Genomic DNA, 72,089 nt, shown 5'->3' with positions numbered 1-72,089 from the left:
TATTGCAGTACAATTGCTTTACAATGGTGTGTTAGTTTCTGCTGTATAACAAAGTGAATCAGCTATACGTATACATATATCCCATATCTCCTCCCTCTTGCATTTCCCTCCCACCCTCCCTATCCCACCCCTCCAGGCGGTCACAAAGCCCCGAGCTGATCTCCCTGTGCTATGTGGCTGCTTCCCACTAGCTATCTACCTTACGTTTGGTAGTGTATATATGTCCATGCCACTCGCTCACTTCGTGCCAGCTTCCCCTTCCCCCTGCCCCCTCCCCGTGTCCTCAAGACCATTCTCTACGTCTGGCTCTTTATTCCTGTCCTGCCCCTACGTTCTTCAGAACCTTTTTTTTTTTTTAAGATTCCGTATATGTGTGCTAGCATACAGTATTTCTTTTTCTCTTTCTGACTTACTTCACTCTGTATGACAGACTCTAGGTCCATCAACCTCACTACAAATAACTCAATTTCATTTCTTTTTATGGCTGAGTAATATTCCATTCTATATGTGTGCCACATCTTCCTTATCCATTCATCTGTTGATGGACACTTAGGTTGCTTCCATGTCCTGCCTATTGTAAATAGGGCTGCAATGAACATTGTGGTACATGACTCTTTTTGAAGTATGGTTTTCTCAGGGTATATGCCCTGTAGTGGGATTGCTGGGTCGTATGGTAGTTCTATTTGTAGTTTTTTAAGGAACCTCCATACTGTTCTCCATAGTGGCTGTATCAATTTACATTCCCACCAACAGTGCAAGAGGGTTCCCTTTTCTCCACACCCTCTCCAGCATTTATTGTTTGTAGATTTTTTGAGGATGGCCATTCTGACTGGTATGAGGTGATACCTCATTGTAGTTTTGATTTGCATTTCTCTAATGATTAGTGATGTTGAGCATCCTTTCATGTGTTTGTTGGCAATCTGTCTATCTTCTTTCGAGAAATGTCTATTTAGGTCTTCTACCCATTGTTGGATTCGGTTCTTTGTTTTTTTGATATTGAGCTGCATGTGCTGCTTCTAAATTTTGGAGATTAATCCTTTGGCAGTTGCTTCATTTGCAAATATTTTCTCCCATTCTGAGGGTTGTCTTTTCATCTTGTTTATGGTTTCCTTTGCTGTGCAAAAGCTTTTAAGTTTCATTAGGTCCCAGTTGTTTATTTTTGTTTTTATTTCCATTTCTCTAGGAGGTGGGTCAAAAAGGATCTTGCTGTGATTTATGTCATAGAGTGTTCTTCCTATGTTTTCCTCTAAGAGTGTTGTAGTGTCCAGCCTTACATTTAGGTCTTTAATCCATTTTGAGTTTATTTTTGTATATGGTGTTAGGGAGTGTTCTAATTTCATTCTTTTACATGTAGCTGTCCAGTTTTCCCAGCACCACTTATTGAAGAGGCTGTCTTTTCTCCATTGTATATTCTTGCCTCCTTTATCAAAGATAAGGTGACCATATGTGCGTGGGCTTATCTCTGGGCTTTCTATCCTGTTCCATTGATCTATATTTCTGTTTTTGTGCCAGTACCATACTGTCTTGATTACTGTAGCTTTGTAGTATAGTCTGAAGTCAGGGAGCCTGATTCCTCCAGCTCCGTTTTTCTTTCTCAAGATTGCTTGGGCTATTTGGGGTCTTTTGTGTTTCCATACAAATTGTGAAATTTTTTGTTCTAGTTCTATGAAAAATGCCATTGGTAGTTTGATAGAGATTGCATTGAATCTGTAGATTGCTTTGGGTAGTATCGTCATTTTCACAATGTTGATTCTTCCAATCCAAGAACAAGGTATATCTCTCCATCTGTTTATATCATCTTTAATTTCTTTCATCAGTGTCTTATAGTTTCTGCACACAGGGCTTTTGTCTCCTTAGGTAGATTTGTTTCTAGGTATTTTATTCTTTTTGTTGCAATGGTAAATGGGAGGGTTTCCTTATTTTCTCTTTCAGATTTTTCACCATTAGTGTATAGGAATCCAACAGATTTCTCGGCATTAATTTTGTATCCTGCTACTTTACCAAATTCATTGATTAGCTCTAGTAGTTTTCTGGTAGCGGCTTTAGGATCTTCTATGAATAGTATCATGTCATCTGCAAACAATGACAGCTTTACTTCTTCTCTTCCAATTTGGATTCCTTTTATATCTTTTTCTTCTCTGATTGCTGTGGCTAAAACTTCCAGAACTATGTTGAGTAATAGTGGTGAGAGTGGAAAACCTTGTCTTGTTCCTGATCATAGAGGAAACGGTTTCAGTTTTTCACCATTGAGGACGATGCTAGCTGTGGGTTTGTCATATATGGCCTTTATTATGTTGAGGTAGGTTCCCTCTATGCCTACTTTCTGGAGGGTTTTTATCATAAATGGGTGTTGAATTTTGTCAAAAGCTTTTTCTGCATCTATTGAGATGATCATATGGTTTTTCTCCTTTGATTTGTTAATATGGTGTATCACATTATTTGATTTGAGTATATTGAAGAATCCTGGCATTCCTGAGATAAATCCCAGTTTATCATGGTGTATAATCCTTTTAATGTGCTGTTGGATTCTGTTTGCTGGTATTTTGTTGAGGATTTTTGCATCTATGTTCATCAGTGGTATTGGTCTGTAGTTTTCTTTCTTTGTGACATCTTTTTCTGGTTTTGGTATCAGGGTGATGGTGGCCTTGTAGAATGAGTTTGGAGTGTTCATCCCTCTGCTATATTTTGGAAGATTTTGAGAAGGATAGGTGTTAGCTCTTCTCTAAACGTTTGATAGAATTCGCCTGTGAAGCCATTTGGTCCTGGACTTTTGTTTGTTGGAAGATTTTTAATCACAGTCCTAATTTCAGTGCTTGTGATTGGTCTGTTTATATTTTCTATTTCTTCCTGGTTGAGTCTTGGAAGGTTGTGCTTCTCTAAGAATTTGTCCGTTTCTTCCAGGTTGTCCATTTTATTGGCATAGAGTTGCTTGTAGTAATCTCTCATGATCCTTTGTATTTCTGCAGTGTCAGTTGTTACTTCTCCTTTTTCATTTCTAATTCTATTGATTTGAGTCTTCTCCCTTTTTTCTTAATGAGTCTGGCTAATGGTTTATCAATTTTGTTTATCTTCTCAAAGAACCAGCTTTTAGTTTTATTGATCTTTGCTCTTGTTTCCTTCATTTCTTTTTCATTTATTTCTGATCTGATCTTATTGATTATTTCTTTCCTTCTGCTGACTTTGGGGTCTTTTTGTTCTTCTTTCTCTGACTGCTTTAGGTGTAAGGTTAGGTTGTTTATTTGAGATGTTTGTTGTTTCTTGAGGTAGGATTGTATTGCTATAAACTTCCCTCTTAGAACTGCTTTTGCTGCATCCCATAGGTTTTGGGATGTCGTGTTTTCATTGTTATTTGTTTCTAGGTATTTTTGGGTTTCCTCTTTGATTTCTTCAATGATCTCTTGGTTATTAAGTTGTGTATTGTTTAGCCTCCATGTGTTTGTATTTTTTACAGCTTTTTCCTGTAATTGATATCTAGTCTTATAGCTTTGTGGTTGGAAAAGATATTTGATATGATTTTAATTTTCTTAAATTTACTGTGGCTTGATTTGTAACCCAAGATATGATCTATCCTGGAGAGTTTTACATGAGCACTTGAGAAGAAAGTGTATTCTTTTGTTTTTGGATGGAATGTCCTATAAATATCAATGAAGTCCATCTTGTTAAATGTATCATTTAAAGCTTGTGTTTCCTTATTTATTTTCATTTTGGATGATCTGTCCACTGGTGAAAGTGGGATGTTAAAGTCCCCTACTATGATTGTGTTACTGTCGATTTCCCCTTTTATGGCTGTTAACATTTGTCTTATCTATTGAGGTGCCCCTATGTTGGGTGCATAAATATTTACAATTGTTATATCTTCTTCTTGGATTGATCCCTTGATCATTATGTAGTGTCCTTCTTTGTGTCTTGTAATAGTCTTTATTTTAAAGTCTATTTTGCCTGATATGAGAATTGCTACTCCAGCTTTTTTTGATTTCCATTTGCATGGAATATCTTTTTCCATCTCCTCACTTTCAGTCTGTATGTGTCCCTAGGTCTGAAGTGGGTCTCTTGTAGACAGCATATATATGGGTGCTGGTTTTGAATCCATTCATTCAGTCTGTGCCTTTTGGTTAGAGCATTTAATCCATTTACATTGAAGGTAATTATCGATATGTATGTTCCTATTACCATTTTCTTAATTGTTTTGCGTTTGTAATTGTAGGTCTTTTCCTTCTCTTGTGTTTCCTGCCTAGAGAAGTTCCTTTAGCATTTGTTGTAAAGCTGGTTTGGTGGTGCTGAATCCTCTTAGCTTTTGCTTGTCTGTAAAGGTTTTAATTTCTCTGTTGAATCTGAATGAGATTCTTGCTGGGTAGAGGAATCTTGGTTGTAGGTTTTTCCCTTTCATCACTTTAAATATGTCCTGCCACTCCCTTCTGGCTTGCAGAGTTTCTGCTGAAAGATCAGTTGTTAACCTTATGGGGATTCCCTTGTATGTTATTTGTTGTTTTTCCCTTGCTGCTTTTAAGACTTTTTCTTTGTATTTAATTTTTTATAGTTTGATTAATATGTGTCTTGGCATGCTTCTCCTTGGATTTATCCTGTATGGTACTCTCTGTGCTTCCTGGACTTGACTGACTATTTCCTTTCCTGTATTAAAGAAATTTTCAACTGTAATCTGTTCAAATATTTTCTCAGTCCCTTTCTTTTTCTCTCCTACTTCTGGGACCCCTATAATTCGAATGTTGGTGAGTTTCATGTTGTCCCAGAGGTCTCTGAGACTGTCCTCAATTCTTTTTGTTCTTTTTTTCTTTATTCTGCCCTGCAGTAGTTAATTCCACTATTTTATCTTCCAGGTCACTTATCCGTTCTTCTGCCTCAGTTATTCTGCTATTGATTCCTTCTAGAGAATTTTTAATTTCATTTATGGTGTTGTTCACCATGGCTTATTTGCTCTTTAATTCTTCTAGGTCCTTGTTAAATGTTTGTTTTCTCCATTCTATTTCCAAGATTTTGGATTAACTTTACTATCATTACTCTGAATTCTTTTTCAGGTAGACTGCCTATTTCCTCTTCATTTGTTTTGTCTGCTGGGTTTTTACCTTGCTCCTTCATCTGCTGTGTATTTTTCTGTCTTCTCATTTTGCTTAACTTACTGTGTTTGGGGGGTCTCCTTTTCACAGGCTACGGGTTCGTAGTTCCCATTGTTTTTGGTGTCTGCCCCCAGTGGCTAAGGTTGGTTCAGCAGGTTGTGTAGGCTTCCTGGTGGAGGGAACTGGTGCCCGTGTTCTGGTGGATGAGGCTGGATATTGTCTTTCTGATGGGCAGGACTGCATCCGGTGGCGTGTTTTGGGATGCCTGTGACCTTATTATGATTTTAGGCAGCCTCTCTGCTAATGGGTGAGGTTGTGTTCTTGTCTTGCTAGTTGATTGGCATAGGGTGTCCTGCATTGTAGCTTGCTGGTCGTTGAGTGCATGCTGGATCTTAGCGTTCAATGGAGATCTCCGGGAGAGCTTTCGCCATTTGATATTATGTGGAGCTGGGAGGTCTGTAGTGGACGAATCTCCTGAACTCGGCTCTCACACCTCAGAGGCACAGGGCTGACACGTGGCCAGAGCACCGAGACCCTCCTGTCGACATGGGAGACATCCAGGGAAATTGAGAAACTCCCTTGTTGTCACGTCTTGAGTGATAGTATTTGGTTGCTCATTGAATAACAAAAGAAGAACCAGTATAAACTGTAGAGAGATTATAAGAGCAAACACGTATTTAGTGCTTTCTCTGTGCCAGGCTCTGGGAGAAGCACTTTTCATATATTATTTAATTCTCCTAATAACCCTATGATGTAGTTACTATTTCCATCATTTCCATTTTACTGATAAAGAAACTAAGGCAGAGTCATCTATTCAACTAATATTTATTGAGTCTCTACTATGATCTGATACTGGCTTAAGAATTAGGAATACATCAAAGCATCCCTGACTTCATGGAATTTACCATCTAGTGGTAAGAGGAAAAAAAAAACTATAAATGTATAAATTATATAGTAAGTTAGAAAGTGGTAAGTGATACCCAAAAAAATAAAGCATTAAAGAAGGAAAGGATTCTGTGTATGTTTGTGTGCATGTGTGGATGTGCAGCTTAAAGTAAAGATGATGGACAGTGAAAGCCTCACTGAGAAGGTGACTTTTGAGCAAAAGATTGAGGGAGATAAAGAGAGACCCGGTAAACCCCTGGGAGAAGATCATGCCACAAAGAGTAAACTGCCAAGTGCAAAAGCCCCAAGGAGGTACCTGGAGTGTAGGAGACAAAGCACGGAGGCCCTCGTGGGTGGAGTGAAGCAAGTATTTTGGGGAGGAATAGAAGAGGTCATTAAAACAGCCAGATTCTGGGGGCTTTGCAGACATTAAATTTTATGGAGCTGAGAAGCCTTTGGAAGGTTTTGAGCAGAGAAATTATATGATTTGACTTGTGCTTTAAAAATATCATCTGGATGTTGTATTAAGAATAGACTGTATGTGGGCAGGCAGTAGATGGGGTGCTGGTAGGTTAGGGCAGGAACCAGAGAGATGAGATAGGAGACAATTATAATAAGCTGGGGGTTCTGGAGACTATTAGCAATAACACGGAGAGTAATGAGAGGGGGTTGAACCAGTGTACCTGCACTGGAGGTGGTGAGAATCATCAGATTCTGAGAATATTTTGAAGGTGGAATCCCTAGGATTTGCTAATAGATTGGATATGAGAGAAAGAAGAGTAAGAATGACTCCAAACTTTTCAGCCTGACTTACTGGAAGGGTGAGGTTGGCATTGACTGGCAGTGGGGGAGACTTAGAGAAGAGCAGGATTGCTACGATCAGGAGTTCAGTTTCTATATGTTAGGTTTGACATGATGACAAGACATCTGTGGCAGGCAGGACCATGGCTCCCCAAAAGAGGTCATCCAGATCCTAATTCCTGGAACCCGTGACTATGTTTGGTTACGTGGCAAAGAGGAGGTAAGGCAGCAGATGGAATTAAGGTTGCTAATTAGCTGACCTTAAGCTAGCATTATCCAGGTGGACTCAATGTAATCACAAGTCTTTTTTTTTTTTTTTTTTTTGCGGTACACAGGCCTCTCACTGTTGTGGCCTCTCCCGTTGCGGAGCACAGGCTCCGGACGCGCAGGCTCAGCGGCCATGGCTCACGGGCCCAGCCACTCCGCGGCATGTGGGATCTTCCCGGACCAGGGCACGAACCCGTGTCCCCTGCATCGGCAGGCGGACTCTCAACCACTGCGCCACCAGGGAAGCCCCACAAGTCTTTGAATGTGGAAGAGGGAGACAGAGGAGTCAGTGTCAGAGTGATGCAATGTGAGAAAGAGTTGACTGCCTGTTGTTGGCTTTGAAGACAGAAATGGCCGCGGGCAAAGGAATGCGAGCAGTCTCTAAAAGTTGGAAAAGGCAAGATAATGGATTCTCTCCTTAGAGCCTCTAGAAAGAAATGCCACCCTGCTGACACCTTGACTGTAGACCAGCGAGACCCATGTTGGACTTCTGACCTCCAGAAATGTAAGGTAATGAATTCGTGTTCTTTCAAGCCCCTGGGTTTGTGATAATTTGTTGCAACAACAAAAGGATTATATAACATCCAAGTGGAGATATCTGGTAGGCAGGTGGATATAAATGTCTGAATTTTGGGTAGAGGTCCAGGATGGGGATATAAATTTGGAGTTATTGATGATACTTAAAAGTAGGAGACCTGATGGGATCAAGGAAGTCAGTTCAGACAGAAGAGAAGAGGGGAGGGAAGATGAAGGGGAGGGGAAGAGGCAAGGACGGAGCTTGGAGGAGCTCTGCCGTTAAGAGATCAGGACGATGAGAAGGAGCCGGCAAGGGAGACCTGGAAGGAGAAGCTAGTGAGGTAGGAGGACAGCCAGGTGTGTGTGCTGCCTGGAAGCCAGAGAAAGGAAGTGTTGCAAGGAGAGGGGGGTGATGATCCATGTCAGATGCTGCTGATGGGTCAGGTAGGATGGGGATGGGGAATGAATGGATCGTTGGACTGAGCAATGTCAAGGTTATTGTGACCTTGACAAGAGCCGTTCGAGCAGAGTGGCATGGGCTAAAACCCTTTGGAGTAGATTTTAGCAAGAACAGGAAGATAGGAATTGAAGACAGTGAGTATAGACTCCTTTTTGAAAGAGTTTTGTTATAGAAGTGAGCTGAGAGTGGGATAGCTGGAAATGAAAGTGCAGTGTTTGGGAGTGAGAGAAGTAACATATTTGTGTTTTAGTGAGAATGATCCAGCAGAGAGGATCAGAGAGGTTAGGTCACTAGCTCAAGGTCACGTGACTGTGTAGAGCAGAGATGAATTGTCCCAGCTGAGGGACAAGCCCATCCCCAGAAGCAGAGCCACTTACCTAACCCAGCAGCTGACCACACACTCATGAGTGAGCCCAGCCAAGACCAGCTTAATAATGCTTGCAGTTTTAATCTACTAAGTTTATGGGTGGCTGTTAGGGTAAAAAAAAAAAAAAAAAAAAAAAAGATAACTGGTATTGGGTCAAATTAGTTACATGTGTTTGGGGTACATGTGACCACCTAAGTTCAAGATCATAGCTGACTAATATATGCCAGGGGCATTATTAGTTTCATTATAATGAGATTGTAAGAGATCTTTTGCTCTCAAAGGTCTGCCCAGGTACAATAATGTATATTTTATGCTAAATTTCTTTTTTTAATAATTTATTTAATTTATTTATTTATTTATGGCTGCATTCGGTCTTAGTTGCTGCACACAGGCTTTCTCTAGTTGTGGTGAGTGGGGGCTACTCTTCGTTGTGGTGCGCGGGCTTCTCATTGCGGTGGTTTCTCTTGTTGTGGAGCACAGGCTCTAGGTGCGTGGGCTTCAGTAGTTGTGGCTCGCGGGCTCTAGAGTGCAGGCTCAGTAGTTGTGGCGCACAGGCTTAGTTGCTCCACGGCATGTGGGATCTTCCCGGACCAGGGATCGAACCAGTGTCCCCTACATTAGCAGGTGGATTCTTAACCACTGTGCCACCAGGGGAGCCCTATGCTAAATTTCTAATTTCCTTTTTCACTTGAAAAAAAAATAGGAACGTAATCACCTTCAGCAACTTATTTACAATATGAAAATTGATATATCTTTTTCTCAATAGGTGGCAAAATAAGAATAAATAACACTATCACTATTCTCTGAATGCTTGTCTAGACAACACCAAGTAACTGCTGTTTCTTGTCCTAATATGCCATAATTTAAATTTTTACACTTTGCTTTCATTTCTTTTATAAAATCATGGGGGAATAGTTTGTAACTCAAATGTATTTTATTTGAAAAGATCATTTTCCTATGTTAGCTTGATTGTGATGATTATTTCACAATGTATACATATGTTGAAACATCAAGTTGTATGTCTTAAATATATACAATTTTTATTTGACAGTTATACCTCAATAAAGACAGGGGAAAAAAAGAAAATAAATTTTGGTTCTTCAAAATGAATTCACCAGAAAAAAAAAAAAAAAAAAGAAGGAAGAAAGAAAATGAAAGCATCATTTTCCAAAGCCTTAATTGGCCTTAGCACTGACCCACAAGTAATTGTCTGCACAATTACTTGTTAGGGTATTATGACTTTGGTGCAAGAAAAATTGCGATGGTTATAAACTCATCAGCTTTTAGCTTTAGCTGTTAAGATCTAGGAATAGAAGCTAGGAATAAATTTCTTCTTGATAAATCCATTCCTTTTCTCAAAAAGTCTAGATCGAGGAGACCAGAAGTATAAATGAGTTAGGAGCAAAACCTTTTGCAGCACTTAGGCCTTTTAGAGAGTCTCTAAGCACAGAACATCTTGCCTTGTGTTCATTCCTCTTTTCCCTCCTTCCTGTGGAGTAAGGACATTGTGGTTCTCCGTAGGGTCATGATCCCCGTGACCTCCCTTCTCTCTCCTCCGCCATTGCCCTCACAATCCCATATCAGAGAAATAGGAAGCACTATGCCTTTGCTGGTGCTTTCTTTGTGTAAGTCTAGTAATTCCTAGTTTTCCCAGAATTTATATCCTTCACCAGACTGCATCGCCCGTCTATGTGTACCTTTGATGTAAGATACTGTTTGAGGCCTATAACTTTGCAGATTAGGTAAGATGTATACCTGGTTTCCTACAGACATGGGACAGAAATTTGCAAGTTTAAAATCTAAGAAATGCGTTTGCCCAAAGGCATAGTGATGCGTTAATGACTGTTCCTGCCCACAGAGGTTTTTGAGTCACTTTGGCTCTATCATTATACAGTGACTTTTCTCTGGCATATCAGGAAGCATTTAAGAGAGAGCAACTTTGTTCATGACTGTGTATGGCAGATGATGGAGAAATCATTGCTGTGGAGGGGTCTTGATTAGAATTAAGGGAGCTATTCTGAACTTGACATCCACTGTAGAGCCTAACTGGATATCTCTTCCACATTTGGTCTCCAGGTATTAAGCACTTTCTTACATTAAGCATTTCCTTGTCTGTATCATAGGGTGTCAACCAGCACTTCTATATAAATAATAGTTGGATTGAACACATATGCCGGGAAATATTCAAAGACGTTTGTATACATTACCTCCTAAGATGGGAATCTGAATGCACAAAGCAGTTGAATTTCACACATATTAATTTTTTAAATTTCTTAGACATAAAAACAGTCTTCAAAGTTCTTAAAGATCATTTTGTCATAGAATAAAAAGTAACTGTATGACTTGGAGAAGTACTGAAAGAGAAACAAGCACTCTGAAATGTGTTTCTGTTAAAGCAATCAATTGGTTCATAGGAAGACCAAACAAGAAAGCATGACAGGGAGTAATGCAGCAATTGGACAGCCCTGAAAGAAGGGCACTTTGGGCAAAGGCAAGGTGTGATCTGGAAACAGAAGAGATGGAAATCATAATGAAACCACAGCTACATGCAATAATGTAGCTTTTTTTCTTTTTCTTTTTAAGTTGTGGCTTGAGTGTAGCTGAGTTTTAAAACCAGGTGGCTAAGAAAATGCTGGCGCTAACTTATATCTTTCTTATGAAGTGTATGACGCCCAACAAATTGCATAGTTTCCAGGAATGGTGGAATTAGCGTCGTCATGTGCCCCAGGACAGGGGGAGAAGTTTGGGATGAAAAAGTGTATTAAATATCTGTTGCTGGATAACAGATTACCCCAAAATGTAGCAACTTAAGACAACAGAAATATTTACATCATCTCATATAATTTCTAAGGGTTCAGAACCCAAGAACAGCTTAGCCAAATGGTTCTGGCTCTTGAAGTTGCAGTCAAGCTGCCATCTTCTGAAAGCTTGACTGAGGCTTTGAGGAGAATCCACTTCCAGATGCATTCACATTGCTGTTGGCCCAAGGCTTCAATTTCTTACCTTTTATTTTTATAACCTAATCTAGAAAATGACAGTTACTTCTGCTGTATGCTAATGATCAAACAGACCAACTGTAGTAAGATCTGACTGGTGACTACACAACATGTGAATATCAGGAGATGGACTGTGGGAGGCCATCTTGGAGCTGGCTTTGTTTATGGTTTATTTTCATAAAAAGTCATTTGGCCCTTCCAGTTAATAAGCCGGCATCTGCTTATACACCTACATCCTTTTGGGTTATACAAATCGTAATCACAGGAATTTGGAACTGGACAAGACTGTAGAGATGATCTTCTAACCCAATCTGTGTTTTCTTCTAAGATTCATCAGGATGGAGTAGGGAAAATTAAGCTCAGTGGACTTCTCTGGTGGCGCAGTGGTTAAGACTCCACACTCCCACTGCAGGGGGCCTGGGTTCAATCCCTGGTCAGGGAACTAGATCCCACATGCATGCCACAACTAAGAGTTCTCATGCCACAACTAAGGAGCCCACGTGCCGCAACTAAGGAGCCAGGAGAGCCACAACTAAGGAGCCCGTGAGCTACAACTAAGACCCAGCACAACCAAATAAATAAATATTTCAAAAAATAAATAAATAGGGCTTCCCTGGTGGTGCAGTGGTTGAGAGTCCGCCTGCCGGTGCAGGGGACGCGGGCTCGTGCCCCGGTCTGGGAGGATCCCGCATGCCGCGGAGCGGCTGGGCCCGTGAGCCGTGGCCGCTGAGCCTGTGCGTCCAGAGCCTGTGCTCCGCAGCGGGAGAGGCCACAACAGTAAGTGGCCCGCGTACCGCAAAAAAAATAAATGAATGAATGAATGAATGAAGCTGGGAATACATAAATGACTTGCCCCAAACCACCCTCCCCTCCAAGAGCTGATTCAAAATTTTATCTTTAGACCTGTCAGTGCCTTTTTATAAAGTATCTGAATCCACAATTTTTTGTTTATGATTTATTTTACTGATAAATCACAAGAACCCAAGTGCTTAATTTTTACGAGTCCAGATTCATTCAAGTCAATGCTCTTTCATTTTTTTCTTTTAATTTCTAAAAAAAATGTATTGAATGTTATTTTTTGCCCAATACATGTTAGAAACTGGGTACACTGTTTAAAATAAGAGGAAAAAAAAAATCCCTTTTCTTTTTTCTGCGGTACGCGGGCCTCTCACTGATGTAGTCTCTCCCGTTGCGGAGCACAGGCTCCGGACGCGCAGGCTCAGCGGCCATGGCTCACGGGCCCAGCCGCTCCGCGGCATGCGGGATCTTCCCGGACCGGGGCACGAACCCGTGTCCCCTGCATTGGCAGGCGGACTCTCAACCACTGCGCCACCAGGGAAGCCCCAAAATCCCTTTTCTAATGAAGCCTACAGTCTATTGGAGGGAGAAGATATATTTAACAAGTATTGAAATAGGTGCTATATAGGACACAAAAATGAGAAAAATATTATCCTTGTTCTAAGAGGCTTAAAATCTAGTACAATTAATATTAGAATTATGTATATAAGATGTTAATTGGCATAATTTAACTTTTCATATGACTGATCTCATGGCACTAGTGTTAAGCTAAAAGGCTTTGTGGCTCTGGTGGTGGTAGCTGGATTTGCTGGTAGTCAAGCTGGGTCTGTATTATTTTAATGTGTTTACATTTGTTCACTGAAGTACAATGGATTTACAAGATTATACTAGTTTTGTTACCGACCAGGGTTCTTGGCTTTCTTAATCAATAGAAGTTGATAAGAGGCCAGACAAATACAGGCAAGGCTTTATTGTGACTGGTGCTACAGCAGGAGGGAGTGAACACAAGTAACAGGTTCCCTTGTGCCTCTCCTGCTGAGGGGGCAGCGAGCTGGTTCCTTATGTGGGGTGAGGGTAGGGGCGGGTCCAGGGGTCCGGTTGGAAGGGTGACTTAAGTGGTCTGCCCACCCGCTTGGTGGTGCTGTGTGCAGGGTGCATGTGCAGCACCCTGCTTTTGCTCCCCATGCCCTGCTTTTGCTGGGTTTTTGGTCTTTTTGTATCTTGTTCGTAATTTGCCGCAACTGTGCATGCAGGCGGTTATTTTTAGTCCCTTATAGTGTCTCTGTATTTTGTTGCTGGAAGAGACGTTTGTCCAGGTGCAAGCACTGTAGCAAAGTGTCCCAAGTCCCAGCCTGTCTCAGTTTCAGGTGTATAGCATAGTGATTCAGTACTTTTACAGATTATACTTCGTTAAAAGTTATTACAAGATAATGGCTGTAATTCCCTGTGCTATACAATATATCCTTGTTGCTTATCCACTTCGTACATGATAATTTGTACCTCTTAATCCCATACCCCTAATTTGCCCTCCTCCCTTCTCTCTCCCCTTTGGTAACCACTAGTTTGTTTTCGATATCTGTGAATCTGTTCCTGTTTTGCATAAACACTCATTTGTAGCATTTTTAAGATTCCACATAGAAGTGATATTGTACAGTATTTATCTTTCTCTGTCTGACTTAGTTCACTAACCATAATATTCTGTAGGTCCATCTATGTTGCTGCAAGTGGCATAATTTCAGTATATCGCATCTTCTTTATCTTCTTTATCCATTTGTCTGTGATGGGCATTTAGGTTGCTTCCATATCTTAGCTATTGTAAATAGTGCTGCTATGATCATTGGAGTACATGTATCTTTTCAAATTAGTGTTTTCATTTTTTCCCCTGATATATACTTAGGAGTGGGATTGCAGGGTCATATGCTAGCTCTATTTTTAGCTTTTTAAGGAACCTCCACACTGTTTTCCATGGTGGCTGTACCAATTTACATTCCCACCAGCAGTGTAGGAGGATTCCTTTTTCTCCATATCCTCACCAACATTTGTTGTTTGCAAACTTTTTGATGATAACCATTCTGACAGGTGTGAGGTGATATTTCATTGTTGTTTTGATTTGCAATTCTCAAATAATTAGTGCTATGGAACATCTTTTCATGTGCCTGTTAGCCATCTGTATGTCTTCTTTGGAAAAATGTCTATCAGATCTTCTGCCCATTTTTTGACTGGGTTGTTTGTTTGTTTTTGTTTTTTTTTAATATTGAGTTGTATGAGATGTTTATATTTTTGAATATTAACCCCTTATCTGTCACATCATTTGCAAATATTTTCTCCCATTCTGTAGGTTGTCTTTTTGTTTTTGTTGATGGTTTCCTTTGCTATGCAAAGGTTTTAAGTTTAATTAGATCCCATTTGTTTATTTTAAAATTTTATTTCGGGACTTCCCTGGTGGCACAATGGTTAAGAATCCGCCTGCCAGTGCAGGACATAGGTTCGAGCTCTGGTCCGGGAAGATCCCACATGCCACAGAGCAACTAAGCCCACGTGCCACAACTACTGAAGCCCGCACGCCTAGAGCCCGTGCTCCGCAACAAGGGAAGCCACCGCAGTGAGAAGCCCGCGCACCGCAAGGAAGAGTAGCCCCCGCTCGCCACAACTAGAGAAAGCCCGTGTGCAGCAACAAAGACCTAACGCAGCCAAAAATAAATAAATAAATATATTAAATAAATAAATACGTAAAATAAAATTGTATTTCATTTGCCTTAGGAGACAGATCCAAAAAAATATTGCTCTGGATTATGTCAAAGAGTATTCTGCCTGTGTTCTTTTCTAGGAGTTTTATGGTTTCAGGTCTTACATTTAGGTCTTCAATCCATTTGAGTTTATTTTTGTATATGTGGTAATGTTCTAATTTCATTGTTTTACATGTAGCTGTCCAGTTTTCCCAGCACCGCTTGTTGAAGAGACTGTCTTTTCTCCACTGTATATTCTTGCCTCCGTTGTCATAGATTAATAGACCATAGGCACATGGATTTATTCCTGGGCTCTCTGTTCTGTTCCATTGATCTATGTGTCTGTTTTGTGCTAGTACCATACTGTTTTGATTACTGTTGTTTACATTTTTAATGTTTGTGTAACATAGTCTTGTTATATACAGACTTGAAGTATATGCATGGAAGAGAAAAGTAATAAACAGAGTAGATGCAGTTAAAAATCTGTAATTTCGGGGTTCCCTGGTGGCGCAGTGGTTGCGAGTCCGCCTGCCGATGCAGGGGACGCGGGTTCGTGCCCCGGTCTGGGAAGATCCCACATGCCGCGGAGCGGCTGGGCCCGTGAGCCATGGCCGCTGAGCCTGCGCGTCCGGAGCCTGTGCTCCGCAATGGGAGAGGCCACAGCAGTGAGAAGCCCGCGTACCGCAAAAAAAAAAAAAAAAAAAAAAAATCTGTAATTTCATGCTTCCTTGGGGTGCTTAAATAATGCTAGATGATGGCTATCTTCCCAATTACCAGCATCACATGTCATTAGGAAATGAGTTTTAAAATAGAGTTGGCATCAGGCTTGAGATCTGCATGGCATCATAAAAACTGGGTTCTTCTCAAAGACAGGGGATGACAAAAGTTCTTCTTCCAGCTTTATGGTCATTGTACTTCATCTGTCAATTGTTTGTGTCCAGGAACCAAATCATAAATTTTTAGAGGAAGCTGGGTATAAAATAAACAGTTTCTCGGTGATATCCCCTTGAGAAAGATTTTTGGATGGAAAAGTTCTCTTTGGATGATTTCTGCAAACCCCATTCTGTCTAGTGAAACTCCTGTGGCTTTTCTTCTGACTGTCCTGCAAATACTGGCTGCTAACTGCTTGTGATTCAGGTCTGTATTGTATGTGCAGCATGTCCTCCATTTGTTCCCCTGCACCAGGGCTGGCTCTCCCAGTAAGCAGCCAATTGAAAGGAGAGATGAAGCCAGATATAAATATTGAGGTTTAATTTTTTCTTCCTAGTACAGAGCAGAGTGTCAAACACAGGAAGATACATAATAAATGTTCTTGGATAAAGGCAAGGGCTGCTATTAGCACAGTTTCCTGGCTCAGTATAGAATGGGCTTGTTTTTGCTTTTCCTAGATGATACTGAATTTAGGCATTTCTTTTAAAAAATTCTTTAGCATTATAAAGTATCCCAGAGGCAAAAAGAAGCTATGATGGTTGCAAAGGATCTGAGTATGTTGGTGAAAGGGAATAAGATTTGGAATTAGACAGAGATTTATTCATCCATCCATTCACTCAACACATATTTATCTAGACAGTGCATGTACTAGTGAATAAAGCTGACAGTCCTGCCATCTTGGAACTTGCATTTTAGTAATGAAAATATGTGGTATGTTGCAAAGTGTAAGTGCTATGGAGAAAAAGAAAGTGAGGAAAGGGTGAGAGACAACAGTGAGTGGGGTGTACTTGTAATAGGAGGGTTAGACGGCCTCACTGAGAAAGTGACATTTCAACATGTGAAATACATGGAGGAGGTGAGGGTGCTACATGGGTAAGGAGGAAGAGTGTTCACACAGAGGGAAGAGCTCGGACAAAAGTCCCGAAGTGGGTGCAGCAAGCAGGCCAGCATCGCTCGAGAGGAAGCTTGGGTATAAATCTAGCCCTGCTTCGTAGGGTGCCTAACCCCCCTAAGCTTCAGGTTCCTCCTCTGAAAAACTAGAGATGAAAATGCTTAGATAACTTGCAGGACTGTAGTGGAGACCAAACGAAAGAGTAAAGGTAAAGAACCAGCGTGATGCCAGGTATCCAGATAAGAGTTTTAATTACAATATAAAGGATGTTTCATAACACTGATTACTGCTTCCGTTTCTCCTTCCTGGAAAACGAAGGAAATAAAAATACACTGTAGGTTTCTCATGAGAAGTAAAGGGTGGCAGAATATGCCACTCCAAAATATGCCTCTTTGGCATAAGGATTATCTTGAGAAACAGCAGACATAAGAGAAGCTCTGAAAGCACAGAAGTTACCCTTTTGTAAGGGAAATGTACGTCTATAAGGAAATCCCCATCTGTAAGGTTATCTCCTTCTCTGTACCAGAAGAGAAAGATGACTAAATCACAAAAAACTCATCAATGGAGAAGGCACCCATTTAAATCTGCATAGCAGACCTTACTTTTGTTTACTATACTTTTCCTGGTCACCTCCCTATAACTAGCCTCTCCCATACCCTTCTCTCATTTGTCTTTAGCTGAAGATGATATTTAAGCCTGAATTCTAAACCACCTCTGAGAGTTATTCATTTTTTTCTTGGGCATCTCCCATGTATACATGAAGTATACATGTTAATAAACTTCTGTTTGTTTTTCTTTTGTTAATCTGTCTCTTGTTACAGGGTTCCAAGGAGAGAACTTAGAAGAGTAGAGAGAAAATTATTTTTCCTCCCCTACAGGAGTAAATGCAATAATCCATGTAAAGTACTTAGCCCAGAGGCTGACACATAGTAGATACATAATTTATGGCAATTCTCATTATCAGATGTTTCAATAAAGCATTCATTAGTATAGACATAGATAAAATTGGGAGACCAACAGCAGGCCACCAACCAACAGGGCTGGGAGGAAAACAGGAACTAGGTCCAGGGCCCAAAGAACTAGGAAATAATAAGGGCAATGGATCTGGCAATCAGCACAGTGAGGATGAATTCCATCAAGGTTTTACTCAAAGCCATGGCAGACTTGGTGGGTAATCTGATTTATTTGAAGGGGCTGGAGTGGGAGAGACAGCAGAGCAGAGGCAAAAACTAGGTGAATCTGAGGCTTCAATGTAGGAAAGGAAATATACCCAACAGGTATCATAAAGTTGAGTAGAATCATCATAAGCAGACTTGGCCATAAATGGGCATAATTTGTCAAAGGAAACAGGCTAGGATGGAAGGGAGAGAGATTAATGCAGGATGTCAAGATGATATCCACATATGTGGAAGCCCGTAACTGTTAGGTGGGAGTACAGTGGAGAACATTTGGATAAGGATAAAAGTAGAGAGAAAGCAAAAATGATATAGTTGTGGGAGGATACTAAAGACAGTTCCATAAGGAGTAGGAAATAGAAGTTGTATTCTGGAATCAGACAGCAAATGCTGGCCAAGCTATCCAGAAGAATTGCTAGATCCCAGGTTCAATTAAGAACAATGCATCAAATCCTTGAAAGTCAGAGCATCATGGTAGTTAACTTAATGGACCATAAAGGTGAGCAGATTTAATTTCAGATGTATTGTGTGACATTTGATAAATTAACCTCTATTAACCTTGATTTTCTAGCAAGTAAAATAAAGATGATGAAATTCTTTTGAGGGTAATATATGAAAAGTCTTTTGAAAATGGTTAAACATTTTCCTAGAATTTCATCTCCCCATTAATGTAGAAATGACAAAGGGAGTTGCTATTTTGGATTTAATTTTGACCAACAGTGAAGAAGCCATGAGCTGAGTTAGGAACTTCAGAAGAAAGGGGAGAAAACACAAAGCAATTACCTCCATTAGAGCCCTGGATAAAGAGAGGGGCACTCAAGGCAGGAGCCTGAGATTGCATCATTTCTTTCTGTTTCTCCAAGAGCTTCCCAAAGCACAACTTGACAAGAACTTTGTTTTTCCTCTTTCAACTGGACCACCCAGATGGCCGCACATTTCCCACCTCTTTGAAATGTTCCCTTTCCCTTTGTCTTTCTGTGACATTTTTGTACAAACATTAATTATTTTTTTTGCCCCCTAAGTGGTTCTGAAAGTGCAGAAGTCAGAGTCAGGAGCACTCAAGCTCTCTTTTATTTCCTTTGTCCTGTCACTTCTCTACAAAATTTATTGTTCTTTACTAAGATACCACATAAGCCCAGGCTTTAACCATTCCTTTTGAGTTGCTCACCTCTGAGAGCTCTCATGTGTACGCATGATACACATGTTAATAAACTTCTGTTTGTTTTTCTCCTGTTAATCTGTCTTTTATCAGACAGGGTGCTTCCTGCTGAGGTAAAGAGAATGTAGGAGGGGAGAAGGAAAGAGATTTTTTCCCCTCTACAATAGGTATGTGATGACACAATGTCTAAAAATCATAAGCTGCCAGGCTTTTTAAGACTTAGGTCCGGATGGGCGCAGCATCACTACCACCACATTCTCTTCTTTAAAGCAGTCCCAGGGCCAGACCAAATTTGAGATTGTGGGAAATCAATGCCATTTCTCAATGTGGGGAGTGACAAAGAGTAGGTGGCCATTTTTAATCTACCACACTCATATTTAACCTAAAAAACTCAAGCCCTTCATAGAGACTTGGAAGTACCCAGATTGGGGTTGGAAGTAGGGAAGACATCTGTCCTAGTTGTAGTCTATCAGCTCTCACCCCAAACTCCCAGATCCCTCTCAATTGGTTCTGGTCACTTTATCACCAACGCTCCATTCCTTATGGGTCTACTTCTTCCCCAGACAGGCCCATAGCTGTACCTCCTCTAAGGTAACACTATCACAAGGGTGATACTGGAGAGCAACAGGATGGGGAGTCAGACATCAGACACCCCTACTCCTCCAGTCTTGAGCCTCCACTCCCACAGGGAGTGCCCAGCAGGCAGCCATCCCTCTCCCCCAGGCCCGTCCTCCTGCCAACTTATTGAGGATTGTCCTAACTCTCTAGTTTCCTTTCGTTTCCTCTCTTACACACGTTTTACTTTTTCCCTCTCTCCAGGTGAGTCCAGAAGTCATTTTCAATTAGAAAAACCTCCTTATCCCGGAGAGAAGCGTGTTGACTTTATGGTTCTGGACCTTATCTCATCCTCCCCACACCACAGTACTGACCCTGGACCTTGTCTTTCACACCTAAAGGCCCATTAATGTGTGACACGGAAATAAGAATCGATTTCATGCTTTTTCTTATCAATATGATAACTTCCACTTTTCTCTCTTACGATTTCTATACATGGCCTCGCCTCTGTCCTGCCAGAGCTGTCTCCTTGCCTTGGGGAGGATGAGGATTATAGCAGTAGGAAGGCAAAGAGGAAGGGGGAATCATATTCAGCTTTTGACTTCCAGAGCTGTCAGAAATGCAGTAATAGTCTTAAAAACCAGTCTTTGTCGAGAGAGGAAATGATTTCTAAATTCCATAAGCTATCATTAACATATCAAGAGCAGAATCCAGTGGGCTAAAATGAAAGTAGTATTCCAGGGAGAGAGAACTGAGGGTAAGCAAAGTACCTGCTACAAAAAGCGGTAGGAGGATTGGGAAGTAATGTTGTGGGAAGCCCGCCTCCTGACCCTTAAGGATTATGGGAAGAAGAAAGGAGATAAAGTTTGTGGGACAGGTGGTAAAAGGAAGTTGTGAGACACTTGTGTTCTTTGCAGGCTAAAGTCCTAGAGGAGGGAGGTCATCACATCAGTAGGAGAGAGCAGAGAGCAAAACGGGTTTTGTCCTTTTCTTAATTGGAACCCTTGAGGGAGACTGCCATGCAGGGCGGTATCCAGTTCCCTGGGGGTGGATGGAATGGGATGCACAGGTGTTTTGCAGAACAGGGAGATGTGCAGAGACAGCTGAGGTAGAGATCTTGACTCCTTGGGGTCTGTGTATGGCTTGTGAGGAATCCAGAGGTTCTCAAATGCCCTCAGGGAGCTGCTGAAAGTAGATGAGATTCAGGCTGGGGAACTTGCTACAAGATGTCACTGTGTGGAGTTGAGGCAAAGAAACCTGGAGGCTGGGAACTCAAGGTGGGATGGGGAACAACTGAGATTAGTGGCTAGACTTCCAGTGGCTCTGTAGCAACCAGCAAAGGTGTGAGGGAGGCCGAGTGCCAAGGGTGACCTTAACCAAGCTAAGAGAAAAGACAAAGATGAGTTTCTCAGTTGCAGATGTTAGCAGCCACCACCTGTAGGATGCTCAGAAGGACCCTGACACACACCCACCTTAGTGGGTACCAACCAGCACACACCCAAGGACAGCGCCGGGTGGCCTGCAATGGAGACAGCAGAAAGACAGACACCACTCCAGGCCCAGCCCCATCTCCCGAGTGCTGACAAGATGTGAGTCTTGTCTACGCCTTAGAGCCATAATGGGGAAAGGGAAAGGAACAATCCAGCTCTGATAGGGAGTTAAACTTTAATTGATAGAATGTTTAGTCCTCACAGAATATTTTCAGTCAAATGTACCATTAATTTAAAAAAAAGTACCATTAATTAGAAAAGTTGATGTGCTCACCACACCCCCAAATTGGCTGTTACCCAGCAGAATGGGAACTCATGAGGATTACGTCTATGACAGAAAATTTTAAAGTTACATGGTCTTTGTACATTTGAGTTTTAGTTTGTGTTCATTTTGCAACTTCATTCCTCATATATTTCTCAATAAATGACCAAGTTTCCTACAGAGATGAATTCTGCAGTTCCCCAGTTCCCCCAGGATGTAGAAGTAGCTGTAATTAAATTTTTTTGGGGGGGGGCGCTGTGTTGGGTCTTTGTTGCTGAGCACGGGCTTTTCTCTAGTTGCTGAGAGCGGGGGCTACTCTTCATTGTGGTGCACGGGCTTCTCATTGTGGTGGCTTCTCTTGTTGCAGATCACGGGCTCTAGGCACGCAGGCTTCAGTAGTTGTGGCACATGGGCTCAGTAGTTGTGGCTCGCGGGCTCTAGAGCACAGGCTCAGTAATTGTGGCGCATGGGCTTATTTGCTCCGCGGCATGTGGGATCTTGCTGGACCGGGGCACGAACCCGTGTCCCCTGTGTTGGCAAGCAGATTCTTAACCACTGCGCCACCAGGGAAGCCCCGTAATTAATTTTTAAAGCAAAAATATTTCTTCCCTTTTCATCAGAAACCATTATTCCTTCTAAACTCCCTATTTCTCATGTTTTATTTAGAAAGACCCAGAACTGGGAAAACACAAAACTCAGATCACGAAGCAATTTCTGGCACCTCCCCTCTGAAAAACTTGACCCTCAGTAGCTCCTGCCACCTTTCCATGTGCTTTGCTGTTTGTCTGGAGGGAGCTGTCAGAAGCTCTGTGTGTGGAGTGACCCAGGTGTATTGGGAGCCACATCCCAGCTGACCCAGTTCTGTGATCTTTTCTAGGTTCCCATCTGTCTCAGCCTCAGGTAACTGTCCAGCTGAATTACAAAAATAAAATAAAATAAAATTCCTCTTTTTCTTAGTTTGAGATAAAGTTGGAATTTTTCAAAAGGTATTTTCAGTAAGAAACTGAGAGGTAATAAAAGAGAAACACAGTAAAGTATAAAAACCAAGGGTTTTTTGGATTACAGATTTATTACAGTAAATGGAGGAGGGTGGGGGGAATGCCCAGGCCAATATCGTCTCAGATGCGCAGCTTTTAGGGCATTCAGCCATGGCCTCCTTTTCCTCCTCTTTATTCTGCCAGAGGACTCTTGTCCCGGATTCAGAACTATGGCTCGTGATTTTCTTCTTCCTTTAAGCAGTGGTTTTCACCTGGGGTGGGGCTGGGGGCGGTTTTAGCCCTAGGGGACATGTGGCAATGTCTGGAAACACTTTTGGTGCTCACAACTTAGGGAGGGCGGTGCTATTGGCATCCAGTAGGGAGAGGCCAGTGAGGCTGCCGGACATCCCACAAGGCACAGGACAGCCCTCACAGCAAAGAATGATCCTGCCCCAAACGTTGGTTTTGCTGAGGTTGAGAGAACCGATTTTGAGAGTCATATCCTATATGACAATTAACTGCTATGGTCAAAGGATGGTTCTCATTGGAAAAAAGACAAAACCACAATTCTATATTAATTAACTAACTAATTAATCAATCCATTCGTGTATCAAATATCTTTTTGGTATCGACTATGTGCGTGACCTTGCTAAGCAATGAACAAGACAGACAGCCTTTTCCCTTGCAGAGCTTATAGGCAAATGCAAAAGAGTCATTAAACATAAAAGTATACAAATGTTATATTTAATTGTAATTGTGATAATGCCACAAAAAATATGGGCAGATAGGAGTGTACATATGTGAAGGGAAAACTAGCTTTAAAAAAATCAATAGAATATTGTTATATTTTCTTTTTTAATATATTTTTTTATAAACATTTTATTTATTTTTGGCCGCGTTGGGCCTTTGTTGCTGTGCGCGGGCTTTCTCTAGTTGCGTCGAGCGTGGGCTACTCTTCGTTGTGATGCACAGGCTTCTCATTACGGAGGCTTCTCTTTTTTTCAGAGCACGGGCTCTAGGTGCACGGGCTTCAGTAGTTGTGGCACACGGGCTCAGTAGTTGTGGCGCACGGGCTTAGTTGCTCAGCGGCATGTGGGATCTTCCTGGACCAGGGCTTGAACCCACGTCCCCTGCACTTGCAGGTGGCTCCTTAACCACTGCGCCACCAGGGAAGCCCCTGTTATATTTTCTAAAAATTAAAAAATTCATTGAAAAAAATTTTAATGTTTTATTCCCTTGAACTTTCATCGTAACCGTTTTCATCATAGCCAAGGACATAGTCTCCTTTGTCATCCTTGGTTTTCCGAAGGAGAACTGTGACTCTCCTTGTTTTTAAAACGTTCATTTAAATCTCTTTTCCAAAATGTAATCACCTGTTGAAGGTTGTTTGCTGCTGAGCACAAGCCCTACCCTCCCTGTGGATACCAAAGCAATTCTGGGAAGGGCCGGGGTTGGAGGGCAACGTTGGGTTAATCCCAGAATTTAGACCGAAGTGACAGCGACCAGTTTCGAGCTGGTGGTCAGTTCCCTTTCCTGCATAAAGGTAGTCAAGTGAGCAACAAGATCCATATTTCACAATGTGAGCCTATGGTCTTTTCCCAGCGGTGTTAATCATGGAAGCCTTCTCTGGGGAAAGGAACAGTTAACTTGAGACCCGAAGGATGAAGTAGGCAAAGTTGGGAAAGATGAAGGCAAGCGTTCCAAGACTGTGAAGGTCTAGTAGGTGCAGGCTGGCATATCAAAACAGCCCTTAGACACAGAAAAAGTACTCACTATGGTCTCTTCCTTACTTGTCGTTCAAAGAGGTCAAAACTTTACTTTTACACTTGATCCTGAACGTGTAGCCCTATTTAGGGGGAAGCGAGTGGTGGCAGCATTTGTTTCACAGTGACTCACTGAACAATAAGCCCCAACCAGCTCTCCTGCAAATCTGGGACAACAAAATTATGACAGATGCGTACAAAAACCAAGCGGCGGGTATTCTCCACTGAGAATGTGTAAGGCTATGCAGCAAATGTTTATGTAGACCTGGCTGAGGGTCACGCCAGGGCAGACTTTCATTTCCCTTTTGAGATCAAATATTCCATGGAGAAGCTGATGAAGACTAGGGAATCCTCTCCCGCAAAAGGCACAGATGCATATATATCCAAACATTTGCATACAATTCATGGTGTTTCCAGTTCTGAAGCTCATCCGTCTCAGGTAAACACAGCTGCTCTCAAACTAGAACAATGGAACCAACACAAGATTGTAAGTCAACTATACTTCAATTAAAAAACAAAACAAAACTATGACGATGGTTAAGGAAGATCATGCTGGGGGTGGGAGGCATCGTGCCCTGTCTTGGACGTAATGAGTTTGAGGTGCATGTGACAGGATATTCAGGTGGAAATGTCCCAGGACTGGTTTTGTATGATTTTATAAGTGTGTTTAAATCGAGAGGAAGTGGGTGGGTATGTATCAGTACAATGGGCCCCATCCCAAGAGTCCAGATTCTCCTGTGTCCATATTTAGAAATATTTTTTTTCTTGGAAAAATATTCATTGTAGAAAAATTTCCTGGGTTTCTGTCTATTTAAAATATGACCCACCCTTTGCATTTTTAAGGTTCTTTTCATAATCACTGTCTCCTGCAGAGGCTGATTAAAGGAAAGGTCAGCCCTGTGGATGTCTGGGGAGGCAGTCTATGAGGAGAGGCTGAAATATTAAACGTGGTTGAAAGAAATACTGCATAGGTCTTCTGCTCTCCACCCCGCCACCCTGCTCAGGGAGCTGCCCAAACTGCCCTCTGAGGAAGCTGAGTCTATGAGCTGCACTGCTTTTCTTTGTTGTTGGGTATAAAGCTGGGGGCTGTAGAGTGCTGAAATGTGGCCCCCCAAAAGACATCCACATCCTAATCCCAGGAGCCTGTGAATGTTACCTTATATGGCCTTTGGCCTTGTAGGGCCAAAAAGTCTCTGCAAACGTGATTAAGGATTTTGAGATGGGGAGATTATCCTGGATTATTTGCATAGGTCCTTGTAAGATGGAGGCAGAGGGAGATTTGACACAGATAGAAGAGGGGAAGGCAGATGGAAGAGGAGGCAGTGTGACTGCAAAGGCAGAGGTTGCAGTGATGTGACCACAAGTCAAGGAACACCATTAGCCACCAGAACGGAAAGAGGCAAGGAACAGACTCTCCCCTAGAGCCTCTGAAGGGAGGACAGCCCTGCTGACACCTTGATTTCAGCCCAGTGGTATTCATTTCAGACTTCTGGCCTTCAGAAGTGGGAGAGAATAAATTCCTGTTGTCTTAAATCACCAAGTTTGTGGTAGTTTGTTACAGCAGCCATGGAAAACTAACTATGGACTAAACTAGTCAGTAGAAGAGCGGGCAAATGGTCCAGATCAGAGCCTATTTGTCTCAGGTTTTTCATGAAGTTTTCCGGTTTCCTTTCCATTTTCAACCCCAATATTTCTTTCTGAATCCAAGTAAATCTTCTCTCACCTTGGGCTTCCCTCCTGGAACAGTGGTTAAGAATCCGCCTGCCAATGCAGGGGACATGGGTTCGAACCCTGGTCCGGGAAGATCCCACATGCCGCGGAGCAACTAAGCCCGTGCGCCACAACTACTGAGCCTGTGCTCTAGAGCCCACGAGCCACAACTACTGAAGCCCGCATGCCACAACTACTGAAGGCTGCTCACCTAGAACCCGTGCTCTGCAACAAGAGAGGCTACCGCAATGAGGAGCCCGCGCACTGCAAGGAAGAGTAGCCCCTGCTCACTGCAACTAGAGAAAGCCCACGTACAGCAACAAAGACCCAACGCAGCCAAAAATAAATTAATTAATTAAATTAAAAAAAACAAATCTTTTCTCACCTTGACGCTTGTAGCGTAAAGCTCCACTGTCCTGTACGGACTAACTGATTTTGATTTACTAGTACAAAATTCTGTTCTGTTTGTTCTGCCTCCTTCCCCCTCAGCTTATGTTTCCTGCCTCCTGTAAATAATCACTTATTGTTTGGGAAGAATCAGTCTGTCTTTGTCTCTCTCCCCTTCCCTATCCCCTCCTATTGTGCTTGATCTTAAAATAAAAGTTACGTACAGTAAACAGCCTCTTCTTTCTTTTCCTGTGCTTTCCTTCATTCGTCGGCAGCGTAGAACTGTACGGCTGTGTGCCCCCCAGTGTGTGAAGCCACTCACAGACTTCGGAGCTCTCTCTAGCAGCTGACAACGCGCAGCACAATCGAAGGACAGTCACGCATGCCGCCGTCATTAGTTTCACGAATCCACTCTGAAAATGGGTCTGTAGGGAGTAAGAATAAAGGTAGAATGGCATTCCACGACTGGAATTTTGAAAACTGAGAAATGGGAAATCAATTGGGCCAGAGGATTGTTTTAAACTAACCAGTGGTGAGAGTGGGAACTCAAAGCAAATCTACATCAGAGAATTTGGGGAATCAAAACAATCCACGTGAAGTCTTTTTGCCTGAAGACCTCCTAGTGCTTCTGGGAGAAATGGCATAGAGGGGACTCTAGGAGGACGGCCAAGAGATGAGGCACCAGGATCTCAGGTGAGAACATCATATAACGCAGGAGTCAGCAAACGATGGGATGGACCAAATCTAGCCCACCATCTGCTTTTGTAAAAGTTTTATTGGAACACAGTCATGTCCATTCATTTACATATTGTCTATGGCTAGTATTGAACTGCAATGGCAGATCTGAGTAGCTGTGATAGAGACTGTCACATAAAGCCTAAAATATTTAGTGTTTTGCTCTTTACAGAAAAAGATGCCAACTCCTGTTATAATGAAATTGTAGCAGCAGTTCTGGGTGTAGAAAATAAGCTCAAACAATGAGAAATACCAGGAATTACCAAGTGTATTAGTTTTTTAGGGCTGCCATAACAAATTATTGCAAACTGGACAGCTTAAACAACAGAAATTTGTTCTCTCATAGTTTAGGAGGCCAGAAATCCAAAATCAGGGTGTGGGCAGGGCTGTTTCTCCTGGAGATTCTGAAGGAGACTGGATTCCATGTCTCTCTCTCTCTGGCAGCTTCTGGTGGCTGCCAGTGATGTTTGGCTTGTAGGCACATGATTTCAGTCTCTGCCTCTGTCTTCACATGGTCTTCTCCCCACGCCTCTCTGTGTCTTCCCCATTTCTGTCTCTTATAAGGACACGTCATTGAATTTAGGGCCCATCCTCAATCCAGGGTGATCTCATCTCGAGATCCATAACCTAATTAATTACATCTGCAAAGACCCTTTTTCCAAATAAAGTCATATTCACAGGTACCGTGGGTCAGGACTTGTTTGGAGGGGACACAATTCAATTCCCTGCACCACCAAGAATATGTTAGTCACACTGGGGATAAAGGAGGCAGCTTGAGGGCCTTGAAAATTGCCACACATATCATCCACCCACTCTTGAATGTAGCCTTAGGAGACAGTAATTACATAAATATTTTATCAATTTTGACAAAAAGTTAAAAGCTTTTACATTTTCAGGAATATATTGAATCCACAAACAACCCTGAACTTTCATCTCATAATCTGGTTTTTACTTTCTTTCCTTATTCAGTTTTGTGTCACTCAACTTTATGGTCTACATGTAGAAAATCTGGGGAATTTAAGCGATTGTGGCCCTAAAAACAGCAAAGTAAACAAAAGACAGACAGTAAGAAGAAGAGAAGAGGCTCAGGACCAGGAAAATTGGCTCCTGCAACCTCCGTTGTTGAGAAGCATCAGGTTGGGAAGCCCTTGGATAGCAGCAGGGAGGGAATCCAGTGAGTCCTTTTAAATCTGCAGGAATCTCTTTTGTCAGAGAGGTTTTTTTGTTTATATTTCTTTTAAATCTGTGACTTGAAAACAAAGAAGTGCAGCTGCTCTCTGCATGTCTCATCTTGTTCTTTGTTTTATTCTCTTTACCAGATTTCAGACTAATGTTTAGCAGACAAAATTTGGGGGGAGAAGGAATGCAGCCCATATTTCTGCTAGGATCCCTTCTTTTTACCCCCATCCAAATATGTACCATTCTGACCACAATTCACAAGCAGGGGTGGAAAGAGGGTGGGGAGAACCCGCAGTCACGTTGGCACTTTTTTGAGAATGTCTGAGTAGACGTGACAGTTTTCTCATAGGGATTGTCCTTGACTGGCACTAAAACCAAGCTGGAGAGAAAGAATCAGGGAAATCAGGACTCCTCTCCCAAGAATGGGAAACGACAGCGCCTCGAGGATGTGTCAGGGGAGCCCCAGGGCAGGAGAAAGGAGACAGTCACAGTAGGTACCAAACTGTGCTAATGTCCTTCTGCTTGAAATACCTCCTCCTTTCTCCTGTGTGAACCTCCAGGAGCTGGGACAAATCAAGGCTCCATGATCTCTTGTAATTTTTAGATATTTTCTAAGAATTCACACCCATGGCACAATGGTTTCTTTATTCTTCACTCATTTGTGGCAAAGTTTCCTGCATTCGTTAAATGTGACTTGCATTTTCTAAGCTACACAAGCCTAGTGAAAAGGACGTCTATAACAGTGATTAAAAACAAACAAACACTTTTCTAAATGCTCTGGAGGGGAGATACAGTTTTTCCTTTACCATCTTAGAGTTGCTGGCTGGTATTGACATTAGACAGAATTAACAGGAGAAAAGCATACAAACTTTATTAACATGTAATGGGAGCCCTTCCAAGAAAAATGGAGACCCAAAGAAGTGACTAGGCCTAGGTGTTTACATATTGGGTTGAACAAAGAGTAACACTTGTGGAAAGGTAACTAAAATATGCGAGGTTTACTATATTAGGCATTAAAACTGAGAAGTTTAAAAATGTTTATTTGGCTTCCCTGGTGGTGCAGGGGTTGAGAGTCCGCCTGCCGATGCAGGGGACACGGGTTCGTGCCCCGGTCCGGGAGGATCCCACGTGCCGCAGAGCGGCTGGGCCCGTGAGCCATGGCCGCTGAGCCTGCGTGTCCGGAGCCTGTGCTCCGCAGGGGGAGAGGCCACAGCAGTGAGAGGCCCGCGTACCGAAAAAAAATAAATAAATAAATGTTTATTAAATCACTTTAAAACAACAATGAGAAAGCTGTTACGTGTTAACAAATACATTTTTATGCAAGGTATATATTTCAAAAATTTTTTTTGAAAAGAAGAGAAGAAAATCCAGCCAATAAACCATAAAAGCAGAGATATGTGCTTCTAACAAATCAACCTCAGTGGCCTCCGCCGGCCAGCCCCACTCTCTTCCCCGTAAAGAGAACTAAGAGATAAATGAATATGCTAATTAATTCCATTTGTGGCCTTCCCACTCGTCAGAAACACAGGCATCTCTTCCCTAAAGCTAAAGGAATCTGCATCGTGCTATATCAATTTCGAAATGAACAAATAAAAATATTTGAGGAGATTCAAGAGTTATTTTAACAAGGTCTGTTTGTACAGCTTTCTCTCAGCCTCGACACCATCTCTGGTGGTAAGGATGTGTCTTCCTCCTGGCACAGAGAGGGTACATTTCACGTGGAAATTTTGTCTCTTGCTTTTTAGGGGAAAAAGAGGAAGGTCAGATTGTGGCATCTGCTGTTTTTCAAGTGCCTTTAGCTCAAAATAATTAATATGTCAAAGCAGCATAATTTGGGGTGACATGTTCTGCATTCCTTCAGTACCGTTTACTCCGCTGGAACTATCGCTCCTCTCAAATTTCTTTTATCAAATTCCAGGGTATTGTAATTCACAGGCTAATGCACAGCCTTGGGAATCAGAGACCTGGGTTTAGATTCCAGTTCTACCCCTTGCAAGCTAAGTAATCACAGTTGAGGTTAGGGGCGCCAACTCCCATGAAGTTGAAAATTCGAGTATAACTTTACAGACGGGTCTTCATATCCATGGTTCCACATCCTTGGATTCAGTCAACCCCTTTTCGTTTGGCCCTGTAGTACCTATTTATTGGAAAAAAAAAAATCCATATGTAAGTGGACCTGCACATTTCAAAACCCCTGTTATTCAAGGGTCAACTGTAGTAAGCCTCCTTTCCCTCATATGTAAAGTGGGGATAAAAACATACCTACTGTGTAGAAAGGAGTTATATAGAAAGCCTGGGGCTGCTGTCATCAGAAAGCCTTGATCGCAAGGTTGGCCCTTGGCTGGTGTCTGAGAATTTGGATTTAGGGAGGGTTCCCACCATTTCCTAAATGATAATAATGGTTCGCTGAGCCTAAACTGTTTGTGAAACAATGTGGTTCGTGCTGAACACCTGCTTTCCTTTTGGGAGTCTGGATTTTGGTACATGTTCGGCAGAGAGTGCCTATGTTACCAGCCCCCAATAAAAACCCTGGGTCCTGAGACTCTAATGAGCTTCCCCAGTGGACAGCACTTCTCCTGTGTCGTCACAACAAGTAGCTGGAAGAATTAAGCACATTCTGTGTGATTTAGGACTCTTGGAAGCTTGTGCTTGGTTTCCTCTAGACTTTGCCCCATGTGCCTTTTCTCTTTGCTGATTTTGTTTTGTACCCTTTTACCGTAATCTCAGCCTTGAGTAAGACGGTGTCCTGAGTCCTGTGTGTCCTAGTGAATCATTGAAACAGGGTTGGTGGGGAGAGAGGTTGTTTTGAGGACTCTTGTCTTGGTTTGTTCCAGCTGCTATAACAAAATGCTACAGATTAGGTAGCTTATAAACAACAGAAATTTATTTCTCACAGCTTTGGAGTTGGGAAGTCAAAGATCAAGCTGCTAATATACAGTGACTCTCTGAAGGCCCTCTTCCTGGTTCAAAGCTGGTACCTTCTTGGGACTTTCCCAGTGGTCTAGTGGTTAAGACTCTGCCTTCCAAAGCAGGAGGTGTGGGTTTGATCCCTGGTTGGGGAACTAAGATCCCACATTCTGTGGGGTGTGGCCAAAAATTTTTTAAAAGCTGCTACCTTCTCACTATGTCCTCACATGATGGAAGGGGCAAGGGATCTCTGTGGGTCTTTTGTGGGGCACTAATCCCATTCATGAGGGTTCCTGCATGATGGACGGAAGCACCGAAGGCCCCACCTAATCTATCACCTTTGGGGGTTAGGATTTCGTTTTAGTAAACTCTCAGGAAAACTCCTCCCTGGGTTCCTATTTCTCTTCTCCTTTCTCCCCTTATCACCCTGTTCTTCATCAGAAAAGTCCAGGACCCACCTGACAGGAGGGGCAGGCAGCCATATTGATCAAGTCAGAATTCTCTTTGGCACATGGGGAAAAGGAAATGACAGGGAACCTCCACACAGGAATTTTTTTTTTTTTTTTTTTGGCTGCGTTGGGTCTTTGTTGCTGCACAAGGGCTTTCTCTAGTTGCAGCGAGCAGGGACTGCTCTTCATTGCGGTGTGCGGGCTTCTCATTGCGGTGGCTTCTCTTGTTGCAGATCATGGGCTCTAGGCATGCTGGCTTCAGTAGTTGTGGTTCATGGGCTCAGTAGTTGTGGCTCGCGGGCTCTAGAGTGCAGGCTCAGTATTTGTGGCACACGGGCTTAGTTGCTCTGCGGCATGTGGTATCTTCCCGGTCCAGGGATTGAACCATGTCCCCTACATTGGCAGGAGGATTCTTAACCACTGCGCCGCCAGGGAAGTCCCAGGAATTATTTTTGTTCTGACAAACATCTGAATTAGTGTTGTCTATTTCAAAGTAGTCGCCTTGAGAGGCTCCACCCTTTATTACCAATGATCCAAACATTTGGGGATATTTATTCTTGTAACTGGCTTACAAACCACTGTAAAAAAAATCCACTGCATCCCTTTGCAGTCATACTCCATAGAATATAGCTTCCACCAGGCACCCCTGTGACTTTCAGGATTTACCTCTTTAATTGTCACAGCCCTCCATTGTTCTGAGCTGAGAGGACTAGCTTAGAGCCTCTCAGAGGGGCACTGGGGCCATCTGTAGAGCTACTGGTGATGATCAACAATGCCTAGGGACCCGTGGCCTTGACATAAGTAGGTACAGGAGAAGTTGAAAGAGGAAGGAAGAAAATTAAACATATATAGAAGAACCAAACAATAAGAGTAAAAAGAAGGCAAAATAGAAGAGAGGAAGGAATTTTTAAAAAAATGAAGTACTTTTGAAAGCAGAGGAACAGCTTATGACTCAGATTCTCCAGCCTCTGAATGTAGTGAAGTCTGTTACTCTGGTTTCTAGCTGGTTCCCAGCCACCAGGTGAAAAGGGGGGTGCAGCGGGGGTGGGAGGAGGAGGTGGAAGCGTGTGAAGAGGGGCTGCCCGGAGACACTAGTTCTGGGTTTTGTTCTCCGTTAAGAAGTTTCTCTCTTGGTGATTAAACTTTGCTCAAAGAAAGTTGGGCTATGAAGCAAGCTACCCAATCTATCAATAAAAAAATCGTGTCCTTTCTTTTCAAAGTTCTGACGCTATTATCTGTGGTGTGACAGCTGACTACAATAGAATTAATTATCATATCACAAATGGTGGATTAAGGGATGAATGAGTGAAGTAAGTAGGTGGACAGGCCTATTATAACTGAGAATACAGTTTGATTAATAGAAGGAAAGGCTGGGGAACAAAAAAGAAAAATCAAAGGGAAAAGACTACTTTAAAAAAAGAGATCGGTGTATAACTGATTCACTTTGCTGTTCAGCAGAAACTAACACAACATTGTAAAGCAACGATATGTCAATAAAAATTAATTTAAAAAAAGGGAGAGGGAGAAAAATTGATGTAGAGAACTTAAAAAAATAGGTAATAGATTGTAAACAATATATCAATACATAATGATATAAAAAGAAAAAAAACTCTGTGCTCCTTTCCTATCCCACCCCACTTCTAAATTTCACTGATGGCGTAGCCAAAAATCACTCCTATATGTGGCTGCACGCGCGTGCACGTGTGTGTGTGTGTGTGTGTGTGTGTGTATAAACACAATTTATTTAAATTACCTGAGTTATGTACCTGGTACTATTTCACACTGTATATTTGCCTCCAGAGTGTAAAATAAGTTAGATGACTAATGATGGACCCAGAAATTACTACTGAATAATTTTAACCTTTAGCTTTAATAAAAGTCCTTAAAACAAAAACACATAGAGAACCTGTATAAAATCTTGTTGGAATTTTTTTCATCTTTTTTTCCCATAACTGACATCCAGAAGCAAGCTGCCTGAGGAATTAATCTGAATGTTTTGTCATCTTGCACATTATTTGATTTTTTTAAAGACAGCTTTTGCTATTGAATCAGGGATAGTGCAGTCCCTAAGAAATTACTAATTACTAAGAGATTACTTCTTCTTTATTAACAGATGTGTTTTATTATTCTACTCAACATTTTAATATAGGAAATTTGTTTTAGTAGACTAGTTTGAAACCAGGGTCACTTGACAAAAATAGATTTTATAGAAAAGTGAAAAGCAGTAGTGTACTCTGATGATAATTGAAAAAAATTTATTCTCAGGTAGATGACAACATATGCCAGTGTTTCTTTTATTAATCAATTGGATATCTTAGGAACACAAAAGGTTGCAAAAGGCTCATGCCTACATTAAAATGTTTATCATTGGCTTTCATTTCATAAAATGAAATTCTTACTAAAATTATTCATACGAATATAAAATATAAAATTTTAATGCATTTGTTATCACTTTGGTGCCTTGGTACTTAGTTTTGTTATGATGATCTAAAGTAGTTCACAACCTTGACTGCACATTAGAATTATCTCAGGAATTTAAAAAAAAATCCTGCTGCCCTGGGCAGCAGCTCAGACCAATAAATCAGAATCTCTTGGTGGAACATGGTATTTTTTAAAAAACATCCCAGGTGATTCCAGTGTTCCGTCAGAGTTTTGATCCACCAATTTAAGTAGTCCTTGATCAAGCCTCACTTTAATCATCACCTCTGTTAGAATCATTCCCTCCTCTGCACTAAAGGAGAGCACATAGCAAATCGTATCTTTGCAAGTCAGGTCTGTGTTTCACTGTTTTTTAATCTTCAGTACCTGATAGGTGCTCAATAATGCAATGACTGAATGAACACGCATATCTCCAGCCATGTTGGGCCATGGAGGAAGGTTGCCACAATTTTCAAGATAGCAGATTCTGCCAGAGCATATAGAGAGATGACGTGATTCATTTAGTTACATTACACAGCTCTGAGTCACCTGGCACTTAACCAGTCAAACGTTTCAGAACCTGATATTTCAGATCCTTATCCAGTGGGCATTTTTATCCTGGGAGCCGGGACTGCAGCTGACTGAATCAGCACAGGGCTTCTCTTCGGGAAGCATCGGGAAGCCGAAGCTGCTCCCCACTTATGTAACCATAAGCACAAGCATGACCCATGGAATGTGATCCAAACATTATTTTCATCTCCCTCCGTCACTTTAAGCTCAGTTCAGTGGGGAAAATCTTAATCTTGTCTGTCGATAGTCTTGCATCACTGAGTGATATTTACTTGGAGTTATAAAAGTCTCATTTTAGAAACAATATATTCAGTCTCACATAATATCAAAAATCAACCTGAAGTTGGGGTTAAACCATCACCCCGTCTCCAGGCCCAGCCTGCTTCTCAAGCCTGTGGTTGGGAGGAGTTTGTGGTCCTTCTGTTCTCTCCTTTCTCTCAGCTCCCCTGTGCTACCTGTGATTTCTCTCTTGTTGGAGTCAACGTAGGGAGAGTGAGGAAAAAGAAGGGAAAACGATGTTACCACTTGGCTGAACCTGGAATTGGTTAAAGCTGGAAATTCCTGGATGGGGCTGGCAGGCGGTTGCAGTAAGTTCTCTTCTTGTAGGGACTTTTTGGGTTCTTCAGAGGTTTCTTGTTGAGTTCCTTGCTCTTGCAGTTCCCTGGACCTGTAGTGATTGATCTCTGTTCTTGGTGGCCATCTGTGATGCCTTCTTCACCCAGAGGTTCGCCTCTTTTAGCTGAGGTCTCTGTGCCCCTTCAGGCAGCCCTTTTAGGCTGGGAGGACCCCACACTGCCCTCTCTTTGGCCCGCGCTGGTCCATCCTGCACTCAGACATTCCCTCCCTCCCCTTCGCCTGGGGTCAGGCTGTCTCTACGCAGCATCGCCCGCCTGGCTCCATCGTGGGGGTAGCTGCCTTTGGAATTCCAAGGTGGGAGTCAGCCACCATTCACAGGCCACTTTATCTTTCTCAGGCCTGAGGGAGGGACCCATCCTCTTTGTCCCTTAATTGTAGGGAGCACTTGAGAGGCACTCGATGCAATTGCCTTCAAGTCTCCATCTTCAAGATCAAAGAGGTGCACCTCCACTGTCTTCAATCAGCCTCCCTGGAAGCAGAGTCCGAAATGGGGCTTCTTGTTCAAGTGATTTTCTTTCTTTCTTTTTTTTTTTTGCGGTACGCAGGCTTCTCACTGTTGCGGCCTCTCCCGTTGCAGAGCACAGGCTCCGGACGCGCAGGCTCAGCCGCTCCACGGCATGTGGGATCCTCCCGGATCAGGGCACGAACCCGTGTCCCCTGCATCAGCAGGCGGACTCCCAACGACTGCGCCATCAGGGAAGCCCCCAAGTGATTTTTTGAGGAGCTGTTCTCATTAGAAGAGGAGTGAGGAGAACAGGATAAAGCTGGGGGAGAGAGGGAAGCCAGTCGAGAAAGTGGTCCCAGCTAGAGACTAGCTTCAATCTGATCCCAGAGGGAAAACCCTGCAGACAAAGTGCGTGACAAAGACAGTCCCACCTGGAGGCAGGGAGTTCAGTCTGTATCTTCCTGCTGGTTGGGCTGAGGTTTGCTGGGGTGATCTGGGTGGGGGTGTGTAGCCTACAGGTCCTGGCTGGCCGAGGACAATTCTCCAGAGAAGTGGGCAGCTGAATGTGGTTATGGGCGGGGAAGGGGGTTGTCCACTTCTTCAGGGGGATCTGGAGGGGCGTTAACAATATCCGCTCCACCCACCCACTCCCTCCCTCCAAAGATACTTTTTCTCCTCAGTCTCATCTTCATCTCTTGGAGCAGTTCAAGGACTATGGAACAGATTCTTGGAGATGTTTCCTTTTCATTGTACTAATTGGGAGGGGGAATGTCATCTCACTTTGGTATCTGACATCTTCCATCTCGCCCCCTCAGCTGAAACAGAGGCAGGAAATGTTCCATTCTAACATCCTCTTGCTTTGGGGAGTGTTCAGGTGTTTCTTTTACACCAGTGACCACCGAGCCTAATGACTAAACCCACAGGACAGGGTCCAGAAAGGCAAGTGAACTCAAAACCCTGTCTAGTGGCTTCCCTGGCAGCTCTGACGGACCTGCGCTCTTCATACTCTTTCCTCAACAGACCCCACTTGAGACACTGTCCCTGAAATTGAACACGGTCAACTGGAACAAACCCATGACTTTCTCATAAAAAAGCAAGCGCATTAAGTAAACTGAATTAACAAGCCACAGAGAATGACTTTTCGAGTATCCGTGACCAAGCTGGGGCTAGAACAGCTTTTCGGAAATCTTACGTTCAGGATTCAGCATTCAGGGGCTGCAGGGGCGAAGAGGCGGTGACCTGGTACGGCAGTGCATCGCTGATGTCCCGAGGAAGCCTGGGGGTGGGGAGCCGTCACTGCAGAGGAGCTGCAGAAGGGCTAGAGTTGATCGGGGTGAAGAGGAACCCAGACAGCTGACAGGCAGCTGGTTTCTCGTGCCCTTTTCCTCCTGTTCCTCCCCTGTTATACAATTTCCCGATTCCTACTGAAAAGATAGGAAATAGTCCGTGACCCATTCCTGTCCAGAGTTCTCTCTTCACTGATTCAGCAGGATGTAGGAGCTGGAAGGCACCCTAGGCTTTATCTAGAAAAGCTTCCTTCTCTCACAAATGAGGAACTGTGGCACAGAGAGGTTATTATGAAGCGCTTGTGGGCTGGTGACTCACAGGACAAACCTGACCTCCACAGCCTTAGTTAGAATATGAATTCGTTGTAAAGATTGAAAAACCAGGAGATTTCTCTCTCTCTCTCTCTCTCTCTCTCACAGACACACACACACACACACACGCACACACACACACACACGCACATCGTTTGGAAAACTGGAGACCCGGCCACAAGAGGCTTTTAGTCTAGCACGGCAGTAACCCCCCTGTGGTTATTATAGTTTTCATACAATCTAGCGTGCTGTGTCCCATACCCAGCCAGTTTGATCTATCTTGCCCACCTGGTCCCTACAGGTAACTGAGTTTGTGGCTTCTCGGTGATGGTGTTTATCCAGAGTCACATAGCTAGTGACAGACTTGGGTAGGGGATCATGTCAAAACTGAAACTTAGTAGGCACTGGCAAGCCAAGCACAGAGGGGCCGGGACCTACAGCCCCACCCCCTGCCGCCCCTGTCCCCCACCCCTGGTCCAGAAATGGTGTTGGATGTTGAGCCAAATTGGAAGGAGAGTTCAGCCAGGATGGCAAAACCAGCTCCGGTGAGTGTGAGGAAAGCATAGGTGGTGGTGATCGTCCACACCACTCAGCAAGGCCTGGGGGTTCAGGAAATTGAAAAGAGCACAATGACACAGTCTTGTGGCAAACCACTGGTCGGCATTGGGAACATTCTGGCAGTGGATTAACAAGGCCCCAGCCACAGGGCTGGCATCCAGGAGTAGGATCCCAGTCCCAGTTTGGAGGAATGGTCAGAACAAGGCAGAACTCAATCTTTAAAGAAGAGCTATAATATCAGGAGAGATCTAAGGGTGAGAGAATAATCCTGGGACTCAGTTATGCGGCTAGAGCTGGGACAGGAAGTCAGAGCCGACCTTGGAGGTGGCTGACTTTTTGCAGAGCCACATGGGCTCCGTGAGTTGCTCCTTGCTGTGGTCCTAGAGCCTGGGGTGGGGGCTGAAGGGGTCAGTTAGCTGAGAGCTCAGCGTGGAAAACAGAGTGTCTTAGGATCGGGCAACCAAGCCACGGACACATTCCTGATCAGACTCCTTGACCTGGCCCCTGACCCACTATTTCTCATTCACCTGCAAACCCAACCCTCACATAATTAAAAGACTGACTTTGCCCTCAGTCTTCACCACATCTCTTCTCATATTTATAAATACCAACTGGAACAAAAACAAAGAGAGAATTCTGAGAATTCTTCAGCTTGGCAGCAGGTGGAAAAATGAGCCCACGATGCTGTCAGGTATCATGTGAAGCAACAATGGTGCTTGTCAGCTGTTACTTTCAGTGGCCATTAAGTTTGATGAAATAACCCAGTTGTACAAAAATGGGAAAAAATAAGTGACAGCTATGGAGACAGATGGTGAAAGACTTTTTTCTGCACCTACAGATAAAAAGTCTACTGAAATACCTCTAAAGGTGACCTTCTTAGACAATTGTGCCTCACCGTGAAGTGACTCTAGTTTCTAGGGCATGTTTCTTTTTGTTAAATTGTGGAAAAGATAAATCATTTCATCTGGGCAAAAAATAAACACCAATAAGGTCAGCCGGGCTGAACACAAAATCATTACCAATATTTTCTGGGTCCCCGCTCAGGGCCAGGTGCCATGCTAGCTACTTCATGTCTCATTTAATTCTCACAACAGTCCTAAGAGCTAAGCATCTATTATTATCTCTGTTTGCATATGCGGCTTAGAAAAGTGAAGTATTTAAGTTACTCAAGTGCACACCCCGGGTGAGAAGTAGAGTCTGATTCAGGGCAGCTCAGCCTGTCCCCAGAGCCAAAGCGTGGAAGTCCTCTCCAGTGGTGCCAGCCCTGAGGTGGCGGTGTGCTAGTTGACTGCCCAGTATCCATTCCCCTGTCCTCCTTAGCAAGAGAATCCCACATGTATTCAGGGTGGCAATACTAAAGAACTCCCATATACCAGTGTAGTTGATACCTTGCCTTGATGGCCCCAGTTAATGACTTCCCATGTACCCATGCCCTTTGTAGTGAGACTTGTAATAATAACCTTGAGGTTCCCTAACCTCTCCTCCTCTCTTGGCCCAGCCTGGTCCCCACTCCCCTCTGTTCCCTCTCGGAAGGTCCTGGCCACCCTCACCTTTCCCCACTGGCTTCACAGCCCTCTCTCTGGCACTGTTGCAGGACCAGGAGCACAGAGTACAGCTCCTCCAGGAGCCTTAACTAGCTGTCTCAGCACCCAGGGCTTGCCTGCACTTGGAGAATCTCACAAGGAAGCCCAGGAGCACCCGCTGCCTGGGCTAAGGAGGTCTTATCTCTGAGGGGTTTAAGTGCTGTTTGCAATAATTTTATATCTTATTTATTTAGTGGAGTAAATATTTTATACTGTATGTGAGCAATCAGAGTACAATGTTAATTCTACTAGCATAGCATAGCTAACATTTAGTCGGTGCTTACTCTGTGTTAGGTGCTGTTCTAAGCCCTTTACATGGATTCTGGCATTTATTTGGTTATTCAGTTATTTGCTTATTAATAGATCGCTATATAGATTTAGAATATATTGTAAACCACACTTCATATATATGCACATATATAAACGTATATATTAGATAAAGCTGAAGTTCCCAACTTACCCATTAAAGCACTATTTAACCTATAAATGAAACCAATATGCTAGTTTCAGTTTGAGTTCCTGCGAGCAGAGAATCATTTGATAATGAAAGAGTAAGGGCCAGAGGATACTTTCGCTCCAGGCACTTTTGAAACAGATGAACTGGGGGCCTTTGCGAGCCTCGCTGCCCCTCTCTGTGTCTCAATGTTCTCCGCTGGTACCCGCCTCCCTACCACGCCCAGTGTCATCCTGTGGCCCTCACGGGGCACTCCTCCCGTGTGCCTCACGATTCAGACCCCACCTTCAATCAAAATTTGCCTTGCTCGTTGTAGAAAGTTCAGATATCTCTTCAGAGGAGTCTGACCTCAAATTAGGAACTTGTCAAGAGAAGCTGAAAAGTCTAAGCAGTTGGGAGTGAGCGGGCACGTAATCCTGAGATGGGCATGGCATCCTACAGAGACAGCCACCTCAGGGGTCGGCTTCTCCCGCCTCCCCCTCGGTCTCCCTGCGACCACAGCTCTTCCCTGTCTACTTCGGAGTCCAGGGAGTCTCTAAATCCCGCACTTTTTAAAGGAACAGTTCCTATGGTAGCATCAGTGGAAACTTTGGAGGTAGGAAGCTGTGATGCTGCTTCATGTTTACTCGTCTGATATGTAGTGAAACAGCATGAAAAGCCTTACATATTCGTAAGCTTTGACCCAGCAGTTCGACATTTAGGAGTTTGTCTTTAAGCAATAAGTGAATAAGCACATAAGAATTTTTGCCAAAGCGCTTTTTAAAATATGGAAACTAGGCAACAACCTAATTTAAACAAGTAGATTTGAAATAAACAATCATGACATAGTGACTTTAAAAACAAAGAAACCGAATTTGCCTGCTTCAATTCTGACATTCTCTGTGACCACTCTGAGGTTTTTATTTGTATTTAAATTTTAAATAGTGGTAAAGAGCGCAAAATGCAAGATGTGATATTTTTGTTTAGCAAGTGCAAATTTTAATTCATGTGTGAAATAGTTCACTGATTTTTTTTAGCACTCTCCTTAATTTTTTTTCAAAACAAACTTTTTATTGAAGTATAGTTGATGTACAATGTTGTGTAATAGTTTACTGATTTTAAAGTAGTATTTTTAAAACTGGTATTTATTCTTTAAAAAAAAAACTATTGTTTATTTTAAACCTAAAAAATGAAAATAAGAATTCACATTCCTGATTACTACATGACTATTACTAAAACTAATGTTGTCTTCTACACCAGGAGGATGTTAAAAACTGATCTGCTCCAGGTATCAAGTACCCTAGGTGTGCCATTGCTTGGGGGGAAAACTTACTAAGAAGCTAAGTGTTGCTAAGGTTTCTCTGAGACTTGTGAAAGTTGTTGGTGGGAAAGCAATTTGTCATTGCATGTTTTAGTTCTTTGAGAAAAGAATGCCAGGGCACATGGACATGCAGTGATAATCTCCTTCCCCCTCTTGGGCAGTTTGTCAGCAACAGCCAGCCACGGCATCCATCTACCATCATGGAAGGCAGCAGAATTCAATAGCAATTCTCAGTTCTCAGAAGTAACCAGTACTTCAGAAGCTGAGCTGTTAATTTAAGGATAGCAAAAGCACTGAGGGAGACATCTAACATCTACCTTATTGATGAGCAGATAGGACTCCAAACAAACTATTGAGGTGACAATATGACTTTCTGGAAGAAGCAGAGATTTTGCAGAAGACCTGGACTTTAGTTGTGGCCCTACCAAAATGATTCCTGTTAATTCATTCAAAATATTTATTGATTGTCCACTGCATAGGTGCTGGGAACATAATGATACACAAGACAGGTATAGTCCCTGCCCCAAAGGAAGGGAACTCCCACCCACCAAAAAAAAACAGTAAACGGACAAATGGATGAAACACTTTTTTGTTGTTTTAAGTGCCTGAAGGAAACAAACAAATGGCTTCCCATTGCTCCTAGATAAACACCGAAATTCTTCATAAGGTCCCCACCATTCTCTCCTACCACATCGAACACTTCTCCCTTGCTAGATCTATCGGTTCCAGCCACAGCCTTCTTTTAGTTCCTTGGATGAATTAAAGCCTTCTTGTTTTAGGCCCTTGACATATATTGGCCACCTCCACTCCTACGTTGCTTCAGTTAATTCCTAATATATCCTTTGGATCTCAGGACAAATATGTTGGCAGAAAAGACTTTCCCGATGTCCATCTACCCCCATCTCCACTCCACATCCCCCATTCCCATTATACATACAATCAGTGGCCAGTTCATATATCCCCAGAGCACCCTGGGCTTTTTCTTCATAACTCTGTAATTATCAATTGGCCTGTATAGTCATTTGTTTAATATATGTGTTCTCTCCCACCACCATCTCCTGTCATAGACCGTGAGCATCATGGAGGCACAATTCTTCTCTGTTTGACTCACACCACTGAATTTCCAGTTTGGCACAATAAATATTTGGGGAATGAATGAATGGAGGTAGGCATGGATGAATATGTAACCAGACTAAAACAACCTGCCACCAGGGATGGACCTCAAGAGAGTTCTTTTACGAGGAAAGCCTGGCTGTCCAAGGAACTTCCTCATTCCTACTTTCCCTTGAGTGGCCCGGCTGGTCAGGTGGTTGTTGTTTTGAGTTGTGTTTCCATGAGTTCCCTTTTTTCATATTTTCTTCTACTTCTTAAATTACACTTACCTTAATTATTTTTTCTTTTTATCATTTGGATTTAGCTCCAGCTTAATCTTATAGCTTTTCCATTTCAAAGCGTTCATCTCTTATTTCAGTAGCCCTCTGTCTTTTCAAAAATTATAAATATCTATTTTATTCTATTTTTATTAATTCCTAATCTTAATTTAGAATATTTTGCTCTATTCTTAACTCCTTTTTGTCTTCCTGCTTTCAGTTTTTCCTATACCCCATTTTAAAATAGGTGTCATTCTCTCATACTTTAATTTGTTAATTTGCTTATTTTTAATTTAACTGACAGACCATCTAGTCTATCTCTTATGTGGAGTTTGACCGCATCTGCCCTCAACCCCCTCCTCCTCTCCTTCCATCTTCTTCACCCCACTGCTCTCCTCATGCCCACTTTCCACTTGCAGTGACCAGAAAGCTGGAAGTCAGAGGACTATAAAGAGTGGAGAGAGTTGCTTTTTTCAATGTGAAAGGATGAAAGCTATCTTTTCCCCTCCAGTTTTCCCTGCATCAGCCTCTTAAGGCTCCTTCATCAAATTATTCCTCAGACCTGTTAAGGATGGTTCTTCAGAGAACCTCACTGCAGAAGATTTGGTGAATTCAGTCAGTTCTCCTCAGGGGAGCAAGCCCCATTCTGTAATTATATTTGATTTGCTTGTTAGTATCCCTTACCATCTAGTCCTTAGATGGGGAACTGGGGAAAGCTATGCCAGCTTCTTGCCCAGGAGGAGATCCTTGAAGGGATTCTCTGATCCTGATCCTGGTAATGTGCTGACAAACGTCTCAATAAATACTTACAGGATGTTCCAAATGAATCTGTGGCCAGTGTCTTGGCACCACTTTAAACCAGCTGAGGTCTTCCGAGGATGTTTCCCTTCCCTTCTTGGCAGTTTTGAGAGGAAGGTTCTTCTGGCTGTGACTAGCCTCAACCATATTCCTTGTCCTGAGGCCTAGTAGAAACTGAAGGGTCTGGGCTGGTGGCAGTTTCACAGAGTCTTAAAAAGAGGAACAGTCATCCCCTTGCCTCAGGGTTAGTTTACATTTTAAATCCTATATTTGATCATTGAGGCCGGTTCAGAGGAGTGAATTTCTAGGAGATAACAGAGAACTCTCTCACTATCTGCTCATAGGACACAGGCCTCTCCAGGATTTTAAGAAAGTTCTGATGCCAGGGATTTAGACTGTGTTAGTAGAACCTTTTGCCCAAGTTTCCAGAGGATAGTTGGATGGCACACTGGGAGACCAGGACCCCTGAAGGATGCCCAGACCAGACCATCAAGTCCCACCTTCCCTCCTCTTGTGCTGAGTTCCTGTGTAGGCTTCTATGGACATGGGCTCTTGTTCTCAAGGAGATCTACTCCACTCTGGACAGATTGAAACCGTTCCCATCCAGTGTCAGGGAAAGAACCACTCTTATGGTGTAGACCCTCAGGCTGTCACTGCCTTGTCATTCTTAAGAACCTTCCTTTGAACACATTCCTTTGACCAGCTCACCAGCTGGCCCCATTCCAGCACCGGTGATCAGAACTGCAGATTCACCTTAGTTTCCTCAACTGTAAAATGAGGATAATAAGATCTACCTCTTAGGGTTCTCCTGAGGACTACACGATACATTTATATAAACCAGTGTCTGGCAGATATGAGAGGTGGTTAATAAAAGTTAGCTATTTTTATTGGATTTATCTTCAGTTTTCCTGTTAGAAATAGATCTGATTCATCGGATCCATAGAACTATAATTTCTGGCACAGGAAGATGTATTCAACACACACAGATCTAGAATCTTCCCAGGAGGCCAAAGCCCTCTCTCACACTTAAAATAATTTGGGGGGGGGTAATCCTGAATTTTTTTTTTTAATAATTGAATTTTATTCTCAGTTTGAACAAATGGGAATTATCCTTTACTTCCCACTGCTTAAGCCTAGGCTGGTATGGTGGCATCCTCTGGCTCCGAGACAGTCCCAAATGTTATGGTAGGACTTGGGTTATGAACATAAGGACCCTAGATCACTTTCCATGAGATAAATGAGTTACTCCCTGTATCTTGAGCACATTTATGTATGCAAAATAGCCCACTATCTGATTCACCCCGGTGGATACCCTCAGTTTCTTCCTCAGCCTAAAATCATATTGGTCATTACATGCACACACAAAAAAGTACATATTGGGTTATTACGTTTATGTTAAATTCCCAAACAGGCAAAAGTACGATCTAATGTTAGAAGTATGCATAATGATTACCTTTGGGGGTAGGGTAATAACTAGAAGGGGACCCAAGAGGGGCTTCTAGGGCATTGGTAAAATACTGTTTTTTGATCCAGGTGCTGCTTACATGGGTGCCTTCATTTTATAAAAACTCATTAAGCTGTACACTTGATTTGTGTATGAACTTTTCTGTACAAATGGTATACTGTAATACTTTACTAAGAAAAGGCTATGTCCAATTAGCGTGGTCATGGTGAGTGGTTATCCTGTGTTCTAAGGAATGGAGAGAATCAAAATACATGTAGATGTACACATTGGAAGCAAAACAAAACACAAAAATATTCACTAAATATCAACAGAGGTTATCTCTGGATAATTGGATCAAGAGTCATTTTTTTCCCTGTTTTTTTTAGCACTTTCCAAATCTTCTGCAAGGAATCTGTATTAGTCTTGCCATCTGGCCCTGTGGGATAAGCAGAATCCTAGAAGACATAGTTTTATCCTTAAGGTACTGGATCAAAATGTCTAGAGTCATCTATTACTTGCTTGTTGCAAGAAGTATGGATTTCTTTCTAGGTCTCTACATGCCTTCCAGGATTCTGAGGTAGATAGTTTAGAGTTAACTATTGCTAGATTTGGAGTTATATCCCTTTGGAGAATTGTAGGAAATAAATAGATATTAAGGTCCAAAGATGTAGTATAGGAAAGTCAGGACAGGCTTCCTGAGGGAAACAGCATTTGATCTGGGTGTCCGGGGAGGAGAGGAATTTGGGAGGTGCCGTGGGAGGAGGGGCCTGAAGGACAGGAGGGTCGCTGTGGGCCGAGGAGATGGCGCGTGCAAGGCCTGGAGAAGACGGACGTGTTCCAGAGCCAGGAAGAAGCTTGGCATCACTGGGGAAGAATGGAGGGACAGGATGCCGGGAAGGAATTGACGCCCCAATGTTTGTGACTTTCGACCCGTGCCGTACGTTGTGTTTGTAGATACAGTTGTAACAGACGCCAAGCATTCTTTCCATCAGACTATGAAAATGTATAATTCAAGTCCTAAAGTTTTTTGTGTTTTTGTTTTGTTTTTGTTTTTTGGCCTCGAGGCATATGGGACCTTAGCTCCCTGACCAGGGATTGAACCCACTCCCCCTGCATTGGAAGGCAAAGGCTTAACCACTGGACCACCAGGGAAGTCCCCATCAAGTCCTAAAGTTTTAAATTGTCTTTTTAAAAATATGTTTTATAGCAATAGCTATAATAATGGTGCCTACATTAGCATTTATATTGGAAGCCGTGAAGTAATCAGCTGGAATAAAAGCAATCTTTGTAAAATATTCTGGAACTTAAGTTATTTAAGCTGATCAAAATCTAAGCATGGATATAGCAGTTGTTATGTCAACTACAGAGGACTCTCAAAACCTCTTCCCCTAGAATTACAGCATAACTTGGTACCGACATCAGCATCCTTGCATGAAATGACTTTTCAAAGAGATAATGTTACATTCAGGGATATCGATATCATAAGGATACCTATTATTATGATAAATAGCTGCAGACACAGTGTCTGTAGCCTGTCATAGAACAGCTCTCTGGTTTGCCAAAAAACCACTTAAAAATGCATAAATGCACTCTTCGTGCTAATGGAACCGATCTCTTTAGTGTTTTCCAAAAAGAGGAGAGAAGGGGCCCAGAGAGGGCGGCTCTTGTGCCACTTCCCGTGGCTTCCCCGTCAGCATAACCAAGTGAGAGAAGGCAGCGTGCTCCCTGGGCAGCACCAAGCTAGGAAGGGAGATTCAGACCACCGTCTACTTTTCATTCTTACTCTGAAATTACATGATGAAAAGTGGAGGTGATGAGGTGTGCATCCAAACACACCAGCTTGTGATTAACTCTGGGAGTGAATTCAGCAACATAGACAGTGGTTGTGTGCAGTGGGTTACACAGCCCCCAACCTGCCCATGGGCATATGTGAATACCAAGGCCACTCCAGACCCTGTGGTGGAACACGCAGTCTGCTTTCAGATTCAGTTCCTGGCAAGAAAGTTGCAGGATGAATCACCTTGGGGGCAGATTCCTGACTGCCTAAGAGCTATAAATTGAATGGTACAAGACTTTGTTGCTTTCACTGGCTCTGACCTTTGCAGAAACAGCTGAGTAATCAGACAAAAGGCAGTGAAAGAGGGAAGTGGAAGGGAATTAATATTGTGCATCTGCTGTGTGCCAGGCATAGGCTAAGCGTCTTCACGTGTGTCGTGGAGACAGCATGGTGCTGGTCATGATGCTGGTCAGTATCTACCACGTGCTGGCTGTGTGAACTTGGACAAGCTCCTTAGTCTCTGTGTACCTCAGTTTCACCTTCTAAGGCTGTGTGGGAGGGAAAAGAGGATCCTTGTTCATGGCACATAGTAAGTGCTCTGAAAAAGTATGTATTTGTTGTTGTCATTACTATCGTTATTATTTTTTCCCCCAAATCAGCATCATTACCCATTTTACAGGTGTAGACACTAAGGCTGAGAGAGGTAAGAGGCCTATCCAGGGAATATAACCTTGGCACTGTGGTACCAACCCATCTCACACCATAATTCATACCCTCTACCCCTTTAGACCTAACAGCATTTATCAGTCTGTTTTGAATAAGTGGATTACAGAAATGAGAAACGGTACAAATGGGCTTGTTTACAAATATCCATGAGCCAAAAGTTGGTGTGATGGGGGCTTCCCTGGTGGCGCAGTGGTTGAGAGTCCGCCTGCCGATGCAGGGGACACGGGTTCGTGCCCCGGTCCGGGAAGATCCCACATGCCGCGGAGCGGCTGGGCCCGTGAGCCATGGCCGCTGAGCCTGCGCGTCCGGAGCCTGTGCTCCGCAACGGGAGAGGCCACAGCAGTGAGAGGCCCGCGTACCGCAAAAAAAAAAAAAAAAAAGTTGGTGTGATGTATTAGTCAGGGTTCTCCAGAGAAAAAAGAACCAACATGTGTCTGTCTGTCTGTCTGTCTGTCTGTCTATCTATCTATTAAGATTTTAAGAAATTGGTTCATGCAATTGTGGCGGCTGGCAAGCCTGAGATCTTCAGAGTAGGCTGGCAGGCTAGGGACCCCAGGCAGGGTTGATGTTGGAGTCATGAGTCTGAAGACAGTCTGGAGGCAGAATTCCTTCTTCCTCTGGAAACCACAGTCTGTATCTCTTAAGGCCTTCGACTGATTGGATAAGGCCCACCCACACTATGGAGGGTCATCTGCTTTCCTCAGCGTTTACTGATTTAAATGGTAGTCTCCTGTGAAAAGTGCCTTCACATCGAAATCTAAGCCGCTGTTTCAGGAATTCCCTGGTGGTCCAGGGGTTGAAACTCCACGCTTCTACTGCAGGGGGCGTGGGTTCAATCCCTGGTCGGGGAACTAAGATCCTGTAAACTGCACAGTGCAGCCAATTAAAACAATAAATAAATTAAAAATAACCTGGTGGCCTAGCCATGTTGACACATAAAATTAACTGTCACAGATGGGGAACAGGGATCTGTGGCAAATATGAACCCAGAACCAGAATGTTTGAACTGAAGCACTGTCCCAAATTTACTTCAGCCATCAGTCTGCTTAGGTTTTGATTTCTTAAAACCCACATACCTCTTTGGCTTTTTTTTTTTTTTTTGCACTGGGTCTTAGTCGTGGCATGCAGCCTCCTTAGTTGTGGCATACAAACTCTTAGTTGCAGCATGCATGTGGGATCTAGTTCCCTGATCAGGGATCGAACCCGGGCCCCCTGCATTGGGAGTGCAGAGTCTTATCCACTGAGCCACCCTCTTAGGCATTTTGACTAGTGAGATGAACTAAGATTATTAAAAAACAAAACAATACCATAGTGGGAAATGTAGCCTGTGAGTTTTTAACAGCAAAGATAAAAACAGAGCTTCAGGAAGTGAGGTCCTTTTGCCCAAGAGACTATTTTACCTAATCCAAGCTTGAGGGTGAGCTATTATTAAAAAAAAAAAAAAAAAAAGAAGAAGAAAAAGCTTTGTATGTCTCCCTTCTGTTCTCTGTTGCTAAGCTGTGGAACTTATTCATAGCAAGAACAGAGTTATTTTAAACAATTGTTGGGATCTTTTTTAGGAAGGTGGAGATCAGTTTATTTCCTAGGCAAAGTTGGAAAATACTTTTATTATAATAATTCAAAAATAGCAGGTTCTTCAAGTGCCACCTATACTAGAATAAATTTGCTGCCTTTCACCTGTGAAAATGATTCTTTAGATCCTCAAACGACAAGATAGTGCCTTCCCTCTCAGGCTCCTCTCGTGGCTTCACAGTGTTGGAAAACAGAGCGCTTTGTCCAGATTGGCCCTTGTGTTTGGGAGAAAGCTGTGCAGGACTGAGGAAATGGCCAAGGAATCCAGCTGAGATAACTGGCTGTGACAAAGCCTGCTGGTTGGTCCTATTTCTTCTCAGTAACAGGACCCCAGTTTTATTTGGGGTAGCAACATGCCCAGATAATGAACAGCATTTCCTAGTCAAAGGATGCCCCCCTTTTGTCAATTTCCCCTTGCTCCTGGAATGTAGATGAAAGGGTTGGCATCCTAGCAGTCATATTGTGTTAGGAGGTAACCTTGAGGTTAGTAGCCACGTGCAGTGGAATGTCTTTATCAAGCCACAATACTTGCTGTGCATTTCCTACCTCCAAATTTATGTCAGAGAAGAGAACCTTGTGTTTTTAAGCTATGGGAGTGAGATCTTTGCTTCTTGCAGCACAATTTAGTCCTTACTAAATCACTAGCCCAGGCAGTGATCAAAGCACTCAGCTTCCTTAACACGCTTCATCGGAGGATAATAGACCACAGACTCAATATAACTTTTAAATCCATTGTGATTTGATATATGGGACAATTTAAATAACCTAAAGACAGGAAGTTAGTTCTTGGTCCTTACTGCCTTTAGCCATAAAATAAGAAGCTGTTAGACTGGAAAAGTACTTTAAAAATTCTTAATCTAATTTCACAGATGAGGAAACAGAGGCCCAAAGTTTAATTCAGCAAAGATACTCAATAACTGGGCCAGAATCTGAACACAAATCTCCCAACACCAGTCCGTTACCCCATGATTACTTCCAATTCTTGATCTACAAATGGAGAAGTAATCTGACAAAATCTGGATGTTTTACACAGTCATGAAAGAAACTAGAAACCATTGCACATACTAGAGTCATGTTCATCTGAACATCAGTTTGCCTACCTTGTAGCATAGCTATGCCAGATCTACTACTGATAGAATCACCTGAGCTCATACCACAGCGCTCATTCCACATCTGAGCATCATGGAACAGTTCTTACCCAGTGATCAAAGCCTTCTGATGCTCCACTTTTGGCTTTTAGTGCCAGTTCCTGTTAGCTGGAGGCAAATGATCTACAGGCCCAGGAAAGAAAGGGGCCCATTTGGCCACTATTCATCCTTGTCAGATTTGAAGCTGTTCTGCTAAGGCATTTTAATTAGGCAGTGGGGGAGCTGCCACATTTAGAAGCAGCTTCTAAATGGGAAGCAGTGAATTTCAGGACCAGCTGAAGTTCTTGGTGCTTGTGTTGTTTACCACTTAAAAGATAGCCCCAGCGAATTCTTCTCCAGTACTCCTTTCGTAGGTACTCCAGGCTTTATAAGATTCAGAACAGTCAAATGATTTCTCAAGGCTCATTCCTTAGTTCTTACTGCACTTCTGACTGCATGGTTTGCAGACAGAATGCAGGTCCTTTCATCATGGTTTAATTAACTCAAGCTATGTACCATACAAATAGTGACTGTTTTGATTATTACCTTTAGTTTTTCCAAAAGTGTTAAGAGACAATTCACTTTAGTGGAGCCTTTACAATCCATGAATAGTAAATTTTTTTCTACAAAGCAATAAACTGGTAATCATAGCAATGTTCTATATTAGTTATCTGCTTACTTACAAAAAGCTGAGCAGTTGTTGAGCATCATTGTCTCTATTTCACAATGACGAGACTGTAACAGAGATTCAGTCACCCAGCTCGTGAAAAACAGGATAAGAACTCGAAGCCAGAATCCAAATCACATCACAGCAATTGGTCAAATGAGAAATAACACTTTCATCTTCTGATCTGTATCAACCATTTTGGCAATATTTATAGTGCCGTGTGAGTGAGCATCTATTGAAAAGAAGTTGCCCAGCTTAGGTGGCGAGGTGGAAGATGGCATGCGGTAGGACAAAGAACACTGGACTAGAAACTGAGACTTGAATTCTGCCCTCACCTCTGCACCTGACAGCCACTGTGACCCTGAGCAGGTTACCCCACGTCCCTGGGCCTCCAGCTCCTCATCTACAAAATGAAGTCTTAGCTTCAGAAATCTTTCATCAGAAGAAATACGTTGCAAAATCCCAAAGTACAAAGCAGATAACAGCAGAGCGCTCTGATGGAGGAGGGCTGAGGGGCCAGGTGCCTACGGCCTCGGTCATGCTCCTCCCACGGGGATCAATAGCTCACAAGGATCCCTTTCTAAGCCTAGGGCATTGGTCCATGGAACTGTAAATTCCCTTCCAAGGCTCTGTTTTTACATTTAAAAAAATTTAATTTATTTAATTGAAGTATCGTTAATATACAATGTCATGTTAGTTTCAGGTATGTAGCATAGTGATTCAGTTACACATACATACAATATATGTGTGTATATATATCCACACACACATATATATTCTTTTTCAGATTCTTTTCCCTTATAGGTTATTACAAAATATTCAATATAGTTCCCTGTGCTATACAGTAGGTCCTTGTTGTTATCTGTTTTATATACATGTAATAGTAGTGTGTATATGTTAATCCCAACCACCTAATTCAAGGCTCTGATTTTACATTTATTCCCTCTCTCCCAGGCTTTTCCAAAACTGAGGTATATGGAAAATTCAGGCAACACTCTGTTATTTGTCACTTAAACCTTGCTTTGCCTTAGAAGACACCAAGCAAAGCTGAACATTATTGCATTTCAGAAAGGGAAACATTTCTTCTGTGCCCATAGGGGGCCTTTACGAAGCAGGCCATTTGAGAAAGTTGGGAATATTTTCCAAAAACCACAATCCGCGAAACTTGTTCATGGGTGAGGAGAAGGGGATGGGGAGGGAGAAGAGATCTTGGTACCACCCGATTCTCCCTCATTGTAAACAAGGAAACTGAAAAACAGGGCCAAGTTGCACTGATGTCCAGACTAATTAGAATTGCCACCCCCCTGACTGAAGGATTCTCAGACATTATTACATGGAGCATGAGCTTGCTTTGTGACAGTTACCTAGAGATTTTTTCTCTTATCCAAGGATTGGGTCTCAGCTAAATGCCCTTTCAGTCACCAAGTATGCCTATTCACAAAATCATGCACATATGTATGTATTTTTTTTTACTGAGGTAACTGATTCGTAACATTATATCAGTTTCACGTGTACAATGTTATGTTACACTTCTGTATACCCTACAGTGTGCTTGCCACCAAAACTTTAGGTTCCATTCCTCAGCATACAGGTAATCCCTTTACTCTTTTCAGTCTCCCTTCCAGTCTTCCCTCTCTGGTAGCCACTACTCTATTCTCTGTATCTGCTTGTTTTTGTTTGATTTGGTTTGCGCATTGAGAGTACTGAGAGTCAGGCAGATCCCTGACTACCCCAGTCACTACTTGCCAATTAGTATGCCAAGGGAAATAAGCCAGACAGAGACACAAACACTGTATGATCTCACTCATATATGGAATTAAAAAATGGATAAACAAAAACAAAACAAAATAAATGAGCGATTTTTTTTTTTTTTTTGCCCGGGGATGCCACATCTATTTGCTGTCATGAGAAAACAGAACGTCCTTCTGTGTCTGTCACCTTTTAGCGCACGGTGGCATCATGGAAGGTCAGAGGCTCACTTGACTCCCTTGAGAAGCCTATGCTGACTGAGCACGGGCGGCCTTTCCCGACCGCCCACCCATCCATACTCACCACACTGCTGTCCGCCTGCAGCTGCTCTGCATAGCAGCTAGCTCTGTGGGTAATCTAAAAGCTAAAATGGTGAAACAAAAGTAGGGATTTGTGTTGCTGAATGAGGTTTGGGGGATTTGCCTGACTCGCAGTTCTCTCATAATTGGACATGAGGACAAGAGCTAAAATAAACTCCAGCCATTAAACCATGGCAGATGCCTTATCTATGTTTTAAATGTTAGGCTTTTCACAAACTAAGCCCTTGTGGTAGATTGCAAAAATGGCCATCATTTTTCCCCATCCCTCTAGGCGTGCCCTTTCTATGTGAATTTGAAGTTCCTCTCATCAAGCGGTGGTGTCTGTTTTACCACACCCTGAGTCTGGGCTGGGACATATGACTTGGACAATGAGATTGGCAAATACGAAGCAGGCAGAGACTTGCATGTTAGGCCTTGTTATCTTTTACTGTGGTTGGAACCCTGAGGTCACCATGTCAAGGAGTCCAAGCTGGCCTGCTAAAAGATGAGAGGGGTACAAGGAACAGATTCGAGGTACCCTAGCAGCCAGGCCCCCGTCACTACTTGCCAATAGCCAGACATATGAGTGAGGCCGTCCTGGACCAGCCAGCCTCCAGTCCCACCAGCAGCTGATCACAGACAATATAAACCCCGCAAAGAAAAGCAAAGGCAGCCTAGAGAAGAACTGCCTGTTCAGTCCACAGAATTATGAGCTAAATAAGTGCTTGTTTTTTCAAGCAAGTAAGTCATGGGTAATTTGTTATTCAGCAAGAGCTAAGTGATATAGCATTTAAGACATAATTGCTAATTCAGGGCTTCCCTGGTGGCGCAGTGGTTGAGAGTCCGCCTGCCGATGCAGGGGACGCGGGTTCGTGCCCCGGTCCGGGAAGATCCCACATGCCGCGGAGCAGCTGGGCCCGTGAGCCATGGCCGCTGAGCCTGCGCGTCCGGAGCTTGTGCTCCGCAGCGGGAGAGGCCACAACAGTGAGAGGCCCGGGTACCACAAAAAAAAAAAAAAAAAAAAAAAAAGAAATAATTGCTAATTCAGATGTCTAATAACAGTATGAGAATGCAAAGATAACGTATGTTTAGAACAAGGTAAAGAGAAAATTGCTAAGTAGAATAGGAACTGGCAGACGTAAGACATGGATAGGCTGATTTTTCTCCCTGAATTAAAAAAATAAAACTGTTTTCTAAATAAAAAAGCAGCAGAAACAAATTTGTGTTCCCAACGTTTGATTCCCCTTCCACTCTCGTCTACTCTGTGAATCTGCTGAGTTCATGCTGAGCCTCTTTCCTGACCCATCACTCCCGCCTCGCCTTCCCGCCCTGCCCCACGCCAGGGTGGAGAAGACTAACGCATTCTCGTTCAGAAAGGCTCCAGGGCTCCTTGGATGACATAGGAAAGACAGAGCATTATTGCGGACACAGAAAATAGCGTCAGTGGCCTCTGCGTTGTGTAGCTGGAGAGAAGCCTCTTTAGGAAAGGGAGGTGGGGGTTCTACAGCCACCGATAGAAGCTGGAGAAAGCTGTGGGCGGCTGCAGGAAGCACTCAGGGCAGTGCGGGGGGTGCGCATTTCAGACCTGCTCCTATTTTTAATGTTGGCTAAGCGCTCCCTATATTTTAGTCTGTTCAAATAGTACACCTTCTCAGGAAATGGTGATGATACAAACATAGGTATAGCATTTGCCTCCCAAATTGCAAGCTTCCTAAAGATTTAACTTTTCCAGCAGCCTGTCTGCTGATACCTTATCATCCTTAACCAGGCAAACTATGATATGAGATATGCTGAGATTAAAATATTTTACTTATTTGAAAATGTTTCCAAAATACAGCTTATAAAATAGATTGATATTTTTATACATCTTAGTAACTCAGAACTATGGTTTTTTTAAGAAAAAAATTTGTCTTTCTCCCCAAATTAGACTTCAGTGTTCAGTGCCCCTCTAGTTGTACCAGTGGGTCCCCAAATCTTTGATCATCAGAGTTTCTAAAGTCTTTTCAAAAATCGAAAGACCTTGGGGGAATTTCCTGGCAGTCCAGTGGTTAGGACTCAGTGCTTTCACTGCCAGGGCCCGGGCTCAATCCCTGGTGGGGGATCTTAAGATCCTGTAAAGCTATGCAGTGTGGCCAAAAATAATAATAAAGAAAGACATTGAAGAGAATGAGAAAATGAGACTATGAGAAAATGCAACTAATGGATTCAATCATTTGACTTTCTATAGTCATAATAAAGAGATTCATCTCAAAATAACATTTTTTTTTTACAACCCTACATTTGTGCCTACTCACTATTAGCAACTGGACTATTTCTGAAGCAAAAATACCACTGTCTCGGCTGAAAAATAAAAATCAATATCTGTTGCAGAATGAGTTTTTTGGAGCAAATGCTTTTTTCTAGCTACTTGTACCAGACACAAACATTTGAGCTTACACATGTAGATCAATTCTTAATTGTAAATCTAACTTCTTTTTTTAAAATTTATTTACAATGTCATGTTAGCTTCCAGTGTACAGCACAGTGATTCAGTTATATATATACAGATTCTTTTCCCTTATAGGTTATTATAAAATATTGAATATAGTTCCCTGTGCTATATAGTAGGTCCTTGTTGGTTATCTATTTTATATATAGTAGTGTGTATATGTTAATCCCAAACTCCTAATTTATCCCTCACCTCCCTTGCCCCTTTGGTAACCATAAGTTTGTTTTCTATGTCTATGAGTCTCTTTCTGTTTTGTAAATAAGTAAGTTCATTTGTGTCATACTTTAGCTTCCACATGTAAGTGATATCGTGTGATATTTGTCTTTCTCTGTCTGACTTACTTCACCTAGTATGATAATCTCTAGGTCCATCCATGTTGCCGCAAATGGCATTATTTCATGTAAATCTAACTTCTAACGTTGTCCAATCACCATTAGTATGCTCTTGGCCTCACCCCTCCTGGCTCTTCTCTTCAAGGAAGAGGGAACAACTTCAACTGATTGGTGAGATTTTTGATGGGGAAACTGGGCATGCAGAGCCCCACCCCTTTCTTGCTCCTTCTCCTTGAAAGAATGTTTCCTGTTTGATGTGTGTGTTGTTCCTCTGTGCTCCCAGGCTTTACCTGGCCAGTGTGTCCTGTCGTGTATATCTGTTTTATCCTAGAAGTCAATATTATATACCACTTGGCTGCAGATAAAAGTCACACGTTGCTTTATCTGCTTTAGCAGTCCTAACAGGAATATTTTGGCCTCTACCAGACCCAGGCAAGGGAAAAGAGTGTTAGGTATGGGACCCTCTTCAAATATGCCAACATGTCCCTCTGAAATCATTATTTTTATTATTTCTGTTTTAGAGATGAGTAAACTAAGATTCAACAGCTAAATTCCTTGCCCAAGACCACTTGAGCTATAAGAGATAACCTTGAGTTTTGCACAGTCAAATATACAAATAATATACTTGAAAAAAGGTTACATATGGACTTAATAATGTGTCAGTATTGGTTCATTAATTATAACAAATTATCATACTAATATTAGATAGTAATAATAGGGGAAACTGGGTACAGGATATATGGGAATTCTCTCTACTATTGTCACAATTTTTTTGAGAATCTAAAACTGTTCGAAAAATAAAGTGTATTTAAAAAATATTACATATGAAATGAATACATCGTAAGAAAGGATACTGTTCCTGAATTTTTTTCGGGCTGCTAAATAAAAATAATAAAACTTCTAGTTTGAGTGTATCTGGATTGCCTCACTTCCAGGTCTGGCAGAGTTAAGAAGGCTCTAGAAGCAGACTTTGATTTGAATCACAGCTCTGTGACCTGCTGCCAGTTACTTAACCTCTCTGAGTCTCGGCTTCCTCACCTATAAAAGGGACCAATACCTGATTAATGAGATGGCTGAATGAGTTAAAGAATATATTAGTGTCTATGCCTAGAATAATGAGCACCTAGAACAGTGCTTGGCGTAGACTAAGTGCCCCATCCTCTACCCACCCCCCCCATTCTGAGTCAGTGTGCCTGGTGTGGAGCCCAGAGTCTGCTTGCTCAGTGCTCGCCAGGTGATTCTGATGGTTTGGGAACCATTAGTGAAGGCCGACCTCAGTAAGCCTGAGGTCTGTGCCGACCTCAGGCGTGGTACAGTAAGTCCACTACTTATGAACAAGTTCTGAGCACGTTCATAAGTCCAACAAAGTTACCCTAGGTACCCAGCTAACACAATCGACTATACAGTACTGCACTGTAATAAGTATAATACTTTTCACACAAACAATACATACGTAGAAAACAAACAAACACAAAAAGTAAAACATTTTTAATCTTACAGTACAGTACCTTGCAAAGTACAGTAGTACAGTACAACAGCTGGCATATAGGGGCTGGCATGCACGTTCACATCTTTGAAAGTTCACAACTTGAAGGTTCATATGTACGGGACTTACTGTACTTCACCTGACTTCCTGAACTATCAGAAATAGCCTCACTGGGAATTCTCTGGCGGTCCAGTGGTTAGGACTCTGCACGTTCACCCTTAGGGCCCAGGTTCAATCGCTGGTCGGGGAACTAAGATCCTCCTGCAAGCAGCGCAGCATAGCCAAAAAAAAAAAAAAAAAAAAAACGCCTCACTGCCTGGATTTCAAAGCTCACTCTCCCCTTGAGGCTTTCCTCCCAAGTTCCTTTGTGTGCTCCTTGTCTGGCACTGTTCCCTTTACAAAACAGGGATGCTGGGCCATCCTGAGCTCAAGGAAAGATCCCATCAACTCTGCCTACTTCCTTATTTACCTCTTTTTGTTCTCTTTCAACTCTGACTCCTGGAGAATTCCAAAGAGTGAGGAATTCTTTCCAGTGTGCTAGAATTACATTCTTGCTGCATGTACTAATTTCACTATTATAACTATACAACCAGTCATTCCCAGCAAATGCATGGAGAGCTATGCCACCGCAGAAGAAAATAATAGATGTTCTAAACACACCAATATTCTCCTGCCTTGAATTCTACCAACAACCTGTGGCTTCTCCTGGCTCTAAGGTGCTTAAGAGTCTATCATTTCATTGAACCTTCCTCCACAGTGACTGGGTATGGGTTATCTTTTCTCTGTGATTGCTTTCTTACCAAACGTTGAATATATCAGTCTTGGGCGAATAGATGGAGATATGAGGAGAGAAGCAAGAAGGGGTTAAAACAGGAAGAAATGTATGCTTCAAGGAAAGATTCTTTTAGCTGCCTCTAAAAATATTTAAGCTTCATTTGGAGAGACACTTTAAAAAAATCTTCCTACTACAATAGCATGGGTAAAAGTAAATACAAAAGTAAGACACAAAACAGGAACTGCTAAGAAACCTCACAAAATTTCATTAGGTGATGGATATAATTCGCTATGTATTGATGGCATATTGATGCATTTTCTCTTTAAAATAAGACTGATTATCACAAAATAGATAGCTAGGTAATACCATTATAAAGTGCCTTCTGTGACATTGTGGGTCAAACCCTATTCTTTATGTACTTGTGACAGTACATAAAGCCTTTTGCATCATCGCTGTCCTTGTCCTCCAACACCAGTGTCATTTGGGGTTTTTGTGGATGTCTATACAGCATCCATTTCCCATTTTTCTTGTGGCAGAGTTCTGATTCTTTTAGGGAGTCACTGCCTCCCACATTCACGTGTGATGGGTAAGTCACCTCACCTGCTCTAGGAGTGGCAGGTGTCCCAGGCTTAGCCGATCAGAGCATTCCACTATTCTAGCCTATGGGTTGGTTCAGTGATGGGTACTGATTCTTTCAGAGCCAGTGGGACTCAAATCTGGGGCTTTTGTGAGAACCATTGGGAGAAAGTCTCTGTCTCCTCAATATCAATCTGAGCCTGACAGTGACAGTGACCACTACACAGAGAGGGTCAGCCTGATGCCAAATTCAGCAGAGGATAGCAGAGCTGACAGATGATGAGAGAGAGATTCTTGATAGTTTTAAGGTCACAGATCCAATCAGATGAAGGCCCTGGTCTTTTTACTTATTAGGAAAAATAAATTCCCTTTCTACTTAAGCCCGTTTAAGTTGGGGGTTTTGTCACTTGCAAACTGAAGAGTACTGGCTAGTATACTGCAGTGCACCCTCTCCAGCTCCACTCTTTGGCTATTCTCTTCTCAGCGATGCTCACCCAACATGTGGACACACACCCCCACCAGGCACTGAGCACCCTCGTTTGGGCCTGTTGTATAGCAGGATATTATAGCACATGGTTTTAGCTACCTCAATTCTTTAATTTCTTCAGCTATCCCTACCCCCTGAAAATGTCTCACGGATTGTCTTTTCTCATGCTGGTCCACACCAGTACCCTGGGACCTTTCTCTTATCTCTTCTTCAAGTCCCTAGACTCCGAAGCCTCCTGTCCCTTGGGCTGTCCTGAGAAAACAAAACATTCTCGATATTTGAATAAGCAGTGCAATTTAGACCTCCCAAATCAGCCTTTCCCATTCAGATGAACTCAGGGCTCTACCAAAAAATCCATATATTCTTGGGCTTCCCTGGTGGCGCAGTGGTTGAGAGTCCACCTGCCGATGCAGGGGACACGGGTTCGTGCCCCGGTCCAGGAAGATCCCACGTGCCGCGGAGCGGCTGGGCCCGTGAGCCATGGCTGCTGAGCCTGCGTGTCTGGAGCCTGTGCTCCGCAACGGGAGAGGCCACAACAGTGAGAGGCCCGCGTACCACAAAAAAAAAAAAAAAAAAAAATCCATATATTCTTGAAAAGAAAATCCTACTACAAGGTTTCTACCCTTATACAGAGATCAAGAAGACACTTGAAATGATCTTTTTTTTTTAACTATCTTATTTTATAATTGCAGTTGTGTAAAGGTAAGTAATAGTCTGAGTTTCCCTCCATTTTTCATAGAACATGTTGCTATCTAGAACATGCAATAAGAAGTGAATAAATGGCTGTTCATTCAGTGTCCACTGGAAAACCAACCTCATTTTTTTCTCTGATGCTGTTACATAGACCTAACTTCTTTGGAAATGGCTCTCTAGAGTGTATTACTTGGAGGATAGCTACACTGAGTTCAACATTATAACATATTTGAAGTTCCAAGAAATTTAAGCTTCATGTTCCAGGGAATACTGAGAACTTGAGCCAACCCAAACATGAAAACCCCACAAAGACCAAAGAATAAGTTCAAGCTCATCTTCACTAAACAAGTGCAGGCCCCGCATCTTTATCTCCACCATGTCTGAAGACATGGTTGGATGATGGGTGATGCCTGGGCATCCATATTTTGTAAAGTTTCCTTTGAAAGTATTCTGATTATCACTGAATTTTCAAACAGAATCTTAGGGGTTCAAATGTTGATAAAGAAAGAGAGATGTACAAGGGCCTTGATGCTCTATGTTGGAAATGGACACACTTCAGTGTCTTCTCTCCATCTGTTGAGTCAGGCATTCTAAGAAGGAACTGGAATTTGACTGCTTAGTGCTTTGGGTTCTTGAGAGGAAAAACATTTTTATTTTATTTTATTTTTTTATTTAAAAATTTTTTTTATATTTTGGCCACATGACCAGGGATCTTAGTTCACGTGGGTTCTTAGTTCCCTGACCAGGGCTTAAACCCGCGCCCCCTGCAGTGTAAGCATGGATTCTTAACCACTGGACCACCAGCGAAGTCCCGGAAAACCATTTTTAGAGATCATCATTAATAATTCATAAATAAAAGAACCTTACCAGGTCAAAGACATTCAATATTTTTGTTTGTAGCTTACCTTTAAATGTTGTCAGTGCCTTTAAAATGTTTGCCTACCAGGAATCACTTTGAATGATTATTTTAAGTGACGAATGGCAGCCCAGCGCTCTGTGATACAAAGACTGGTTGTGCCCCAGCTGCATTCCTCAGCAGACCTCATTTAGAGGATTATGATCAGTACAGAACAACTCTTCTAACAAATTATATTAGATTGCTGGCGTGGGGATATGTACACTTGCACTTAATATCTTTTTGTCTTTAATTTAGATTACTTTATCTGAGGATGGGGGGAAAAAAGGAATGATTTTAGCCTACAGCTTCTCTGTGGTGGTGATGGAAATTCAGCAAGAACAAGGTTATTTTCTCTGCTGTTGTTGGCAAGGTCCTTTGCCTCAGAATCTGAAGGAATGACAAATGAAAGGATCATCTCCCTCCCTGTGAGCTTTGCAAATCAGAAATGACATTTCTTTCGTGGAGTGTGATCTTTTGTAAATGTGATTTTACACTTTCTGAAAGCTATGGTTTCTTGATCCAATAGTGTAGTTTGGGAGGTCAGAATTATCCGGGGGATCTTTTTCCAATACGTGTATACACACACACAGGCACGCACACACACACCACACCCCACACGCACTTTTTAATTTGTGAATTTGAGTTAGAGGATAAATTTGATTTAAAAATTGACCAAGTAGACAAAATTACTTTGGAAAGTTCATGACAGGTAGGTAGTGATTACCAGTTTGTCTGCCTGTTTTTTTGTGAGCATGAATCTTAGAAAAGGCAAAGAAGGTATGAGGTTAGATGCTGTGGGCAAGAGTTTAAGTGAAGGGAGCGGAGTCAAGGTGGAGTACTAGGAGGACGCAGAATTCGCGGCTCCTCACAACTAGGGCACCTACCAGGCACCGGTGGGGGACCACGGACCCCTAAGGGGACGGGCGGAACCCCAGCAACCGGCGGTTTCAATTATAGTTTTATTTTTCCTGATATATTTTTTATCTTCTAATTTTATTTTGTTTCTTATTCTTTGATATTGTACAGCTCCTTTCTTTCTTTTCTTTATTTTTTTTTAACCACATCACGAAGCTTGCAGGATCTTGGTTCCCAGGCCGGAGCTTGGGCCCGACTCCTGTGGTGGGAGCTCCAAGTCCAAACCACTGGACTAACAGAGAACCTCAGACCCCAGGGAATATCAAGAGAGTGAGGCCTCCCAGAGGTCCTCATCTCAGCACCAACACCCGGCTCTAGCCAACTGCCTCCAAACTCCAGTGCTGGATGTCTCAGGCCAAACAACTGGTAAGACAGGAATACAGCACCACCCATCAAAAAAAAAAAATGAAATGACAAAAAATATATGTTATGGATGAAGAAGCAAGGTAAAAACCGACAAGACCAAATAAATGAAGACAACCTACCTGAAGAAATAGGCAACCTACCTGAAGAAGAATTCAGAGTAATGCTAGTAAAGAGGATCCAAAATCTCAGAAACAGAATGGAGAAAATACAAGAAACATTTAACACGGATCTAGAAGAACTAAAGAGCAAACAAACAGTGATGAGCAACACAATTACTGAAATTAAAAATACTCTGGATGGAATCAATAACAGAATAACTGAGGCAGAAGAATGGATAAGTGACCTGGAAGATAAAATGGTGGAAATAACTGCCAGGGAGCAGAATAAAGAGAAAAGAATGAAAAGAATGGAGGACAGTCTCATAGACCTCTGGGAAAACATTAAATGCACCAACATTTGAATATAGGAGTCCCAGAAAAAGAAGAGAAAAAGAAAGATCTGAGAAAATATTTGAGGAGATTATAGTCGAAAACTTCCCTAACATGGGAAAGGAAATAGTCAATCAAGTCCAGGAAGCACAGAGAGTGCATACAGGATAAACCCAAAGAGAAACACACCGAGACACATATTAATCAAACTGTCAAAACTTAAGTACAGGGCTTCCCTGGTGGCGCAGTGGTTGACAGTCCGCCTGCCAATGCAGGGGACACGGGTTCATGCCCTGGTCTGGGAAGATCCCACATGCCGCGGAGCAGCTGGGCCCGTGAGCCATGGCCGCTGAGCCTGCGCGTCCGGAGCCTGTGCTCCGCAACGGGAGAGGCCACAGCGGTGAGAGGCCCGCGTACCGCAAAACAAAGAAACAAACAAACAAACAAAAAACCCAGAAATATAGATCAATGGAACAGGATAGAAAGCCCGGAGATAAACCCACCCACATATGGTCACCTTTCTTTGATAAAGGAGGTAAGAGTATACAACGGAGAAAAGACAGCCTCTTCAATAACTGGTGCTGAGAAAACTGGACAGCTATATGTAAAAGAATGAAATTAGAACACTCCGTAACACCATACAGAAAAATAAGCTCAAAATGGATTAAAGACCTAAATGTAAGTTCAGACACTATCAAACTCTTATTGGAAAACATAGGCAGAACACTCTATGACATAAATCACAGCAAGATCCTTTTTGACCCACCTCCTAGAGAAATGGAAACAAAAACAAAAATAAACAAATGGGACCTAATGAAACTTAAAAGCTTTTGCACAGCAACGGAAACCATAAACAAGACGAAAAGACAACCCTCAGAATGGAAGAAAATATTTGCAAATGAAGCAACTGACAAAGGATTAATCTCCAAAATTCACAAGCAGCTCATGCAGCTCAATATCAAAAAAACAAGCAACCCAATCCAAAAATGGGCAGAAGACCTAAATAGACATTTCTCCAAAGAAGACATACAGATTGCCAACAAACACATGAAAGAATACTGAACATCATTTATCATTAGAGAAATGCAAATCAAAACTACTATGGGGCTTCCCTGGTGGCACAGTGGTTGAGAGTCCGCCTGCCGATGCAGGGGACGCAGGTTCGTGCCCCGGTCCAGGAAGATCCCACATGCTGCGGAGCGGCTGGGCCCGTGAGCCATGGCCGCTGAGCCTGCACATCCGGAGCCTGTGCTCCGCAACAGGAGAGGCCATAACAGTGAGAGGACTGTGTACAACAACAAAAAACAAACAAACAAACAAAAACCTACTATGAAGTATTACCTCACACCGGTCAGAATGGCCATCATCAAAAAATCTACAGGGGGCCTCCCTGGTGGCGCAGTGGTTGAGAGTCCGCCTGCCGATGCAGGGGATACGGGTTCGTGCCCCGGTCTGGGAGGATCCCATATGCCGCGGAGCGGCTGGGCCCGTGAGCCATGGCTGCTGAGCCTGCGCATCCGGAGCCTGTGCTCCGCAACGGGAGAGGCCACAACAGTGAGAGGCCCGCATACCACAAAAAAAAAAAAAAAAAAAAAAAAAAATCTACAAACAATAAATGCTGGCGAGGGTGTGGAGAAGAGGGAGCCCTCTTGCACTGTTGGTGGGAATGTAAATTGATACAGCCACTATGGAGAACAGTATGGAGGTTCCTTAAAAAACTAAAAATAGAACTACCATGTGACCCAGCAATCCCACTACTGGCCATATACCCTGAGAAAACCATACTTCAAAAAGAGTCATGTACCACAATGCTCATTGCAGCTCTATTTCTAATAGCCAGGAAATGGAAGCAACCTAAGTGTCCATCGACAGATGAATGGATAAAGAAGATGTGGCACATATATACAATGGAATATTACTCAACCATGAAAAGAAATGCAATTGAGTTATTTGTAGTGAGGTGGATGGACCTAGAGTCTGTCATACAAAGTGAAGTAAGTCAGAAAGAGAAATGTAAATACCGTATGCTAACACATATATACGGAATGTAAAAAAAAAAAAGTCATGAAGAACCTAGGGGCAGGATGGGGATAAAGACGCAGACATACTAGAGAATGGACTTGAGGACACGGGGAGGGGGAAGTGTAAGCTGGGACAAAGTGAGAGAGTGGTATAGACATATATACACTACCAAATGTAAAACCGATAGCTAGTGGGAAGCAGCTGCATAGCACAGGGAGATCAGCTCGGTGCTTTGTGACCACCTAGAGGGGTGGGATAGGGAGGGTGGGAGGGAGGGAGACACAAGAGGGAAGAGATATGGGGACATATGTATATGTATAGCTGATTCACTTTGTTATACAGCAGAAACTAACACACCATTGTAAAGCAATTATACTCCAATATAGATGTTAAAAAAAATACTTAAGTGACTAATTCCTTGCTAAAGGAGAACTAACTCAAAATTAAGCATAATGTTATACTGATTTATTTTCAAAAAGCAAAAAACCTACAGAGGTATAATTTTTACCAAAATTACATTATAAGTATATATTCAGCACAAAATATTGTTTCAGGATCTAATGGGTTGAATTTATAAAATACAATTTATTTCATCTTAAATTTCAAATTAATGCTATGGAAGTAGAAACTTAAGGAACTCTTGTATGGTAGCATAACAGCTGTACGAAACTGATTTTAAATATTGATACTATGTAAGAAACCAGACAAGTCTATTTGAGTTGGAGGAATTAGGTGGGTGGGTACAAAGAGTACCAGTATTAAATAATACTACTGTTTGCTCAATTTGAAAATTAGAAATTTTTGTAAAACTGCTTGTCACTGACATCCCTGCTTATAAGAATTAGTCATTTATGCTTCACCTCCTTCCTGATGCAACTTTGCACTCCATGTAAGGGATATCATGTCTCAGCAACTTTTAGTCCAAGACAATGAGTCCAAAAATGCCGACTAAACTAAAAGCATATTTGCATATTAAGTTTCCCTGTATTCATGGAGCCAAGTAAAGTTAGCTAGAGTGTACTTTCTCAGACACAGATATGGTGGTGACACACTGCTTAAAAATCTTTCAGGGAAGTCCATCATCTGGCCCCAGCCCACACTTTATTCTTACTCCTGATATCCTCCTGTGTGTATCTTATTTAGCTTCTCCTTTTATCCCAGCATACCATGTTTAATCATGCCGCTTTGCCATAATTCTACTACTCTTTTTGCCCTGAATACTTTTCCCTTTCTCAACATGATAAGCTATTTTTCATTCTTCAATACATGGCTCAAATGTTAACGCCTATAAGAAGTCTTCTTGACCCCCCAGTTAATCAACTTCATCTTTTTCTTCCCAAAGCACAGTGTTTACATTTGTCTCTCCCACTGGACCATGGGTCTTTCCCAGCAGACTGTGAGCTTCCTGAAAGCAATGGCAATGTCCTATTCATGTTTATATTCCTGTCCCTTTCACTGTTCACACATACTACTGCCTAGCATGAGATCTGGCATGACACATCTCTAATGGACGAGTGAATGCTAAATCAATATGGTCTCTGTTGCTCCAAAGTGCAACTAAAGAAGATGATGTTTGTGTAATTAGGCAAGAAGCAAAAAAAAAAAAACCTGTACAATTTAAACAAAAAAACTATACATAATTTATACAATTTAAACCGAAAATTTTACTTAGAGAATAAAAATTGGAAAACTAAGTATTTATGGTAAATACAGAAATGAAATGTAAATCATTGGGAATTTTATAGGACACAGTGCTTAGAGGTGGATGCAACATCCAAGTCCTGTTTTATATATGCTGAGCCTATGAAGAGAGTGAACTAAATGACCAAAATAGCTCATTTTGACATTCATATGGCTTTGTTTGTATCAGTGGCCCACTTTTTACATATATAATCACAATACTTTGTTTAAAAAAATTTTTTTTGGGCTTCCCTGGTGGCGCCGTGGTTGAGAGTCCGCCTGCCGATGCAGGGGACACGGGTTCATGCCCCAGTCCAGGAAGATCCCACATGCCGCAGAGCGGCTGGGCCCGTGAGCCATGGCCGCTGGGCCTGCGTGTCCAGAGCCTGTGCTCCGCAACGGGAGAGGCCACAACAGTGAGAGACCCGCGTACCGCAAAAAAAAAAAAAAAATTTTTTTCCACACTGCACTGCTTGTAGGATCTTAGTTCCCTTGAACTCAGGCCCACAGCAGTGAAAGCCCCAAGTCCTAACCACTGGACTGCCAGGGAATTCCCTGTTTAAAGAAAATCTTCATCCCAACAGGGGTTGATCCAGATTTGGGGGGTCCTGAAGCTTATACAACATGGTGGAGAAATCCTTTTTAAGAAAAATACAAAATCACAAATCTAAAATTATATATGAAAGCATATATTTATTTAAAACAAGATAAGAAATCATAACAAATTGCAATTTTTAAAAGGTGACAAATACCACAAATATCACAAAACTCAGAAAAACAGCAACATTATTTTTATTAATTACCTCTATAACTTTTTCTTTATCTGACAATAGTTTTGTTCTATCACTTTCTGTAGAAAAATAATTCAGTCTTATTTTGGCATGCTTTTCCTAATTTACCCACATCCTTCCAGTGCTGGTCACTTAGGGAAATGTTCTTATTGTGAGAGACTTCTGGCTTTGTGCCTTTTTTTTTTTTTTGCGGTACGCGGGCCTCTCACTGTTGTGGCCTCTCCCGTTGCGAAGCACAGGCTCCGGACGCGCAGGCTCAGCGGCCATGGCTCACGGGCCCAGCCGCTCCGCGGCACGTGGGATCTTCCCGGACCGGGGCACGGACCCGTGTCCCCTGCATCGGCAGGCGGACTCTCAACCACTGCACCACCAGGGAAGCCCTGGTTTTGTGCCTTTTAATGGTGCTGATAAGTCAGGATAATGGGCAATTAGAGTACTTCTGGAAGCCATTTCTACACCAGAAATGCTAGCCATGGTTTCCCTACACACGGAAGTGATGAGAGTTACAAAAACATGTCCCAAACACCATGTATTACCACCTGTACTTTCCTTACCCAAGTCCTCAAAATACCTGCAGTTACTACGATAAACCGATTAGACATGAGGGAAAGTGACAAGAGGAGAAGTTGGAACGGAAAGAGAAAATGGTCTTAGCCAATTATGGTGAAAATATCTTTTACAAATTTTGTAAAGTCCATTTGACCACGTGAATACATCAGAAGGGTCCCTCCCAGTGCCTTGGAAGGGGATATTCAGGAGATGGGCCCCAAGACTAAAACCTGCCTCTTACCTAATGCAAGTGGAAGAGAAAAGTCACTTATTCTCCAATCCTCCAATGGAAATGAGAAGAACAAAGGCTGCTGGTAAAGAATGTAGTTAAAACTCAGAGGTCTATTCTGTATTATTCAGAAAATAGCCCTAATTCCCAGTAGATGTGAAGAGGAAGGGAGTGAGCAATGGAAAGAACATTGCTTTGCCCAAAACGTACGGATTCTGGAGAAAAAGGTGACTTGTAAATCAGGAAACGTTGGAAAAATATTTTCTCCTTCCTACAGGTTTATATGACTTTAGTCTAGGAGTCATAAACGGGTAAAATATAGGTCATATTTAACCTGAAAGCAGGTTTTATTTGCTCCACAAAGTGTCTTTAATTTTTAAGAAAATGAGCCAACACAAACAAATCTGACTTCAAAATACAGCATTCTGGCCACACTGACCTTCATCTCTCTGTGGCAACATTCAGCCAGGCTGGGCAAGGATTGCCCCTTTTAGCTATAATGCCTGATCCCCAGCTTGCACAGTTCTCACTACTTACACGAGCACACAAAGGCTTTTATTTCAGCCCACTTTAGTTCTTGCTTAGGCCTGACTGTTCTGTCTTTATCCTTCAGGGTGTTTGTGTTTGATCCAACCAGAATGCCTACGCTTCACACTTGTGAGGAGACCAGGAAGGGCCCATTTTATTTGGAGTGACTGGGCATGTCAGAGGTGGCATCACAAGACTAGGAGAGACCCTTCCATGGGAGGGGGACCCCAGTAGACCACACTGTGCTGGTAACGGGCTACCTCTCAGGACATTGTCCCAGACTGCATGAGTCAGACTCAGGAAAACTGATGGCTGACAAGAGAGTGGGGAGATCCTGTTGGGGACGCGGACGTGCAGTGCCAATAACTGGGGTATGGAGTTGTTTAAAGGCAAGGGGAGATTCGTACAGGGAAAAAGAGGAAAAGTTTTGGGAGAAAGATGAAAATTTGAAGACAAAAGAAGCAATTTAGAACAATGGGGAAATCCAAACAGGATCAGGGGAACTTCTTTTTTTTTTCATTTTGATTTTTTAAATTGAGTTTTATCGGCATATAGTTGCATTACAATGTTGTGTTAGTTTCTACTGTACAGTAAAATGAATCAGCTATACATACATATATCCCCTCTTTTTTTGGATTTCCTTCCCATTTAGGTCACCAAAGAGCATTGAGTAGAGTTTCCTGTGATATACAGTATGTTCTCATTAGCTATATACAGGTGAACATTTTAAAGGATCAGATCAGAATGATAAAATTCACATGATTTTAATTCTTAATTTATCTATATTTTCTAATTTTTTGAAATGCACATGTATCATTTAATTTTTATAAATACAGTAAAATTTTTAAAGATGAAGATTTTTTTTTTTTTTTTTTTGCGGTACATGGGCCTCTCACTGTTGTGGCCTCTCCCATTGCGGAGCACAGGCTCCAGACGCGCAGGCTCAGCGGCCATTGCTCACAGGCCTAGCCACTCCGCAGCATGTGGGATCTTCCCGGACCGGGGCACGAACCCGTGTCCCCTGCATCACCAGGCGGACGCTCAACAACTGCACCACCAGGGAAGCCCAAGATGAACATTTTTTAATTGAGAAGATGACTATTTAAAAAAATAAATGAAGAGACTTCCCTGGTGGTCCAGTGGCTAAGACTCCACGCTCCCAATGCAGGGGTCCTAGGTTTGATCCCTGGTCAGGGAACTAGAGCCCACATGCTGCAACTAAGAGTTCGCATGCTGCAACTAAAAATCCCCGCACGCCGCAACTAAAGATCCTGTGTGCTGCAACTAAGACCCGGCACAGGTAAATAAATCAATAGATAAATAAATACACTAATATTTTTTTAATAAATAAATAAATAATAATAAATAAATAAATGAAGATCCAAATTGGCTATCACAAGGGTATTGGAAAAATGTACGGGAGTAAAAAGTTTTCTTACTCTGGGAAAAACAGATTAAAGAATAGGGGCTTCCCTGGTGGCACAGTGGTTGAGAGTCTGCCTGCCAATGCAGGGGACATGGGTTCGTGCCCCAGTCCGGGAAGATCCCACATGCCACGGAGCGGCTGGGCCCATGAGCCATGGCCGCTGAACCTGCGCGTCCGGAGCCTGTGCTCCACAACGAGAGAGGCCACAACAGTGAGAGGCCCACGTACCGCACAAAAAAAAAAAAAAAAAAAGAATAAAAGACCTCAGACTAAAAAAATTTATAAAGAAAAAATATTACAAAGAAAAGGACAATTAGATACAGTTTAATAATATCATCAAGTGAAAAGGCATTTAAAGAATCTGTTTATGATAATAATCACATTGTTTAAAATTATTTACACTTATAAAAATTTCTTTTTAAATGTTTACAACTTACAAGGAAATAGTCACAGATGATAAATTAATGAATAAACACATACAAATTCATAAATTAAAAATAGAAGTTATTATGGACTCTGGATCCGTATATTTTGTAAAGAAATTTATCCCGACTTTTCAACATCAGCCTGTCTTTCAATCATTGTAGTTTCATTAAAGAGAGAAAAAGGAAATTATTACTCAGAGGTGAATAATTGTTCAGGGAAATGAACCCCTCTGAAGGAATGTTTAGAAGATATTTGCTTAGTATCAGAATTTTAAGTTGCTAAAAGTCCACCATGCTGGGACGAAAAGGCGGCCACTGACCAGGCATTGTTTCATCTTTTCACGCAGTCACCTTAAATCCATGTACAACAAATCTTATAATAAGCTTCCACTCTAAGATGCAGAGTGCAGCATTAATAAACAAGTGAGTAGAATTGAAATCACCTTATTATGTCTTCAGACAAGTTTTGAGCATCTGCTGCACTATGCTGATCACTAAGAAAGAAAAAAAAAAAGTGAGGCCCAAGGGAAGCTCTCAGATCCAGGGGGAGATGGGGCAGACAGATGAAAAAAACAGTTAACAGTATCTGTGGTGTCATCCGAGGGACAGAGGGATGGGCCAGGCAGTGAAGACTCAGGGCAGAAGGAGCTGGAAGCTGGTTTTATGGGGATACGGACTTACTTGGGCCTTGAAGGAAGAGTTGTCAACAGAGTCACAGACTAAGAGAGAAACATTGTTGAAGCCATACCCAGCATGAGTAAAACTGAGTGTAGACAGCACTGGGAAGGCTCAGGTGTAAGTGCAAGAACACTTTGTAATAGCAACTCCAGTCACACAAGTTAAGTAACTTTATGATCACATTTATGTCCACCCAAAAATACTAGACTGTAATTCAAAAGACTGTAATCTGACCTAGCCTGGGGTTTTGGATAAATTTCATTTTCCTTTCTATATTTTGTAAAAATTCTTTGCACTATTTTCGGTTATACAACCAATATATGCTCAACATTAAAAAAAAAAGCAAAAATAAGAAAATAAAAATTAGAGAAAATTTCAACTCTGAAGTTATCACTATTAATATTTTCATAGATGAGATTGCTAGATTGCTCTCCAAAAAAGTTATATCAATGTATACTCTCACCATGGATATTATTTTTATGGAAAAATATATACAATTAAAATTTTTTATTTTAATTAAAAAAAATAAAATGATTTGTCACAGTCACTTGGTTAATTCCAAATTAGGTGTGGTTAAAATCATAGTCTTCTGAATTGTCATCTAGTATTATTATGCAAATATAGTAGAAGCAGTGATCCCTAGACTAGATAGAGGAGGAAATATAACTCGTGGTGATATATTCTTATTCCTTCCTAGGGTCATGATTGGGAGAAATGCCCTTTATAAACAAAATGCTGATGGATATGGCTACTACAAAACTTAACTTTGCCAAAATTTTTACTTTAAAATTATGACCAGGGAGGGGACTAGAAAACAGAAAAATAATTTAACTGATTCAAGCAATTTTATATTTTGGAATCAGTGTTAAATGTGAATTACTCCATGATGCATAGACCTTGAAGCATCTTCAGGAGATGTTTGAGGGGCTGGGATTTCCAGGAACTTAACCAAAAAAATTTTTTTATCTTAAAAAAAAGAAAATTTGGGGATGAGAAAGAAGGAAAGGCTGTTGATGAAAGGAGAACTGCATCTGGATAGGTTAGGTTTCTTTTGGAGAACAGGGGGCATCTATTTGTCTATTCATTTTTAGCTGAGGGACCAGGAGGACAATGAAAGGAGATGGCATAACAATCGTCCTTGTTTGTGTTTGAGTCTCTGGGTTGAAAGAAAAGAAAACCAAAAACTGATGAAAGTGATTCCTTGATACTCAGAGAGATTATGGGCAAGATCTGAGGGCCTAGAACTGGTGGAACTAATGCTTCTTGACACTCTGAGGCTCCGGCCTAAAAGGAACTGCTTTCATTTCTGGTGACAGTGTAGCATGAAGTTAGAGAGGAGGCCACTCAAACTGATGGAAACCAGAGAGTTTGGTTGGAATTTCCAGATAGAAATCAGCACTCCTCAATGCCTGGATGACCAGTGGAGACCACACCAGACCCTGACCTTGGTGTTCTCACCACTAACACTGTCAGGAGGGCCAGTGGTGAGGCTTCTCTAAGTCGCATGGGGGGAGGTGGAGAAGAAGAAGAAAGGACAGGTGCTGTGCTGTGACCACAACGGACAGATCCCTTTGGGGATTCCCAGAAATATCTGGGGGATACTTTGAGAGGGAACTGATTTCCTTCTGGGTAAGGTGGACAGGGGTATAGGTAGGGAGGGCAGGTGGTTGAATAAGGGCTCAGGCTGCCGAATCAGCAATAAAGGCAAGTGTGACCAAGTTTTGTAGTCAGGTCAGTGAGGTCTGCTTGTCTGAGCTGCATGTAAATT

Source organism: Hyperoodon ampullatus (genome assembly GCF_949752795.1).
Source record: "Hyperoodon ampullatus genome assembly, chromosome: 11".
Lineage (NCBI taxonomy): Eukaryota > Metazoa > Chordata > Mammalia > Artiodactyla > Ziphiidae > Hyperoodon > Hyperoodon ampullatus.
This window is presented reverse-complemented; position numbering follows the sequence as displayed.